The sequence below is a fragment of the Bombina bombina genome, chromosome 6 (assembly GCF_027579735.1).
Source record: "Bombina bombina isolate aBomBom1 chromosome 6, aBomBom1.pri, whole genome shotgun sequence".
In the NCBI taxonomy this organism is placed as follows: Eukaryota; Metazoa; Chordata; class Amphibia; order Anura; family Bombinatoridae; genus Bombina; species Bombina bombina.
In genome coordinates, this window is record NC_069504.1 from 568797509 (window position 1) to 568869597 (window position 72089).

Consider the following 72089-nt stretch of genomic DNA (forward strand, 5'->3'; position numbering starts at 1 on the left):
CAAGTCATCTGGCATTCAGAGATAAAATACAGCAGCGTGTGGACCATTTTTAGCCCAAGGCAGCTCATCTCATCAGGCCTTCTTTAGTCAAATGTATCGCCCACTGTCAGTCCCTTCGGGATCCATCCCTCATTCATCTTAATAAAGGTGAGGTAATCTAGACTTTTTTGACCTAGGCGACTTCTCTTCTCAGTGACAATACCTCCTGCTGCACTGAAGGTCCTTTCTGACAGGACACTTGAAGCGGGGCAGGCCAGAAGATCTATCGCAAATTGGGATAGCTCAGGCCACAGGTCAAGTCTGCACACCCAGTAGTCAAGGGGTTCATTGCTCCTCAGAGTGTCGAGATCTGCAGTTAAGGCGAGGTAGTCTGCTACCTGTCGGTCGAGTCGTTCTCTGAGGGTGGACCCTGAAGGGCTGTGGCGATGCATAGGACTTAAAAAGCTCTGCATGTCCTCCATCAACAACACGTCTGTAAAGTGTCCTGTCCTTGCCGGCATGGTCGTGGGAGTCGGAGGATTACTTTCACCTCTTCCCCTGTTAGATTACCATTGTGCTGTGACATCACCCTTATACGCTGTGTAAAGCATACTTTTTAATTTCTTTTGGAACTGCTGCATCCTTTCCAACTTGCGGTAATTCGGTAACATTTCAGGCACTTTATGCTTATACCGGGGGTCTAGTAGCGTGGACACCCAGTACAGGTCGTTCTCCTTCAGATTTTTTATACGAGGGTCCCTCAACAGGCACGAGAGCATGAAAGACCCCATTTGCACAAGCTTGGATGCCGACCTACTCATGTTCTGTTCCTCATCCTCAGTGATCTCACTGAACATATCTTCTTCCCCCCAGCCACGTACAACACCACGGGTACCAGATAGGTGACAACGAGCACCCTGGGATGCCTGTTGTGGTTGGTCTTCCTCCTCCTCCTCCTCAAAGCCACATTCCTCCTCTGACTCCTCTTCCTCACAATCCTCTTCCAGCATTGCCGCTGGTCCAGCAAGCGATGCTGATAAGGCTGTTTCTGGTGGTGATGGTGACCACAACTTTCCTCTTCACGCTCATCTACGGCCTGATCCAGCACTCTTCGCAGGGCACGCTCCAGGAAGAAAACAAATGGTATGATGTCACTGATGGTGCCTTCGGTGCGACTGACTAGGTTTGTCACCTCCTCAAAAGGACGCATGAGCCTACAGGCATTGCGCATGAGCATCCAGTAATGTGGCAAAAAAATTCCCAGCTCTGCAGAGGCTGTCCTAGCACCCCGGTCATACAAATAGTCGTTAACGGCTTTTTCTTGTTGGAGCAGGCGGTCGAACATTAGGAGTGTTGAATTCCAACATATCGGGCTGTCGCAAATCAAGCGCCTCACTGGCATGTTGTTTTGCCGCTGGATATCTGAAAAGTGCACCATGGCCGTGTAGGAATGCCTGAAATGGCCACACACCTTCCTGGCCTGCTTCAGGACGTCCTGTAAGCTTGGGTACTTATGCACAAAGTGTTGTACGATCAGATTACACACATGTGCCATGCACGGCACATGTGTCAACTTGCCCAAATTCAATGCCGCCACCAAATTGCTTCCGTTGTCACTAACCACTTTGCCGATCTCCAGTTGGTGTGGAGTCAGCCACTGATCCACCTGTGCGTTCAGGGCGGACAGGAGTGCTGGTCCGGTGTGACTCTCTGCTTTCAGGCAAGTCAACCCCAAGATGGCGTGACACTGCCGTATCCGGGATGTGGAATAGTACCTGGGGAGCTGGGGGGGTGCCGTTGATGTGGAGCAAGATGCAGCAGCAGAAGAGGACTCAGCCGAGGAGGTTATAGAAGAGGATGGAGTAGGATGAGTAGATGAGGTGGCAGCAGGCCTGCCTGCAAGTCGTGGTGGTGTCACCAACTCCTCTGCAGAGCCACGCATTCCATGCTTGGCAGCCGTCAGCAGGTTTACCCAATGCGCAGTGTAGGTGATATACCTGCTGTCATGATTTTGTCCGTTCATCGCCGTGTCACTGCGGCTCCCGGATCTTCTCTGAGTGAATGACGTCACGTTGCTTAGCAACGTGACGCATCCTCCGACACACCCCTCTGATGACGTCGCCGCTCCTGCCTTTAAACCACGGCGGGAGATCTTACTCGGGGCCCGTTTGTTTGTTCCCCTTGGAGTTTGTGAGTACCTTACCAAGTTCTGTTTTCTATTCTTGTGTACCGACTTCTGCCTGCCTGACCAAGCCTTTTGCCTTAACCCTGCTACTGATGTTTGGATACCGACTTCTGCCTGCCTGACCTTGCTTTTGCCTTAACCCTGCTACTGTTGTTTGGATACCGACTTCTGCCTGCCTGACCTTGCTTTTGCCTTAGTCCTGCTACTGATGTTTGGATACCGACTTCTGCCTGCCTGACCTTGCTTATGCCTTATCCCTCAATCTTTTCTTGGATATATATATTACTACCTGTTTAAAGGGACATTTACTTTTACAAGCTGCAAAAGAGAACTTTGTCTTTCTGTTTGTTATAAGCCTGCTTAAAGGGACATTTACTTTTACAAGCTGCAAAAGAGAACTTTGTCTTTCTGTTTGTTATAAGCCTGCTTAAAGGGACATTTACTTTTACAAGCTGCAAAAGAGAACTTTGTCTTTCTGTTTGTTATAAGCCTGCTTAAAGGGACATTTACTTTTACAAGCTGCAAGAGAGAACTTTGCCTTTTTTGTTACAAGCCTGCTTAAAGGGACATTTTCAAGCTGCAAATAAGAGCATTATCTTTATATTTTCCTAACCTGCTTAAAGGGACGTTTTTTCTTTTGTGGCTATCCTGCATACTGGAACAATTATTATTTTTGTTACCATTCTCATCTTTCCTGAGTGGGTCACGTCCTGGTTATTTCTCAGTGTGCTAGCGTGTGTTTTCTATTCACGCTAGCAGTTGGGTTGCATCCCGGACTGATTCCTAAACGGCTGACATTACAAACGGGCCATAAATGGACCCCACTGAATTATCCATGGCCGTGGCTCACCAGGGACAGCTACTGGGATCTCATGCCACCCACTTGCAGTCTCTGGACACTAAACTTGATCAAATAACTGCTCTATTACAAAATTTGGTTGCTACTGCACCTCCCAATCCTAATCCCAATCCTAATCCTATTGAGGCATTACCTCCTTCGATTCCTAACAATCAGTCTCAGGTACAACTGAGTCCCAGGATACCTCTTCCGGATAAATATGATGGGAATCCTGAAGAATGTAGGGGCTTTCTGAATCAATGCCGTCTCCATTTCCGGAATAGCCCTACTCTTTTTGCTACTCCCTCTTCTAGAATCACATTTCTTATTTCCTTAATGAAAGGAAAAGCTTTGGCTTGGGTATCACCTTTGCTAGAAAAGAATGACCCTATACTTTTGGATGTAGATACATTTTTCTCTATGTTTTCAAATGTATTTGATAAACCTGGAAGGTCATCCGCTGCTGAAGCTACTCTCTTGGATTTACGTCAAGGTAGTCAACCAGTTTCTCAATACGCTATTGAGTTCCGCACCCTTGCCTCTGAAACTACTTGGAATCAGGGAGCACTTAGAGCCGCTTTTCGTAAAGGACTTTCTGAGCGTCTCAAGGATGAATTGGTGTATCGGGAACTTCCAGAATCCTTGGAAGCCTTAATAAATCTTTGTATCAGTCTCGACGCCAGATTTCGTGAACGCCAACAAGAAAAGGATAGAACACAGAGGTCTTCAACTCGAACTCCTTTTCGTTTGGCTCCTCGTTTTTCTAATCCAGTCACTCCTGCCTCTCCTACTCCTGATCAGGCTGAACCCATGGAAGTGGGAAGTATAAAATTAACAGAGACTGAACGCTTGAGAAGACGGTCTCTTGGCTTGTGTTTGTACTGTGGCCTTAAAGGGCATTTATTAAGGGATTGTCCTACTAGGCCAGTAAAAGCCAGGGCTTAACTCTAGTCCAGGGAACTGAGTTAAGCCAAAACAGTAGTCATTCCCTATACAAGAAACTCTTTGTTCCAGTAACCCTTCAAATTGGACATAGTAAGATTCATACCCAAGCTCTTATCGATTCTGGTGCTGGAGGAGTGTTCATTGACTCTACATTCGTCTCTACTCACTCTATACCCTTTCTAAAGAAAGAGTATTCAATTTCAGTCTCTACGGTCAGTGGAGATCCTTTGGGTTCTGGATATATTCAGTTTGCTACTCAACCCTTACTTCTCACCGTAGGAATACTTCATTCCGAGACAATTTGTTTTGATGTCATTCCCACTCCTCAATTTCCCATTATCTTGGGACTACCCTGGCTCCAAGTTCACAATCCTACTTTTTCTTGGACTTTCGGTGAACTCACCTCCTGGGGATCTACATGCCAGACTAAATGTCTTCAAAAGATCACCAAGTTACCACTCACTATTGCTCTCACTATCGAAACTCCGGACTCTCTACCTATGCCTTATCATGACTTTGTGGATGTTTTCTCCAAAAAGGAAGCTGAACGTCTTCCTCCTCACCGCCCTTTTGATTGCCCCATTGATCTCCTTCCCGGGGCTACCTATCCTCGAGGCAAGACATATCCACTTTCTAAACCTGAAAACATGGCTTTGGAAGAATATATTAAAGACAATTTGGCTAGAGGATTTATCCGACCCTCCTCTTCCCCTGTAGGGGCTGGTTTCTTTTTTGTAGGAAAAAAGGATGGCGGATTAAGACCCTGTATTGATTACAGAGGACTAAATCAGATTACCATCAAGAACAGTTATCCTCTACCCCTTATTCCTGAACTTTTTACTTATCTTCAGGGAGCCACCATATTCACCAAACTTGATCTACGTGGTGCATACAATCTGATCCGTATACGCAAAGGAGATGAGTGGAAGACTGCTTTTAACACTCGATTTGGGCATTACGAATATCTGGTCATGCCTTTTGGGCTATGCAATGCTCCGGCGGTTTTTCAACATTTTGTAAACGAGATCTTTCGTGATTTTTTGAATATCTTTGTCATCATATACCTTGACGATATCTTAATTTTTTCTCAGAACCACCAAGATCATGTGCACCACGTCAAGAAAGTACTTCAACGTTTAAGAGATTACCATCTGTTTGCTAAACTGGAGAAATGTTCTTTCCATAAAAAATCCATACCCTTTCTGGGTTATGTAATATCGGCATCTGGATTTGAAATGGATCCTACTAAACTTTCTGCCATCTTGGATTGGCCTAGACCTGATTCTCTGAAGGCTTTACAACATTTTCTGGGCTTCGCCAACTACTACAGGAAGTTCATCAAGGATTTTGCTACTTTTACTTCTCCCCTTACTTTTCTCACTAGAAAGGGACAAAATTGTAAAAGATGGCCTCCTGAGGCTATAGAAGCTTTTGAGTCTCTCAAAGAAGCTTTTTCTTCTGCACCTATTCTCCGTCACCCAAATCCAGATTTTCAGTTTATCCTGGAAGTTGATGCTTCCTCTGTTGCTGCTGGAGCTGTTCTTTCTCAACGAATACCGGAGACTGGAAGGATTCATCCTGTTGCTTTTTTCTCTAAAAAATTCACTCCTTCTGAATTTAACTATGATGTAGGGAATAAAGAGTTGCTTGCCATTAAAATGGCCTTGGATGAATGGAGGCATTGGCTGGAAGGTACGTCTTTGCCGTTTACCATACTCACTGATCATAAAAACCTTCTTTATCTCCAAACGGCCAAACGATTGAATTCCAGGCAAGCACGCTGGTCGTTATTCTTCTCCCGGTTTCACTATAATTTGTCTTACATACCTGGTTCAAAAAATATTAAAGCAGACGCCCTTTCCAGACAATTTCAAGATACCCCAATTCCTGAGTCTGGTACCATTCTCCAACCTCATGAAGTCATAGCCCAGCTAACAACTTCTTGGTTACAAGATTTACAGTCTGCTCAAAGGAATCTTCCTTTGTCCTGTAAACCTCCTGATGGTTTACTCTTTGTTCCTGAACGCCTCCGTTCCAAGATTCTATTTTGGGCTCATGATAGTCCCCTTTCTGGACATCCTGGCATCACTATCACCACTCGAAATCTCAAACAGCATGTTTGGTGGCCTACTCTCTCTCAAGATGTTAAAGATTACGTCTCAGTATGCACACAATGTGCCATGAACAAGACTCCTCGCCAACTTCCTTCAGGGTTGCTCCAACCGTTGCCCATACCTCATCAGCCTTGGACTCATGTATCCATGGACTTTATTACCGACCTTCCTTTGTCAGCTGGAAACAATACTATTTGGGTGGTGGTCGACAGGTTCACTAAGACTGCTCATTTTGTTCCCTTACCAGGATTACCGTCTGCCAAAAGACTTTCTGAACTTTTTATTTCACATATTGTAAGAATCCATGGATTTCCTCTAGATATTGTTTCAGATAGAGGGGTACAGTTTGTTTCTCGATTTTGGAGATCACTTTGTAAACACTTTGGAACCACAATATCTCTGTCTACTTCTCATCATCCACAATCTAACGGCCAGACTGAAAGGGTAAACCAGTGTCTTGAAATATATCTTAGACATTATGTGGATCATTATCACTCTAACTGGACTTCTTACCTTCCTTTGGCTGAATTGGCTCATAACGCCCGGTATAATTCCTCCCTTCAGACCTCTCCTTTTCATGCGGCTTACGGATATCAGCCCAGAACATTTCCTTTGCATACTTCTTCCACAGTGAATCCTGCTTCTGATCTTACTGCCCGAAGATTAACTCGACATTGGCGGAGAATACATCGTATCCTTTCTGTAGCTTCTAAACGTTACAAGTTCTTTTCAGATCTTCGACGGAAGAAGGCTCCCAAGTATCGTCCTGGTGATAAAGTTTGGATTTCCTCTCGTTTTCTTCGCCTGAAACAACCTTCTAACAAACTGGGACCACGATACGTGGGTCCTTTCCGAATACTGGGTCAGGTGTGTTCCACTGCTTATCGGGTGGCTTTACCCAAGACTCTCAAAGTCCATCCGGTATTCCACGTTTCTCTTCTAAAACCTGTGATGACTAACAGGTATTCTAAACCTCTTTCTAAACCTCCACCTCTATTTGTGCATGGACACCCTGAGTTTGAGATCAGCCATATTCTGGATTCCAAGCTTCGTGGCAAGAAATTGTATTATCTCATTCATTGGAAAGGTTATCCAGTCACGGAACGATCTTGGGAGCCGGCTCATCAGGTAAATGCTCCTACTTTAATCAAGGCCTTCCACAAGACTCATCCTGATAGGCCTGGTCCTGTCCCCCGGAGGGGTCCTTGAGGAGGGGGGTGCTGTCATGATTTTGTCCGTTCATCGTCGTGTCACCGCGGCTCCCGGATCTTCTCTGAGTGAATGACGTCACGTTGCTTAGCAACGTGACGCATCCTCCGACACAACCCTCTGATGACGTCGCCGCTCCTGCCTTTAAACCACGGCGGGAGATCTTACTCGGGGCCCGTTTGTTTGTTCCCCTTGGAGTTTGTGAGTACCTTACCAAGTTCTGTTTTCTATTCTTGTGTACCGACTTCTGCCTGCCTGACCAAGCCTTTTGCCTTAACCCTGCTACTGATGTTTGGATACCGACTTCTGCCTGCCTGACCTTGCTTTTGCCTTAACCCTGCTACTGTTGTTTGGATACCGACTTCTGCCTGCCTGACCTTGCTTTTGCCTTAGTCCTGCTACTGATGTTTGGATACCGACTTCTGCCTGCCTGACCTTGCTTATGCCTTATCCCTCAATCTTTTCTTGGATATATATATTACTACCTGTTTAAAGGGACATTTACTTTTACAAGCTGCAAAAGAGAACTTTGTCTTTCTGTTTGTTATAAGCCTGCTTAAAGGGACATTTACTTTTACAAGCTGCAAAAGAGAACTTTGTCTTTCTGTTTGTTTTAAGCCTGCTTAAAGGGACATTTACTTTTACAAGCTGCAAAAGAGAACTTTGTCTTTCTGTTTGTTATAAGCCTGCTTAAAGGGACATTTACTTTTACAAGCTGCAAGAGAGAACTTTGCCTTTTTTGTTACAAGCCTGCTTAAAGGGACATTTTTAAGCTGCAAATAAGAGCATTATCTTTATATTTTCCTAACCTGCTTAAAGGGACGTTTTTTCTTTTGTGGCTATCCTGCATACTGGAACAATTATTATTTTTGTTACCATTCTCATCTGTTTCCTGAGTGGGTCACGTCCTGGTTATTTCTCAGTGTGCTAGCGTGTGTTTTCTATTCACGCTAGCAGTTGGGTTGCATCCCGGACTGATTCCTAAACGGCTGACACCTGCCCTGACCATGCTTTGCAGACCAGGTGCCAGACATGCCATTACTTCCTTTTGCACAATCGAGTACAGGTTGGGAATTGCCTTTTGTGCAAAGAAATTTCGGCCGGGTACCTTCCACTGCGGTGTCCCAATAGCTACAAATTTTTTGAACGCCTCAGACTCCACCAGCTTGTATGGTAAAAGCTGGCAGGCTAAGAGTTCAGACAAGCCAGCTGTCAGACGCCGGGCAAGGGGGTGACTTTGTGACATTGGCTTAACAGACACCTGACTCTGGGCTGGTGATGAGCAGGAACTGCTCAAGGCGAGAGACGGAGTGGTGGATGGTTGAGAGGGGGCAAGGAGGACAGCAGTGGTTGACGTGGCTGAAGATGCTGGACCAGGAGGAGGATGGCGGCATTGAGTTTGTGTGCTGCTTGTACTCATGTGTTGATCCCATAGGCGTTTGTGATGTGCGATCATGTGCCTTTGCAAAGCAGTTGTACCTAGGTGGGTGTTGGACTTCCCACGACTCAGTTTCTTTTGGCACAGGTTGCAAATGGCATCACTGTTGTCAGAGGCAGACACACAAAAAAAATGCCACACTGCTGAGCTCTGCGATGACGGCATTCTGGTGGTGGCAACAGCAAGCGTTGATTGGCGTGCTGTCTGGCTGACCCCAGGTGCCGATGCATGCTGTCTGACTGTGCCACTAGCTCCTTGCGACGACCTCCCCCTGCTTCCAACTCGTCTCCTCCTCCCTGTCTCCCCATCTGAACTTTCCCCCGTACTTCTTCTCTTCTAGCGGGCACCCACATGACATCCACGGATGCATCGTCATCATCAACCGCTTCACTTGTATCCGACAAATCAACAGAGGAAGCAGCAGCAGGTACAACATCATCATCATCACACCGTACGTCCATGTCTGTAATGCTGCCTGACTGACACATATCTCTGTTATCTACATCCTCTGTCAATGATGGTTGCGCATCACTCATTTCTTCAAACTGATGTGTAAATAACTCCTCTGACAGATCAAGTGAAGCGGCTGTGGTGCTAGTGTTGGTGGTGGCGGCAGGCGGGCGAGTGGTAACTTGAGAGGTGCCCGAAGCTAAGCTGGAGGAGGATGGTGCGTCAAGGTTCCGAGCGGAAGCTATAGAAGATTGGGTGTCCTGTGTTAAAAAGTCAACTATGTCCTCAGAACATTTCGAGTTCATGGTATATGGCCTCTGAACACTGGGCATTATTCTAGGGCCAAAGGGAATCACAGCACCATGACCACGACGGCACCTGCGGGGTGGCCTGCCTCTGCCTGTCATTTTTTTTTAAATGTACACTTACACTACTATTAAACAAGATATGAGTGGTGGCACTGGGCAAGTGGGCACAGTATACGCTGTGAGCCTGACACAAAAAAGCAGACTGATGTTTCACAGTCAAATTTTTTTTTTTTTTTAAATGTACACTTACACTACTATTAAACAAGATATGAGTGGTGGCACTGGGCAAGTGGGCACAGTATACGCTGTGAGCCTGACACACACGCTGGCAGGCAGGCAACTGCAATTAGATTACACAAGCAGACTGATGTTTCACAGTCAAAAAAGTTTTTTTTTTTAATTTACACTACTGTTACACCAGATATGAGTGGTGGCACTGGGCAAGTGGGCACAGTATACGCTGTGAGCCTGGCACACACGCTGGCAGGCAGGCAGGCAACTGCAATTAGATTACACAAGCAGACTGATGTTTCACAGTCAAAAAAGTTGTTTTTTTTTAAATGTACACTTACACTACTATTAAACAAGATATGAGTGGTGGCACTGGGCAAGTGGGCACAGTATACGCTGTGAGCCTGACACAAAAAAGCAGACTGATGTTTCACAGTCCAAAAAGTTTTGTTTTTTTAAATGTACACTTACACTATTATTAAACAAGATATTAGTGGTGCCACTGGGCAAGTGGGCACAGTATACGCTGTGAGCCTGACACAAAAAAGCAGACTGATGTTTCACAGTCAAAAAAGTTTTTTTTTTTTTTAAATGTACACTTACACTACTATTAAACAAGATATGAGTGGTGGCACTGGGCAAGTGGGCACAGTATATGCTCGCTGTAAGCCTGACACAAAAAAAGCAGACTGATGTTTCACAGTCCAAAAAGTTTTTTTTTTTTAAATGTACACTTACACTACTATTAAACAAGATATGAGTGGTGCCACTGGGCAAGTGGGCATAGTATACGCTGTGAGCCTAACACAAAAAAGCAGACTGATGTTTCACAGTCAAAAAAGTTTTTTTTTTTTTAAATGTACACTTACACTACTATTAAACAAGATATGAGTGGTGGCACTGGGCAAGTGGGCACAGTATACGCTGTGAGCCTGACACAAAAAAGCAGACTGATGTTTAACAGTCCAAAAAGTTGTTTTTTTTTTTAAATGTACACTTACACTACTATTAAACAAGATATGAGTGGTGCCACTGGGCAAGTGGGCACAGTATTCGCTGTGAGCCTGACACAAAAAAGCAGACTGATGTTTCACAGTCAAAAAAGTTTTATTTTTTTTAAATGTACACTTACACTACTATTAAACAAGATATGAGTGGTGCCACTGGGCAAGTGGGCACAGTATAGGCTGTGAGCCTGACACAAAAAAGCAGACTGATGTTTCACAGTCAAAAAAGTTTTTTTTTTTAAATGTACACTTACACTAATATTAAACAAGATATGAGTGGTGCCACTGGGCAAGTGGGCACAGTATACGCTGTGAGCCTGAAACAAAAAAGCAGACTGATGTTTAACAGTCCAAAAAGTTTTTGTTTTTTTAAATGTACACTTACACTACTATTAAACAAGATATGAGTGGTGGCACTGGGCAAGTGGGCACAGTATACGCTGTGAGCCTGGCACAAAAAAGCAGACTGATGTTTCACAGTCCAAAAAGTTTTTTTTTTTAAATGTACACTTACACTACTATTAAACAAGATATGAGTGGGGGCACTGGGCAAGTGGGCACAGTATACGCTGTGAGCCTGGCACACACGCTGGCAGGCAGGCAACTGCAATTAGATTACACAGGGGGAAAAAAGCAGCCCTAAAAAGGGCTTTTTGGCGTGCTGTCCTTACAGCAGAGATCAGATGAGTGCTTCTGGACTGTAGTGGACACTGAATACACTAGCCTAGCTATTCCGATGTAGACAAATTGAAACTACGCGATCGTGCACACAATCACGAGATTTCAATTATTGGAACGCGTCTGGAGGGGGGGCATCCCTACAACCCTAGGAACGCCCTCCAGACCGCGATCAAATCCTGGAAGCACAGAAAGCTTCAAGACAGCCGTTAGCTATGACGTTCTATTCCGTCATAACGGCTTTAAAGCCCAGTGTAATTATGACGGAATAGAACGGCATAACGGCATTAAAAGGTTAAATTTAGTTGGTGCATTGTTTTTGAAAACAAAATTAACCTTTTAACGCCGTTAGGGCGTTGTATTCCATAATTTTACTGGGCTTTAGCGCCAAAGGACGGAATACAACGTCCTAGCCGCTTGGCTTTCCTGAAGCCACTGGCGCTTCCCTGATGGGATCGTGGTCTGGGGGGCGTGCCTAGCATTAAAGGGATGCCCCCTGATGCAATCTCATCATTGAAATCTTGTGACTACGTGCACAATCTTGATATTTCAATTTGTTTACATCGGCACAGTTGTTCTGATGTAGACACATTAACCCGGCACAAAAGGGTTAATATCTGTTTTTTATACAAATTTGCATTGATAACTAAACAAATACACATGCCTACTGCTTACCATAGAAATACTATCCATTATTTGATATGATCACCTTACAGCAACAGCTAGTCTCATTCTTTTAAGCTGTTGTATTTTATTTTATGGTTAGATATTTTACTTATACAGGTGGCCCTCGTTTTACAACGGTTCAATTTACACCGTTTCAGAATAACAAGCTTTTTTTCCAGTCATGTGACTGCTATTGAAAAGCATTGAGAAGCAGTGCATTTATTAAAATAGCCAGTAGGTGGAGCTGTCCGCTTGTGTTGCAGCAAAGTCAAGCAAGCTGAAATTAATCAGTTTAACCAGACCTGAGCTATTGAGCAGATTTCAAAGGAACAAGATATTCCTGTCTATAAATCAGTCCAGATTGGAATGCATAGAAAGAACTGTTTGCAGAAAAATGCAAGTGAAGTCTGTGTTGTGTGATTATTTTATTAGGTTTATAATGCTGTTTAGCAAACGTTTTTGTTAATTTTACTTAGTTTAATTATATATTCTGTGTTGTGTGATTATTTTATTAGGTTTATAATGCTGTTTAGCATTTAAAGTCTTCATTTAAAAGCTTTAAAAATAATGTATTAGGTGTTACTTATGACAATTTTGAGAGGGGCCTGGAACCTATCTCCCTCACTTCCCATTGACTTACATTATAAACTGGGTTTCAATTTACAACGGTTTCGATTTACAACCATTCCTTCTGGAACCTAACCCCAGCGTAAACTGAGGGCTACCTGTACTCTATATAAATAGAAAAACTGTATAAAATGAATGAAAATAATAAATTGTATCTTCTATTTTAACTTTAACATATGGTATTGTCCTCAAGCCTCCTTAACAGGTCAGGTTTTCGGGATTTCCTTGGGTGAGAGTTGGTAAAATAAAATAACCATGTTTACTAATCAGCTGTGCTCCAGTTCAGATATCCTCAAAATCTGGGCTGAGGACAGGTTTGAAAACCAGTGGCATTGGGGTATAAAAGACTCTTTAAAATGGTTAATGCTCTAGCCCCTAGTGTCTTTCGGCTAGATTTAGAGTTTTGTCAGTAACGACCCGCGTAGCTAACGCCGGCTTTTTTTCTGGCCGCACCTTCAAAATAACTCTGGTATTGAGAGTCCATATAATGTCAGCGTTAGGCTCCAAAAAAGGAGCGTAGAGCATATTTAACGCAACTGCAACTCTCGATACCAGAGTTGCTTACGGACGCGGCCAGCCTCAAAAACGTGCTCATGCACGATTCCCCCATAGGAAACAATGGGGCTGTTTGAGCTGAAAAAAAACCTAACACCTGCAAAAAAGCCGCGTTCAGCTCCTAACGCAGCCCCATTGTTTGCTATGGGGAAATACTTCCTACGTCTGCACCTAACACCCTAACATGTACCCCGAGTCTAAACACCCCTAACCTTACACTTATTAACCCCTATTCTGCCGCCCCGGCTATCGCTGACCCCTGTATATTATTTTTAACCCCTAATCTGCCGCTCCGTAAACTGCCGCTACTTACATTATCCCTATGTACCCCTAATCTGCTGCCCCTAACACCGCCGACCCCTGTATTATATTTATTAACCCCTAACCTGCCCCCCACAACGTCGCCGCCAGCTACCTACAATAATTAACCCCTAATCTGCCGACCGCAAAGCGCCGCCACCTACATTATAGCTATGTACCCCTAATCTGCTGCCCCTAACACCGCCGACCCCTGTATTATATTTATTAACCCCTAACCTGCCCCCCACAACGTCGCCGCCAGCTACCTACAATAATTAACCCCTAATCTGCTGACCGCAAAGCGCCGCAACCTACATTACAGCTATGTACCCCTAATCTGCTGCCCCTAACACCGCCGACCCCTATATTATATTTATTAACCCCTAATCTGCCGCCCTCAACGTCGCCTCCACCTGCCTACACTTATTAACCCCTAATCTGCCAAGCGGACCGCACCGCTATTATAATAAAGTTATTAACCCCTAATCCGCCTCACTAACCCTATAATAAATAGTATTAACCCCTAATCTGCCCTCCCTAACATCGCCGACACCTAACTTCAAACATTAACCCCTAATGTGCCGACCGGAGCTCACCGCTATTCTAATAAATGTATTAACCCCTAAAGCTAAGTCTAACACTAACACTAACACCCCCCTAAATTAAATATAATTTAAATCTAACGAAATTAATTAACTCTTATTAAATACATTATTCCTATTTAAAGCTAAATACTTACCTGTTAAATAAATCCTAATATAGCTACAATATAAATTATAATTACATTGTAGCTATTTTAGGATTTATATTTATTTTACAGGCAACTTTGTATTTATTTTAACCAGGTACAATAGCTATTAAATAGTTAAGAACTATTTAATAGTTACCTAGTTAAAATAATAACAAAATTACCTGTAAAATAAATCCTAACCTAAGTTACAATTAAACCTAACACTACACTAGCAATAAATAAATTAAATACAATACCTACAAATAACTACAATGAAATAAACTAACTAAAGTACAAAAAATAAAAAAGAACTAAGTTACAAAAAATAAAAAAATATTTACAAACATAAGAAAAATATTACAACAATTTTAAACTAATTACACCTACTCTAAGCCCCCTAATAAAATAACAAAGCTCCCCAAAATAACAAAATGCCCTACCCTATTCTAAATTACTAAAGTTCAAAGCTCTTTTACCTTACCAGCCCTGAACAGGGCCCTTTGCGGGGCATGCCCCAAGAAGTTCAGCTCTTTTGCCTGTAAAAAAAAACATACAATACCCCCCCCCAACATTACAACCCACCACCCACATACCCCTAATCTAACCGAAACCCCCCTTAAATAAACCTAACACTAAGCCCCTGAAGATCTTCCTACCATATCTTCACCATACCAGGTTCACCGATCCGTCCTGAAGAGCTCCTCCGATGTCCTGATCCAAGCCCAAGCGGGGGGCTGAAGAGGTCCATGATCCGGCTGAATTCTTCATCCAAGCGGGAGCTGAAGAGGTCCATGATCCGGATGAAGTCTTCATCCAAGCGGGAGCTGAAGAGGTCCATGATCCGGATGAAGTCTTCTATCAACGGCATCTTCAATCTTCTTTCTTCGGGAGCCATCATCTTCCATCCGACGCGGAACATCCTCTTCTCCCGACGCCTACTAGCCGAATGACGGTTCCTTTAAATGACGTCATCCAAGATGGCGTCCCTCAAATTCCGATTGGCTGATAGGATTCTATCAGCCAATCGGAATTAAGGTAGGAATATTCTGATTGGCTGATGGAATCAGCCAATCAGAATCAAGTTCAATCCGATTGGCTGATTCGATCAGCCAATCAGATTGAGCTCGCATTCTATTGGCTGTTCCGATCAGCCAATAGAATGCAAGCTCAATCTGATTGGCTGATCGGATCAGCCAATCGGATTGAACTTGATTCTGATTGGCTGATTCCATCAGCCAATCAGAATATTCCTACCTTAATTCCGATTGGCTGATAGAATCCTATCAGCCAATCGGAATTCGAGGGACGCCATCTTGGATGACGTCATTTAAAGGAACCGTCATTCGGCTAGTAGGCGTCGGGAGAAGAGGATGTTCCGCGTCGGATGGAAGATGATGGCTCCTGAAGAAAGAAGATTGAAGATGCCATTGATAGAAGACTTCATCCGGATCATGGACCTCTTCAGCTCCTGCTTGGATGAAGACTTCAGCCGGATCATGGACCTCTTCAGCCCCCCGCTTGGGCTTGGATCAGGACATCGGAGGAGCTCTTCAGGACGGATCGGTGAACCTGGTATGGTGAAGATAAGGTAGGAAGATCTTGAGGGGCTTAGTGTTAGGTTTATTTAAGGGGGGTTTGGGTTAGATTAGGAGTATGTGGGTGGTGGGTTGTAATGTTGGGGGGGGTATTGTATGTTTTTTTTTACAGGCAAAAGAGCTGAACTTCTTGGGGCATGCCCCGCAAAGGGCCCTGTTCAGGGCTGGTAAGGTAAAAGAGCTTTGAACTTTAGTAATTTAGAATAGGGTAGGGCATTTTGTTATTTTGGGGGGCTTTGTTATTTTATTAGGGGGCTTAGAGTAGGTGTAATTAGTTTAAAATTGTTGTAATATTTTTCTTATGTTTGTAAATATTTTTTTATTTTTTGTAACTTAGTTCTTTTTTATTTTTTGTACTTTAGTTAGTTTATTTCATTGTAGTTATTTGTAGGAATTGTATTTAATTTATTTATTGATAGTGTAGTGTTAGGTTTAATTGTAACTTAGGTTAGGATTTATTTTACAGCTAAATTTGTAATTATTTTAACTATTTTAGCTATTAAATAGTTCTTAACTATTTAATAGCTATTGTACCTGGTTAAAATAAATACAAAGTTACCTGTAAAATAAATATTAATCCTAAAATAGCTATAATATAATTATAATTTATATTGTAGCTATATTAGGATTTATTTTACAGGTAAGTATTTAGCTTTAAATAGGAATAATTTATTTAAGAAGAGTTAATTTATTTCGTTAGATTTAAATTATATTTAATTTAGGGGGGTGTTAGTGTTAGGGTTAGACTTAGCTTTAGGGGTTAATACATTTATTAGAATAGCGGTGAGCTCCGGTCGGCAGATTAGGGGTTAATAATTGAAGTTAGGTGTCGGCGATGTTAGGGAGGGCAGATTAGGGGTTAACACTATTTATTATAGGGTTAGTGAGGCGGATTAGGGGTTAATAACTTTATAATAATAGCGGTGCGGTCCGCTCGGCAGATTAGGGGTTAATAAGTGTAGGCAGGTGGAGGCGACGTTGAGGGCGGCAGATTAGGGGTTAATAAATATAATATAGGGGTCGGCGGTGTTAGGGGCAGCAGATTAGGGGTACATAGCTATAATGTAGGTGGCGGCGCTTTGCGGTCGGCAGATTAGGGATTAATTATTGTAGGTAGCTGGCGGCGACGTTGTGGGGGGCAGGTTAGGGGTTAATAAATATAATACAGGGGTCGGCGGTGTTAGGGGCAGCAGATTAGGGGTACATAAGTATAACGTAGGTGGCAGTTGGCAGATTAGGGGTTAAAAAAATTTAATCGAGTGGCGGCGATGTGGGGGGACCTCGGTTTAGGGGTACATAGGTAGTTTATGGGTGTTAGTGTACTTTAGAGTACAGTAGTTAAGAGCTTTATGAACCGGCATTAGCCCAGAAAGCTCTTAACTACTGACTTTTTTCTGCGGCTGGAGTTTTGTCGTTAGATTTCTAACGCTCACTTCAGCCACGACTCTAAATACCGGAGTTAGAAAGATCCCATTGAAAAGATAGGATACGCAAATGACGTAAGGGGATCTGCGGTATGGAAAAGTCGCGGCTGAAAAGTGAGCGTTAGACCCTTTTTTGAGTGACTCCAAATACCGGCGGTAGCCTAAAACCAGCGTTAGGAGCCTCTAACGCTGGTTTTCACGGCTACCGCCAAACTCCAAATCTAGGCCAGAGTTTGCAAATTACTAATGTAAAGGTAGTAACCAAAAATCTCATGTGCTTTATTAAAAATAAATAACAAAATATCACAAAAGGACTCCAAATCAGGCTGGGCAGAGCAGGTTGGACAAAGCAGAACACTTCTTGCAAAATATACCAAACTATATATTAAAAAAAATTGTATTCAGAAGATAAGAAACTTTTTTTTTCATAATGTTTGTGCATCATAATTTGTGAGAGACAAGACAATCCAGCTGGAACATTGTCAGTGTAGTTAAAGGGACAGTACACTGTAAAATTGTTTTTCCATTAATGTATTTTAAATGACTTCTTATACCAGCTGCAGAGTATAAAATATTAGAGAAATTCCATTTTCATGCTTATTTGTGTATATGAAGTAGCTGATTTTGTGCTTTGAAACCACAGCCTATTACAATGGGTTGAACTTAAAGGTGATATCATATCTCATTATGTTCTAAGTTTGTGTACACAGACTTGCTTCCTTATCTTTTATTAGGCTGGAACACCAAAGCTCAATACATAGAGAGAACAATGGAAAATTATCATTTTATTACTTAACTATCCTGCATCCCACTGAGAGTGTAATCTCTTCTGCTGGCTGTGTATACTTAGGCTATTCAATAGCCTATACTCCAGTATTAATTTGTTCAGTATAGGTGGTGAAACCACAGGCTAAATCAGCTATTTCAAATGCTGAAATAGGAGTAAAGGAGCTACTTGTAACCAATTTAATACACTCTAGCAGGTTAAAAGGATCATTGGGAATAATTTAAAGGGGAGAACATTTTTGGGTGAACTGTCCCTTTAAGGAAACTGTCTAAAAGTGATGGTAAACTCTCCCCTTTTTAAAATCAGATCTGGAATGTAAGCGCTATTTTAGATGGAGTTTAATTCATTAGCTGTAATGAAGATGCAGTATAACATGCTTTTTAATATAGATATGAAATTCAAATACTGCATGCTCCTCTGCCCACTTCAAAAGTAGCATTTTCTGTGAGCTAACAGATTGAATTGTTGTCCAATCAGCGCTCTCCCCATCTGGCAATTTTGTTGTAGCTAGAGCATTGATTGGAGAGTAATTCAATCATTTAGCTGACAGAAAAATTGACTTTTGAAGTGGGTGGTGTAACGTGGGGTATTTGAATTTCATATCTATATTAATAACTAAGTTATAGCGCATCTTCATTGCACATGATGAATAAAACCCCATCTAAAATAGCGCTTACATTCCAGATCTGATTTTAAAAAGGGGAGAGTTTACCATCACTTTAATTTTATGATGTCACAGCCAATAAAAAGCAGAGGTGTGATATAAAATTGCAAATGGAGGCTCTTTGTTAGAGGATTGTTTTTTTAATTGAGAGTTTAAACTGGGTGTGTGTGGGAGTATGTCTGCCTTTTATTCCTTGGTGAGTAATGGAGATTTTTTTGTCTGCATCAAACAGGTGTAATATATATCTGTGCATGTGTAAGTTTTTTTAAAAACATTTTCCTTGAGAATAAAGTAGCATGTTTTAGATATAGCTAGGCAAAATAAATAATTTTCAGCAACATGCTGTGACTGTTGCTAATGGTGGATTTTGACACTTCACTAATGCATAAGATTAGTAAATGTGATCACTGTTGTAAGTTTGATATGGATTTACCTATAAATCCCATTTGAAAAATGTTTTTGTATACAAAAATCTGAAATCCATAACAATAGAAGCAATATTAGTAGATTTTTGTTTTCAATTCTGCTTTCATGCAATAAGATAATAATTCTGGTGTTTTTAACAAATTCAGTACAATGTATTTGCAGAGTCTGATAAGTGTAAAGTTACAAAAACAAAACTTCTTCAAATGTTCTACTTCCATTTTAAAATGAGATCCATAGGTAATGAATCTGTTATGTTGGTGTTTTAGGAAGGTAAATGTGGTATTAACCTCTTAAGGACATGTGACGGAATTTTTCCGTCATAAAACAATTGAGCAAACTGAAAGCTGTGTCCTTAAAGGGTTAAAGTGATTGATGAGCTTAAATACCAGGCAGGAAACAATCATTGAATTCTGGGAAATGAGTTTGCCATCTTGGGTATGTCTACAAACAAGTTTTTTAAAACATAATATTCCAGGAAAAGCACTGACATTTAAATTAAATGTGTTGCAACAGTGTGAAGTGCATTGTACATACCCCCCCCTCTGAGTGATGATTTGGTGACCTTGCAATACACTATACATTTTATTTACAACAGTACATATATGCATTTGCACGTTTCTACCTTGTTTGTCAACCAACCCTCTCACCACCAGTCCACCACACACCCCTTGCCTTATTTGGAGGAGCTTCTCAGTACTTCTAACAAAATTGGAGACTTGCCTGGCCTTTTCCTGTAACAACTTCCATTGTTTTGCGAATCTCATCAGACTAACTCTGTTGAGGCCAGTTAGGGACAGCTATGTAACAGAGTTAAGCTTGTTAAGAATGCATTAACAATCCTTACAATTTTGGGTAAACACTAAATGTTCTATTGCAGTCTCAGTGTTTAATGTCCCTTATAAGCACATGATGAAAGATGTGGTGCAGCAGTTTTGTTTAGATTAAAATACCAATATATCACTTTAAACATATTAGGTCTGTTGGTGGTCCAGAGAGGACTGTCCTGCAAAATGTGGGACACTGGTAACGATAACTGCAGTGCTTAGAACTACATTACATTGCAATAATGATACTGCTCTGTATACAAATGTCCTAGACTAATTGATGGTGGGGTTTTTTTTTTTTCTCTCTGTTCAAATAGCAGACTGTTACAATTGATCAATCACTTATTCCAAAGAAACTGATGAGGTGAGGGGGGAGTGATTGTTTTAGTAGATTTCTTAACCTTTTTAACTAACGAATACCAAACTTCCGTATACAGGGAGGAGTTTTAGATACTGAAGTAATGAAAATAAAGAAATTCTGACAAAACTGAGCACACAGATCAAAGAGGTTGTGTTCTGATAGTCAAGGGAAACGTATTTTGATACTAACACCAGTGAATGTATTAATAGTCCTAAAATAATTTTGGGGTGAATCTGTCCAAATGTTAATTCAGTGGCCTCTATTTGTTTAATGGGGCATACTAAAAAAAAAAAAAAAAAAACACGTGCTGAATACAAATTTGTGGGTGTTGTCTGTCAGCCAGTGAGCATTAGAGTCCTGTGACTCTGTTGTACATAAGCATGCACTTCCTTTTTTACCCTTAGACAGCTTACACTTGAGGAGTTTTTTTTTTTTTTTTTCCCCTCTTTTGCTTTCCATTGTTGAAAACTAGGAAGGCTGAGGAACATGCATATGGCTAGCAGTTTTGCAAGACTGCTTAAACGGACATGAAACACCATTTTAATTCATGATTCAGATAAAGAATACAATTTTAAAGTTTCCAATTTGCTTTGTTCTCTTGTTGCCCTTTCTCGTAGAGATATCTAGGAATGTAGCATGCACATGGTGGATCACTACATGATAGTTAAAGGGACAGTATACACCAGAATTTTTTTATTGTTTAAAAAGATAGATAATCTCTATTACCCATTCCCCAGTTTTGCATAACCAACACTGTTATATTAATACACTTTCTAACTCTGTGATTACCTTGTATCTAAGCCTCTGCAGACTGCCCCCTTATCTCAGTGCTTTTGACAGACATGCAGTTGAGTCAATCAGTGCAGACTCCTAAATAACTCCACGGGAGGGAGCACAATGTTATCTATATAACACACATGAACTAGTACTGTCTAACTGTAAAAAACATTCAAAATGCTCTGAGCTAAGGGGCGGTTTTCAACGGTTTAGAAATCAGTTTGAGCCTAGCTAGGTTTAGCTTTTCAAAAATACCACCAAGGGAACAAAGCAAATTTGATGATAAAAGTAAATTGGAAAGTTGTTTAACCCTTTGAGTGCTAAGCACTTTCCCACCTGGGTGCTAAGGTTTTCTTAAAGGGTTTTTTATTAAATATTTTTAAAAATTATTTTTTTTTTATTTCTATAACAAGTGCATGTAACACCAGAGGGCGCTAATATGATTAAAAATTGTGTATACCCAATTTAAAAAGATTTTTTAAAAACAAATGAACAATGGTATATAGTAATGGATAATGGTACCTCATTAAATAAAATGTCCCAGTTTAAAAGTCCACTAGAAAATGTATAGTCTTATAATTGGACACATAAGTTCAAAATTTTTTCTTGACTGTCGGCAGTGGACTCTCCCTGATTCAGAATCAGGATCCTTCTTTTTCCAAAACGAAGCCAATCTGTGTAGGATTTAAACACAAACAAGATCGACCATTGTGTGTATCCACAGACCCAATATATTTCACACAGCAGTATTCAATTTCCAGGGTACTCACACTTTTGCAGAGCACACCAGTGTGCTTGTGGGAACGGACTGGTTATCAGAGCAAACCAGCTTGCTCTCTCCGGTATGCTCTCTCCTCGCAGGTGTGGATAATGACAGATCCACTGGCGCCTCACAGTAAATCAGTGTACTGAGACTTCACTTAGCAGCGGCTTGGTAATGAGAACCTCACTTGTTAAGGAATGGCAGACAATGATGATAAAAAACAAATCTTTAATCATTAGTAAAACCAAAATCCTTACAATACAAGTGGGTGGACAATGTGTAACAATAAAATTTGCTACGCGTTTCTCGGCTCACTTAGCCGTTTCCTCAGGCATATTAAAAACACATTTTTAGCCCGGCTATATAGTGCCGCTCATTACCAAACCAAAACTATACCCTCCCCCTTCCTTTGCTAGGGGGTGTGTGTAGGCTATCCAATCAGTGAATATCATTTTCATACCCAAAAGTTGTTATCATACAACCACCAACTCTCACTTGGTATACAAATAAAATAATGTATCCATAATGTCCCTACATTTAACAAATCACATACTAAAACATATTTAAAAACAAATTCAAAGAAACACTTGTTGCAATTGCTCTTTCACCTATTGTCGTATAGCCAGTCTATATTTTGTTCAGCATGTAAATATTCTCCTCTATAAGATTGTAAAAGTAAACATGATGGTTCACATTAAAAACACTGAAATCGGATTTTTTTATATATTTTTTTCGTGTGAAGCCCATATTCATATGGGTTTCTTTGACTAGAGATATTCCTTCTAATTGCACTTTAGCGCCCTCTAGTGATTGTACATCACACATATTTGATCTGAATTTACACAGCTTGATGATTGCTTTGTTTTTTAGAGGTGCAGCTTTCCATTTTTAGTGTGATAGTTTATCTTTATATATCAGTAGGGCTACTTGGTCCCACTTTGGATCAGTATACTCGATATATATTTAATAATTGTCACAATAGTAGGCGGGTTTAAGAATAGGAACCCAATATGTTATCTGCTCAGGAGAGAACTAATAGAAGAAACTCTTTCAATCCTCCCTCCGGAGCAGAGGGGGATAATCCAGGCCCACTAGTGATAAAAAGCATTGACACTTTATTCTCCAAATTAGGGGAGTTACTCAAAAATGAACATAGACATTGGTGGGATTTGGATTGCCTTAAAAAATATAAAGAGAAAAGGCAGATCCCAAGAGGGTTAAGAATTTTTAAACATTGCTCATTTAAAAACGATTCAGAATTAACTAAAAAATGGTATGAGATCCTTGATGAATCTTCCTTTAATTTGATTGACTTACTTATTGACCATAGACAAAAATTAGTAGACGCTCTAGCTATAGAAATTGATATAGTGCAAAAAGAACTAGAGCCTATGAAGGAGCACTCTGAATACCACAGATTAAACACAGAGACCATAAAGACGGTAGATGATTATCAAAATGAAATCATCAGAGTAAAAAATGGTAAATTTAAAAGGGATGAGGAGGATTATGCTGAAGGCATTGTATATTCCTATAATAAAAAAGGGCTTGAGAAGAGGGATAATAGTAATGGGTGGACGTTGGTACAGCACAATAGGAACAAAAATCCGAATAAAAATAGAAATCCATCCCCAAATTACAATGTAAATACACCGATACAACAACAAAGTCATTATGGTTCAAAAGAGGATTACCATATTAGAAATTCACAATATGGGAATCATAGGAAAAATAATAACCATCGATATAGTTATCAACATCATACATACAAGCCACACTCATATGACAATCAGGAGTATCCAAATCCAAATTACATACCACTACATAATAGGTTTGAGTCTCTTGAGGACAACACAAACAGAGAGAATTTTGGGAGACCCAATTCTAATATCCCACAAAATATGAATACTATGGGAAATAGTAACCAACAGAGAATAGAAACACCTTCCACATCTAATGCAGATTTTTTAGGGGTTCGCAATCTGGCCCCCTTGTGGAGAAGGAATATAGGCCCCCCAAAAACAACACATCAGCAACAACAACAAATAAAGAAAAGACCTTTTCCAAGCGGGGAAGACGAGGGAGAGGGCACTCCACAAAAAAAGAGCAACTACAGAAATTAAAGAAGGGAATATTTAATTTATCCTCCCACACACTATCTGACGATCAAATTAGAATATTGGGGAGAGGTTTATCTTTCTGTCCGCCAAATCCACATAAATTGTTTGATTTGTTTGTGGATATAAACAAATACACCAGGAAACTAGCCCTACAAAGGTATTTTGCTCTTAAGACACTTAAGAAGAAAGATATTATGGGTACTCCGATTCTCACTGACACTATGGATAGTCGCACACAAACGCTGTATGTAGAACCTGAGCTGTTAATAGAAGAATTATTTGAGGGATTTATTCATACCCCTCTAGCTCCTCCCTCTAATTTCAATCCCCCCAAGGATGATGTAACATATATAGATTTATTCCAGCAGTTAGTCATGGAAGACTTGGGTAAAATACCTAAATACCCTAAAGGCTATAAAAAACTTTGGCCTAATGAAGAAAGAGGCGCCAGTGGATCTGTCATTATCCACACCTGCGAGGAGAGAGCATACCGGAGAGAGCAAGCTGGTTTGCTCTGATAACCAGTCCGTTCCCACAAGCACACTGGTGTGCTCTGCAAAAGTGTGAGTACCCTGGAAATTGAATACTGCTGTGTGAAATATATTGGGTCTGTGGATACACACAATGGTCGATCTTGTTTGTGTTTAAATCCTACACAGATTGGCTTCGTTTTGGAAAAAGAAGGATCCTGATTCTGAATCAGGGAGAGTCCACTGCCGACAGTCAAGAAAAAATTTTGAACTTATGTGTCCAATTATAAGACTATACATTTTCTAGTGGACTTTTAAACTGGGACATTTTATTTAATGAGGTACCATTATCCATTACTATATACCATTGTTCATTTGTTTTTAAAAAATCTTTTTAAATTGGGTATACACAATTTTTAATCATATTAGCGCCCTCTGGTGTTACATGCACTTGTTATAGGAGTCTGATTCACTTTACTTTCATAGTATATGTGTTGAGAGGTGCAGCTGTAGTTTTATTATATATATCAGACTGTTAATTATCATTTGTCTGTAAAGGGTTTTTTTATATATTTTTTTCGTGTGAAGCCCATATTCATATGGGTTTCTTTGACTAGAGATATTCCTTCTAATTGCACTTTAGCGCCCTCTAGTGATTGTACATCACACATATTTGATCTGAATTTACACAGCTTGATGATTGCTTTGTTTTTTAGAGGTGCAGCTTTCCATTTTTAGTGTGATAGTTTATCTTTATATATCAGTAGGGCTACTTGGTCCCACTTTGGATCAGTATACTCGATATATATTTAATAATTGTCACAATAGTAGGCGGGTTTAAGAATAGGAACCCAATATGTTATCTGCTCAGGAGAGAACTAATAGAAGAAACTCTTTCAATCCTCCCTCCGGAGCAGAGGGGGATAATCCAGGCCCACTAGTGATAAAAAGCATTGACACTTTATTCTCCAAATTAGGGGAGTTACTCAAAAATGAACATAGACATTGGTGGGATTTGGATTGCCTTAAAAAATATAAAGAGAAAAGGCAGATCCCAAGAGGGTTAAGAATTTTTAAACATTGCTCATTTAAAAACGATTCAGAATTAACTAAAAAATGGTATGAGATCCTTGATGAATCTTCCTTTAATTTGATTGACTTACTTATTGACCATAGACAAAAATTAGTAGACGCTCTAGCTATAGAAATTGATATAGTGCAAAAAGAACTAGAGCCTATGAAGGAGCACTCTGAATACCACAGATTAAACACAGAGACCATAAAGACGGTAGATGATTATCAAAATGAAATCATCAGAGTAAAAAATGGTAAATTTAAAAGGGATGAGGAGGATTATGCTGAAGGCATTGTATATTCCTATAATAAAAAAGGGCTTGAGAAGAGGGATAATAGTAATGGGTGGACGTTGGTACAGCACAATAGGAACAAAAATCCGAATAAAAATAGAAATCCATCCCCAAATTACAATGTAAATACACCGATACAACAACAAAGTCATTATGGTTCAAAAGAGGATTACCATATTAGAAATTCACAATATGGGAATCATAGGAAAAATAATAACCATCGATATAGTTATCAACATCATACATACAAGCCACACTCATATGACAATCAGGAGTATCCAAATCCAAATTACATACCACTACATAATAGGTTTGAGTCTCTTGAGGACAACACAAACAGAGAGAATTTTGGGAGACCCAATTCTAATATCCCACAAAATATGAATACTATGGGAAATAGTAACCAACAGAGAATAGAAACACCTTCCACATCTAATGCAGATTTTTTAGGGGTTCGCAATCTGGCCCCCTTGTGGAGAAGGAATATAGGCCCCCCAAAAACAACACATCAGCAACAACAACAAATAAAGAAAAGACCTTTTCCAAGCGGGGAAGACGAGGGAGAGGGCACTCCACAAAAAAAGAGCAACTACAGAAATTAAAGAAGGGAATATTTAATTTATCCTCCCACACACTATCTGACGATCAAATTAGAATATTGGGGAGAGGTTTATCTTTCTGTCCGCCAAATCCACATAAATTGTTTGATTTGTTTGTGGATATAAACAAATACACCAGGAAACTAGCCCTACAAAGGTATTTTGCTCTTAAGACACTTAAGAAGAAAGATATTATGGGTACTCCGATTCTCACTGACACTATGGATAGTCGCACACAAACGCTGTATGTAGAACCTGAGCTGTTAATAGAAGAATTATTTGAGGGATTTATTCATACCCCTCTAGCTCCTCCCTCTAATTTCAATCCCCCCAAGGATGATGTAACATATATAGATTTATTCCAGCAGTTAGTCATGGAAGACTTGGGTAAAATACCTAAATACCCTAAAGGCTATAAAAAACTTTGGCCTAATGAAGAAAGAGCCCTAAATTCGCTAGCCCAGAATCCATCCTTGGTCATAAGGCAGGCGGATAAGGGTGGCGGTATAGTCCTCCAAGACTATACCGACTATGTCAGTGAAGCAAGAAAAATCATTCACAATAGTGAGTACTATAGGAAATTAGACACAGATCCAACAAAGGTATTTTTGAAAAAACTTGTGCAGATTTTGGAATTTGGTAGTAGTGAGGGGATTTTAAATACAAAGGAGAGGAGATACCTTACCCCTATCCACCCTTCAGTACCCTACTACTACCATCTCCCAAAGGTGCACAAAGATCCTGTACGGCCCCCAGGGAGGCCTATTATTGCAGGTATCAATAGTTTGACTGATAAACTGTCGGAGTATATAGATAGTTATCTGCAAAGATATGTTCAGAATCTTCCATCCTTTATTCGGGATACAACTGATCTGATACACAAACTTGAGCAAATCAAATGTAATAAAGATGTAATTTGGGTTACTGCAGATGTCAGTGCCCTCTATTCAAATATATCCCATGAATTGGGGTTGTCTACGGTCAAACATTATTTGGAGGATGATGTGTTTATGCCAGATATACAGAAGGAATACTTGTTGGAATTAATTAATTTCATTTTGAAACACAATTATTTTAAATTTTTAGATGAGTTTTATCTTCAAATCAAAGGTACGGCCATGGGCACCAGGTTTGCCCCAAGTTTTGCAAATTTATTCATGGGTTACTATGAGGAGAAATATATTTATAAATCCAATTGGTGGGGCAACCTGGTGTTCTATGGCCGATACATAGATGATCTTTTATTTGTTTTTAAGGGGACTATAGAAGAGGCACAACTGTTTACAACATATCTGAATGATAATGAGATGGGCATTCAGTTCACCTCCAATGTACAGCCAGATACTATTGAATATTTGGATTTGACTTTGACTTGGGATAAGGACTATAATGTTTGCACTAGCACTTATTTCAAAACAGTTGATTGCAATAATTTTTTACATTATAATAGCAATCACTTTGTACAATGGAAAAACAATATTCCATTCAGTCAATTTTGTCGTATTAAAAGAAATTGCAGCTCAGATGACAAATTTCATGAACAATCCCAAATTTTAATAGAACGATTTAAAGAAAAAGGGTACCCCTCAGAAATAATAAATAAGGGATACACCAAAGCATGTAGGATGGATAGATCCACTATACTAGACCCTCATAAGAAGAAGATACAGAAAAATAATCGAAAAAAATCCTCCAACGGTATAGAACAACCTTTGTTTGTAACCCAATTCAATTCTAATCATAAGATGATTAAGAAGACACTACAGAAACATTGGCCAATTTTATTGAGGGACCCCATATTAAAGAGAAATCTTAATAGTCAACCCAGTATAGTTTTTAGGAGAGCTCCAAATTTAAAACAATCTCTGGCCCCCAGTAAGGTGGTAATTTCAAAAAAAGCCATTAGGAACATGGGTAGTATTGGTACTAATAACAGGGGTACATATAAGTGTGGAAAATCCAGATGCCACATGTGTCACTCTATAACTCATGGTGCTAAAAGTATAAAAGCCCATACAACTGGGGAAACATTTCAAATTAAAGAACATCTCAACTGCAGCTCCAGATTTGTAATTTACGTGTTATCTTGTATTTGTGGGGCACAATACCTGGGGCGTACTACACGCAATATACGGACTAGATGGAGTGAACATCATAGAAATGTTATAAAGAAGTCAGATAAACACAGTGTATCTAGACACTATATTCAAGAACACAATGGGGAACCCTGTAGTTTTAGAATCACACCTTTGGAAACAATACCCTGTTCCAATAGATATAACAGATTCAATAAGCTACGTCAAAGAGAGACTTATTGGATCCATAAATTTGGTTCCCTGTTCCCTGAGGGATTAAATGAAGTGATAGACTCTGCAGCCTTTTGAGAGCAAAACACATCACACGGGTTTTGATTATAGACAGATCATTATTAATAGTCAAGTTAGGGGAGGATTGTCAGTACAGTTATATACACCATAATATTATTATTTTGATGTCCTTACAGACATTCAGTATGTTAGTTCCTGTAATTTAATTATTTTATAATATACGATATATTAGACCATATTCAATGTTTATATCGGCCTGTTACACTGAAGTTCAAGATCACATTATTGATCTATTCCACACATAAACACACCAAATTATAAGCACATATAGAGAAATATAGAGGTGTTGTTCACATTAATAAACACATATCACTAAGATTATAATGTTATGCATTTTTAAAAAAATCCTAAATGAAATGTATATATATGTATATATATGTATATATATATGTGTGTATATATATATATATATGTATATTGGTAATGTATTCACTTTAGAGTCACAATTTATATCTGCATTAGATGGTTGCATAATACAATTAGTACACAAACAAAGGGATACTTCTATTACTATCACACTTATGCACTAGTTATTACTAGTTATTCACATTATATTTATACTAGTATAATCACTATATTTTCACATTATATTTTATCACACAATATTAATATATATTATTACAATTGTACCACAGATGATAGATGGATTGAGGGAAATTTTATATTCCATATAGATTTATAAATAATAATAATTGTACGCTTATATATATAGATTTTATACAAAATTCTTATTACACGTATTACTATATAAAATTTGTGTTACTTAGTATCCGGTGCACTATATATATCACTATCACATAAATTTGCCGGTCAGTGAAAAAAATTTTACTGGCGAACTTTCTTCACTAAAAATACAGTGCATTTAATGTATCAAAATTATATAAATACAGTGGCCAGTGCAAATTGTACTAGCTGATTTATTGTCATAAAAATTATTTTAGGAGCCGGAACATTAAAATTGTTAGGTTTATATATTTTATTATATGTTCAGTTAAGCTTATATACAAACTATACCAAAAGTAATGGTTCAATCGTCGATTTGGTTGTACTTTGGAGGTGAAATATGTTTATATTGTTGAGATATATTAGGGTCGACAATCCGATTTCAGTGTTTTTAATGTGAACCATCATGTTTACTTTTACAATCTTATAGAGGAGAATATTTACATGCTGAACAAAATATAGACTGGCTATACGACAATAGGTGAAAGAGCAATTGCAACAAGTGTTTCTTTGAATTTGTTTTTAAATATGTTTTAGTATGTGATTTGTTAAATGTAGGGACATTATGGATACATTATTTTATTTGTATACCAAGTGAGAGTTGGTGGTTGTATGATAACAACTTTTGGGTATGAAAATGATATTCACTGATTGGATAGCCTACACACACCCCCTAGCAAAGGAAGGGGGAGGGTATAGTTTTGGTTTGGTAATGAGCGGCACTATATAGCCGGGCTAAAAATGTGTTTTTAATATGCCTGAGGAAACGGCTAAGTGAGCCGAGAAACGCGTAGCAAATTTTATTGTTACACATTGTCCACCCACTTGTATTGTAAGGATTTTGGTTTTACTAATGATTAAAGATTTGTTTTTTATCATCATTGTCTGCCATTCCTTAACAAGTGAGGTTCTCATTACCAAGCCGCTGCTAAGTGAAGTCTCAGTACACTGATTTACTGTGAGGCGCCAGTGGATCTGTCATTATCCACACCTGCGAGGAGAGAGCATACCGGAGAGAGCAAGCTGGTTTGCTCTGATAACCAGTCCGTTCCCACAAGCACACTGGTGTGCTCTGCAAAAGTGTGAGTACCCTGGAAATTGAATACTGCTGTGTGAAATATATTGGGTCTGTGGATACACACAATGGTCGATCTTGTTTGTGTTTAAATCCTACACAGATTGGCTTCGTTTTGGAAAAAGAAGGATCCTGATTCTGAATCAGGGAGAGTCCACTGCCGACAGTCAAGAAAAAATTTTGAACTTATGTGTCCAATTATAAGACTATACATTTTCTAGTGGACTTTTAAACTGGGACATTTTATTTAATGAGGTACCATTATCCATTACTATATACCATTGTTCATTTGTTTTTAAAAAATCTTTTTAAATTGGGTATACACAATTTTTAATCATATTAGCGCCCTCTGGTGTTACATGCACTTGTTATAGGAGTCTGATTCACTTTACTTTCATAGTATATGTGTTGAGAGGTGCAGCTGTAGTTTTATTATATATATCAGACTGTTAATTATCATTTGTCTGTAAAGGGTTTTTTTATATATTTTTTTCGTGTGAAGCCCATATTCATATGGGTTTCTTTGACTAGAGATATTCCTTCTAATTGCACTTTAGCGCCCTCTAGTGATTGTACATCACACATATTTGATCTTTTTTTTTTATTTATTTTTTATTTATTTATTTTCAGATCCCCAAGACTTACACTGTTGGAAAGGTCGATTACCTTTCCAACGGTGGGTCTTGGGTGTCTGTAGCTGCTTAGATGCCTGAGATAAGGCTTCTAAGCAGCATGCCCCATGCTCCTATATTTAACATTGTTAATGTTAAATAAAGTTGTGCGGTGACGTCATCACGTTTATTGCGCTTGACATCACCATGCAAAACGGAAGCCCCGGCAATGCCTTTCATTATGCAGCACCAATCACCGGGGTAGGAGCGGGTGGGAGCCCCCAGATCTCCCTCAAGTTGGTAGAGTGCTAGTGACGGCTCTGAGCCGTCATTAGCACCAGAGTGGGAAACTGAGTGCTAATGACGGCTCTGAGTCGTCACAAGGGGTTAAAATTGCATGCCCTATCTGAATCATGATAGTTTAGTTTTGACTTTACTGTCCCTTTAATAGTGCTCTTGCGACTGTATAACATTGTTGCAAAACTGCTGCCATATAGTTGCAGACATATGCACACACCTGAACTTACCTTCCTGCTTTTCAACAAAGAATAACCAGAAAATGAAGACAAATTGATAATGTAAGTAAATTGGAAATGTGTTTAAAATTGTATGCTCTGTCAGAATCAAGAGAAACCTTTTGGGTTTATGTCCCTTTAAGTTATGTTGTGCAAACATTGCCACCTAGTGCTCAAAACATTCTTGCAAATCTGCTGCATTCTAGTTCTCCTTGCACGCTACCTACTTAGGTATTCAGTTAATGTAATAGAAGTAAAATAAATAAATTGAAAACTTCTATCTAAATCGTGAAAGAGAAATTTAGTGGTTTAATGTCTCCTTGCCTTACTCTGTTCAAAACCTAGCTTATGCATGCAAGGCTTATCTTGCAGTGATGCAGGTCTGGATTGACAGAATAGTCCTTTTGCAAGTCCTATATAAAGTGTATTTTAAAACACTATATAGCTCAAATATTTACACTAAATATATATTTTAGTGACCTTTTTAGATTTAAAATGTTTAACATTCCACTACCATCCAGAATGGTTTGGTATTGCTTTAATGAGCAGCATATATGTTCGCTCAGTCTACAACATTAGCGCCGTTACTGCTGTGCTGAAAAGAACGGTTTGACTAGGAAAAGTGCAGGAAGTTGTGTAGACTGGTTTATGTGCAAAACAATGAATAAACCTTTTTATTCATATTCACTGGGGCATACTCTGTGTGTTTAGAATGAAGTGAATGTTCTGATTGGTGCTAAATGTAATATATGTACATTTGACAGTTGTTACCCCAGCAAATCTGAGTTTCACAACTGTTTTCAGACCATAAAAGTATAGGGTGCTGGAGTGTCAAAAGTTGACTAATCTGATGGCACAAACAAAATGAGCATCTAAATAGTGGGTTATTGTATGCACTGAGTTTATGAAATCTGCCTTCTTAGAGATCATAGAAAATAGTTCAACAGAAATATTTTTGTCTGTAAATAAAGCAAAACAGAAGTCATTTCTGATCTCTATTTATGTTAATGAGAAACCTATAATTTTTGTATTTCTACAGTGCTATTCCAATTTACAGGGGATACAATAAAGATAGGCAAAGCAGATTAAGACAGAAGCATTCTGGGATCCTGCCTAGCAATACATAGTCAAGGAATAAAAGTTAAAGCTATACCAGGTTCAGGGCCCATTTACATGGGCAATCCCCCCCCCCCCTCTTGGTCAGTGGAAGTAGACATTACCTTCTGAGCTTGCAGTCATCTCAAAAAGGCACTGGCTAGGTAAGCCAAGATAACTTGATTACATTCAAAATACACACTTCTATATATTGGCTAATACTCACTAGGATTTTATTCCTTTTCATCAATTCTGTTATGTTCCTTTACCACACAAACACATTTTTAAGGTATTAAAAGTGGATTAATCAATACTGTCCATGCCCCCCAAAGTGCATAGTTTTTAGTGAGTATGTTAGAATATGAAAATTCTGTATTTGGAATCTTCTTTCTAGTTCTCCCCACTCACTATTTGCTAAGAACTATTCAGACTTATATTTTTTTTCCCTCCCTCTTTAGGCTTCTTGTGGAGCTGACAATGTCCTTGAAGGTGCCATAGTGCCAGGCAAATATAAAGCACAAGGACGAAGACAAGCACTAGGAGACATTTGTAATAGAGTTGTACCAGGCAGGCCTCCTGGTATTATGGTAATTCATATTAAGTGTTTTTATATTTTGTGAGTTTATTTTTCTAGACTTACTGATCTATATTTCCACTCCTAGAACTGCAAAGTCAAGCAAGCTGCTTCCAAAGCAAATCCACATACAAGAATGAAGCCACCAGTTGCCCCAAAAGTGCGCAAAGAACAGCCTGTACCAGTAAGGCATAGTTTTATTAAACTTGTAATCTGTGCTTTGCAATTGTTAGTAGTTCATTTCTACAAGTATTATCCAATGTTATCTGTCTTCTATACCAATCATCTAACTTTTTTACTCTATTCTGTATCAATACTACATGCTATCCAGAAAGGTCCATATCTGAGACCTAATATTTGCTATCTAATAGGGGTAAGCATACTTTAACTTACAGGTCTAACATTGGTGCAGTGACACCAGGGCCCAGGTACTGAGGGCTCTGCAGCCAGGCATGTACAGTCCTAAAGCCGGGGAGCCTTTAATGCAGGTCTATCTATCCTCAATTCATTATAGAGCACAACATGCATTACTATTTCTTACTACTGAGTTACCTTTTGGGGCAGCCTAAAAAAACTTGCACTAGGGCCTTCTGAGTTTGGTTTTTTAAATCTATTTTTATTCCTTTTTTTTTTTTCTAAATGCATAAATGTGGAGAGGCTCAACTATGAAAGGGCATAGTTATTTAAAGACTAAATTAAATTTGCAAGAGAAGAAAATGACTAGATGGTACGAGGCCTCTAGTAGCTATTTAAAGGGACATTATACACAAGATTTTCTTTGCATAAATTGTATATGATCTATTTATATAGCCTATACAGTTTGTTTGTTTTTTTGCTTATGTTTTTAAATAACATTGTGCTGATTTTCAGACTCCTAACCAAGCCTTAAAGTTTTAGGAGAATACTGATGTATACCTAATCTAGCTTGTTCCTGTTTGTGTAAACGGTCTTTTTATATGCAGAGTAAGGGGGGGGGGTCTGCTTTATTTTGCTATAGAACCACTTGCAGTGAATGTTCCAGCTAACTTTCAACAGTGCTAAACTGGGTAAGTTTTTTTTTTTTTTATAAACAGTTTTACACTGGATTTTTAGATCAGTATATCTGCATATTATTCTTTATAGTAGTCTCTATTAAATGCAGTTACATGAAAATTAGTGTGTCCCTTTAAGGTCTTATAGTCCTAAGGCCTGTTGTATACACACACATTATCTTCTGGCTGCAGATCTAGCATGAGTGTTAGTCTGTTAGTGTGGGTGCTGTGCTGTACAAAATATTTTAATCTAGGAAGTTCTGTTTTTTGTTTGTAACAGAATGCTTCAGGGATGAACTGAAGCAAGTGTGGCTCAGAAGCTCAAATTGAGCATGGAAGCGCTGCACACAGGACAAAGTCCTAGGCATTCAGCCACTTAGCCTAAGGCTGACCCCCTCTGAGGAAGGGTTTTTGTGAAACGCGTGTCAGGGGTCACTTGGAGAAACCTTGTCGCTCCCGTTTTTAAACTGCTTGCCTGATTCCTTTATTTCACCTATATTGTCACTAATAGTGTTAAGACTCAGCAGCACAGTCTTTTTTTTTTTTTTTATTTATACACGTTAAAATAGCTTCCGTATTGAAGGGGCTTAGTCGTTCTGACTGCTGATATATTTAGCTTATATACTATATTGATATAGTTGTAACTTTGGATCTTTCAGGTTTAAGTGTTTTTTTAAATCACGTTGCTGGTATGAATCGTTTTGTGTTCCATTAAAGATATAGTATGAATGTGTTTTACCAATTAGCAATACGTTATCCTTGTTTGCAAAGAACAGTAATTATTAACCCTTTAACCTAGGGGTGAGCAAACCTTTTTTTTTTCTTTTTTAGTTGTATGCTCTTAAAATTATACAATAGTCTGTGTCTCTTGCACACACCCTGGGGCATAAAACTTAAATTATATCATTCTAATTGCCTTATTAAAAAAAAGGTTTTTGTGCATATTTTGCTGTTCTCTCCCCATCCTTTGTTTTTCCTTGATCGCCTAAAGTTGCGTGGCCCTGGTATGAACCCCCCCCCCCTCAGTAGGCTAGACATGTTCGAATTCTGAAGAGCTTTCCCAAGTTGTAGTTTGCAGACTGCAGTTCTGGCTTCAAAAATGATCACTGCATTATCAGAAGGATAAGACTGGTTTGTCTTCCAATTTATCTTGCTCTTCATGTTAATCAATTGATCAAATTGGACAAGTAAATCATCCTGGTGTCAAAAAAGGTAACCAATACCATTGATTTGGCATTCTAAGTTGTCAACCTTTTTTACCAGGGGATCAGCTCCTTTTAAGAGAAATATATATATTTTTTCCTAACCTGGTTGTGGACTCTTATTATTAAAATGGAGGCTTCTAACAGATTTAGTTGTTAGAACCTTCTAGTATTTGAAATCAAGAATATAGTCACTGGCTGTATTTTGATTTGTATACCAGGGGAATATATTACTATAGTTTACTACCAAGCAAAGTTCCTGCTGAGGCCTCGTTAAAGTCACTTTGTCATCTTTGCATAACCACAAATTTGAAAGTTCATGTGTCTTCTAGCAACTCTAATCACATTTTAGATTTTATTTTATTTTTTTATATGGGAGTTGTCTCTAGAACCATCAGCTTCTCCCCCCCCCCCCCAAACATAAAATATACACAGGATTATGACTGAGTTCCCTCCTGTTTTTAAAGTGCCATGTTTCTAAAGCATGCATGTTAACAAATATTGTCAAATTAGTCCTTCCTATGTGAAGACTATTTTAAACCAAAATGTAACTAAATACCAGGCATTGCACCTTGAAGGAGACACTAGCAATCCATCTTGCCTCCAGAAAGTGATCATTTGCTGTCATGAAGATTCAGAAGGTATAGCAAGACCAGTAGAAAACTATACATTTTGCTAATGTATGCCATGAAAGGACATGGTTCTTGGAACCAATTGTTCCATTGCTATAGGCTTGAAAACCTAATTGTCCTTAACCTTTTCATATGTGTTGCATGCATCAGTTTTGGTTACATGGTTATTTATATCTCACATACAATGGACCAAATTTATGACTGAGCTTTATTCTGTCCTTTCTAAGGAGCCACCAACTATTCCTATGGATGTGAGCATGAAAGAGGAGCAGCTGTGCCAAGCCTTTTCTAATATATTGCACAATGTGGAGGATATTGATGCTAAAGATATCTGCAACCCTCAGGATTGCAGTGAATATGTGAAGGATATCTATTCTTATTTAAAGCAACTAGAGGTAAATATTTCAACTGATTTTTTTTTAAAAAAAAAAAAAATTTTTTTTTTTTTTAAATATCCTATAACATTTTGCTTTTAGATCCAACAGGCTGTGTGCCCAAAATACCTTAAGGGAATGGAAGTGACTGCTCGTATGCGAGCCATTCTAGTTGACTGGTTAATCCAAGTCCACTCCAGATTTCAACTCCTTCAAGAGACTCTGTACATGGGCATCGCAATTATGGATCGCTTTTTGCAGGTATTATAGCTAGGAGAGTTGGCAAACCACTAGATATGAACTATTTCTATCCATTTCTTTGGTCCCAAATTAATTCCTTTATTTTCCCCAAGGTACAGCCTATTTCCAAAAACAAGCTACAGTTAGTTGGAGTTACGTCATTATTTTTGGCTTCAAAATACGAAGAGTTGTATTGTCCAGAAATTTCAGACTTTGTGTATATCACAGATAACTCCTATTCTAAAAATCAGATCAGACAGATGGAAATGCTGATTCTCAAGGAGCTCAACTTTGACTTGGGAAGGCCACTTCCACTTCACTTTCTAAGAAGAGCATCAAAGTGTTGTAGTGTAAGTTTTGGAAAATGTATTACAGAAGTGTCATAGTAATGACACTATTTGTAAATGAGAATTATTTTAACCTATGTTTACAGGCAGATGCTGAGCAGCACACTCTTGCAAAATACCTGATGGAATTGACATTACTAGACTATGACATGGTACACTTCCGCCCTTCAGAAATAGCTGCTGCTGCCCTCTGCTTGACACAAAAGATCCTTAATAAAGGCACATGGGTAAGTACAGTAGATACAATTATGATTTAATAAGTTATTAAATAGAATGTGACATTTTAACTCTTTAGCGACCAATCTTTATGGGATGTGGTTGGAGTTTTTTTTTTATTTTTTTATTTTTTATTGAAGTTGTGAGTGATAAACAGAAGAAAAATAACATACATAATTCGTCCAAAGACAGGTATGACATCCAAGCTAGGTACATATTACAATAGCATATGTTCTATTAGTGTGAGAGAAGGCGTGGACGAATTAAAATTGAACTTCATTTTCATAATATAATATGTGACATATGTTCCCCGTAATGAAAGAAGAGAACTTCGGCATTATCCAAGTTAATTATATCAGAATGAGGGGATAGGGCTTATGTTTTTCGGTCACCCCTGGACCAGAGTATGTGGGGAAGGGGGGGAAGTTCAGCGGGCAAGAGCCGCTCATATTAAAGAAGGGGAGGGGCAGAGCCTATTAAGGTATGTCGGTAAAAGAATAAGTGGAGCGATAAGGAAACATATGGTATGGGTGAATAAGAGACAACAAAATACATCTACAGGAAGTTATGATGTAAGATGAGTATATGCTAGCCATCCCACTCAATGATTCTCCCAGTATGATTTACCCATGGTGCAATAGTCAGACCTAAAGGTCATCATCAATATAATTCCATCAGAAAAAGGTGTCACTATATATCTTTGGCCACTCATGTAGCTGGATTGAGATTGTGCGCATATAAGACCATTTTGAAGGTTCATGTGTATGATAGAGATATAGAGATATAGAGATATAGAGATATATCTCTATCTCTCTCAATATGTTAAAATGATTAATAATGATAATAAGCTCAAGAGGATATCTATAGTATTCCTCAATGGGGGAGTAAAGGGTAACCAGAAAGGATTGAAGACATGAAACCTGGAGCAAGCTCTCACTACAAGTCTATCAAGATGTAAAACTATCCATGCTATAAAAGAGGGATATGTTATACAATGAGATAGTATGAGGCTTAATGCTAATACCCCCTAAATTAGGTAGTTTCCGACACTAAGGGAGCGGGGGTCTATAATAAGTGTCAGAGGGAGAGGTACTGTAGTGGGCTACGTCTGTGCATACTGAATAGCATTATAGTATGTGGTTACGTCTAGCTAGGGTTGTGTTACTAAGTACTCTGTGCCAATTTTTTGTCCCTAATTGTTAGTGTCAAAGTAATATAGGAGTATAAAAGTTATCTGTGAAACCTTGGTGCTGCCCCTTTAAATATAACAATGCAGGATAGGGAGAGAAAAGGGACTAAGAGGGGATTGCTAGCACTCAAACTCCTATTGTAGTGATATGCTGTGTCAAAACAGCTAATGTAAAGTGTCTAAGGTATTTAAAACATATAAACTTTATTGTTACTATTTAAAATAAATAGATCCCATAAATAGTGATAAACATCACTAGCTCTCACACCAATGTTGGAGTTATAAAATCATTCACACTAATATTTACAAATACACCTTACGAGCTACACAATGCCACCAAGTGAAGCCCCTTATATTCCTGGCCGATAACCGGATACTTCGGCTTCAGGTGACAGGGGCAAACACCATAGGCTTAGCAGACAAGTAAGGTAGTGAAAATTAATTATCTTGGGTTATAAGAACCCCACAAACGCGTTTCGGCCGTTACACAGGCCTTTTTCAATGTGTTTAGGTTAAAAGCGACAAGCCGAATGTCCGTGGCAGCCTCTTTATAAACCTTTTTCCTTTCCACATTATAGCCAGTCGCAAGCGTTCATTTCACACGCCCCCACTCTTAGCCTATGAAATGTGATGGTTGTAATTTCCATCCATACTGATAAATTGCTAAGCCGGATTGGGTAGTGTGTGGGGATGGCTTCTAATACACCCACAACACACACGCCCCCTGTCAGAAATCCGTAATCTGTGAGACACTGCTAGTGTTACAGCAACACTGAGATTTGACACTTAACTTTGTTAAAAGCAGATCGCACTTAACTGAACTAGAACGGATCATAAAGGCTATTCATATAGATGGATTATGTGTATGATGCCCCACACTCACTGATGATTGCCATCACAATAAGTGCTCCGCATCACTCCATTATTTTGCTCAGTGTTATGCATACCATAGCTGTGTCATAGTTTCTTGTGCCCCCCCCCCCCCCAGCAAAGCGTGATCACCAGTGCCATTTCAATAGGACACACTACGCATTCCCGTATTTAGTATACACAGTGACAACGATCCAAATACCACATTGTGAACTTAGACCTAGCCTTTTTTAGGGAGTCTCACTGACAGGCAAATCAGCATAATACAGATTAATACCATCTCTTATTGTAGAAATCTTGTCAGACATGTGGGGCTAAAACATGAAGATTTTTATTTTTGTATCGGCTATACACATGAAAAGTATGTATGAAGGAAAAAGGAAGTACCTATTATAACTCATAGTTAAGACATACACACACAGAAAATTTAAATGTGTATAATTATCTTCACATACTTATGATGGTACCATATATTAATTTGGGCACCATAATGTATTATGAATTCATATTAGCTGATGTTTAAGCTAACATGTTATTTATACATAATGAGGGAACCTACATATTATCCACATGCTAAACACTTGAATCACCTATCTATACTGTATCATTTAAATTCTAGACATTAGCTGGTTGAACAAAATGGGTATCACCCCATTCTGGGTGCATATCTTAACACGGTATATCCAGTGCTATTATATGTATATTAAGGTAGTATGCTTATAATTTTAATAGCCTACTCGTATGTGTGAGTGTGTGCCATTATTCTTGTTGGCCCATTATATGAAGAGTTGAGTACATTATACACAGTATAAGTACCAATTACCTCTTATTCAGAACCAATGTTGTATGAGTGCAACATACTCCTGATATTAAGCTTTTAGTAAAGGTATACCCAAAGTTATTGTACTCATTCATGCCAGATGGCATAACAGAATTTCATCTGAATATCCACCTTGCTTACTTCTTTAATAGTGCCTGTTCAGTATCACCACCTCTGATCCCTGGTTTAATGGACTCTAAGCCCCAACATTTGAAGCTCTGAGTTTTACCATTGTGTTTCTGTAGTAAGTGCTTTGCAACACTTGTAATATTCCTACCATTCTCCACATTACATTCAGCCAACCTAATATTGCTGAGGTGCTCAGTCATTCTCGTACCCAGGCATAATCCATCTATATGAATAGCCTTTATGATCCGTTCTAGTTCAGTTAAGTGCGATCTGCTTTTAACAAAGTTAAGTGTCAAATCTCAGTGTTGCTGTAACACTAGCAATGTCTTACGGATTTCTGACAGGGGCGTGTGTTGTGGGCATATTAGAAGCCGTCCTCACACACTACCCAATCCGGCTTAGCAATTTCAGTATGGATGGAAATTACAACCATCACATTTCATAGGCTAAGAGTGGGGGCATGTGAAATGAACGTTTGTGACTGGCTATAACGGGGAAAGGAAAAGGTTTATAAAGAGGCTGCCACGGACATTCGGCTTGTCACTTTTAACCTAAACACATTGAAAAAGGCCTGTGTAACAGCCAAAATGTGTTTGTGGAGTTCTTATAACCCAAGATAATTAATTTTCACTACCTTACTTGTCTGCTAAGCCTATGGTGTTTGCCCCTGTCACCTGAAGCCGAAGTATCCGGTTATCGGCTAGGAATATAGGGGGGCTTCACTTGGTGGCATTGTGCAGCTTGTAAGGTGTATTTGTAAATCTTAGCGTGAATGATTTTATAACTCCAACATTGGTGTGAGAGCTAGTGATGTTTATCACTATGGGATCTATTTATTTTAACCCGTAACAATAAAGTTTATATGTTTTAAATACCTTATAGACACTTTACATTAGCTGTTTTGACACAGCATATCTCTACAATAGGAGTTTGAGTGCTAGCAATCCCCTCTTAGTCCCTTTTTTTTCTCTCCCTATCCTGCATTGTTACTAAGTACTCTCTCTCATATAGTCTGTCATGCACAAAGATACATATTTTGAGGTGGGACTGATTGTATGCAAGAATTGATATGGGGAATATAAAGAGTTATGTTAAAGTATAATAAAATGATTCCCCAATTCTCAAACTAACAATCTTATGTATGTGAGATACCAACTATTGTGACAAGGGACACTCAAGTATGTGGTGAGTAAAGCTAACATGCAAGTGAGGGTAAGGTCATCTAGAACTTAAACTCTCTATTACGCTTGAGGAGAAAGCTGTCACAAAAGGGTATATGGTGATGGGAGGTTATATCCTGTTGTAGTTTTTAGCCTAATTAACAATTTTAGTTGCAGTGAAAAACTAAAACGTAACTCGTTAACTGAACTGGACCCTCAGGTAATCTCAATAACAAAGGGAGCTTTATCTTAAGTTCAGCTGATAGACATCATATAGATATTTCCCCCAAAATAAGTACTATAATAGTAGTGAAAAAGCAACATCATTCTGAGGAACACAAATCACCCGTTCACATTAGGTCCCATACCAGTCTCTCAGACTAAATGAAAGTGAAATGGGGTAGTTGATGGAATAAGGTTAGCCAAACCCAGCTCTGCAAATCTTGACTCCCAGGAGAGTGGTGCGTTCTGATGGTTTCAAAGCTGGAAGACCTACCACAGAAGACGGATCATGTTGCACCAGCATATAGGTGGACCCCACGCTGCAGGATGCAGTGCCTCCTGTAGAACAAATTTACTCCCGGGATCAAGTCCCCACTTTCAGGAGGGCGTGATCTCGTCAGAGAATAGGAGATCAAAACTACATTAAAGGCTTCAGATAGGCGTGACGTTGGTAAGTTGCTTAGAGTATTTAGGCACAGGTACAGGAAGATCCTCTCCCATCTCCAAACAATCATCTGCAGCATGGTCTCCCCCAAGCTGGTGCTCAGCACATGGGCCATCAGGCACCTCCACAGAAAATAAAGAACCCCTAGGTTTGTTGCCACACTCGTCATTTCCACTCTGGGTTGCATTGGGGGTACATCCTAGAACCTGGACAAGATCATCATGCTGGTAATCTAACTTGGCCAGTAACTTGCTTAGCATGTTAACATAAACCTCCATATTGAGTGGGGGTGTCCTAACTTATACAGGACGTCTCATTAGACATAAACTGGCGCCTTCCGATGTAAGGAGGTTCTATATATATAGTCCTTATGATCGTTAAAAACTGTTTAGTTTAAATTAAATTTGATTTCTAGAAGGGGTGAAAACTAATCTGGACAATATACTCATTACCCACTCTTATTGTGGTAATAGCTTTACAGCTGTAAGGCCTAAAATACCATGCAGAATGTGATCTGTAATTCCAATCCAAATATAAACTATATTAATGTTTACACAACCCTTTGCATTGCTCTCACAGGACCTGAAGCTGCAGTTTTACACTGGATATGCACACGAAGACCTTGTCCTTATCATGCAACATATGGCTAAGAATATTTTTAAAGTAAACAACAATCTGACAAAAACTTTTGTGAGTACTTTTCACATGAATGTTGCATGCAAAAACGTTTAAATTGTACTTATATTAGAATTTTAGGTAATGAGATAAAACTAGAGAATTTAATTCATTTTTTTTTATTGGAGACCAATTGTTTACATGGTAAATCCTAGTAGCACCGAGGAACACTTGTGTAATTAACCCTTTTGCTGTTGAGACTTTTTTTTTTTTAATAGTGTCCATAGTTAATAGCAACATCAGGAGTCCCCACTACTACATTTCAAAGTTAGTTTAGACCAACATTGCTCTATGAACCCAAACATCCTCAGTAAGAAAATGTTGTTACAGCCAGGTTATCAGTCCTTGGTAATCACTTCATAGCTATAAGGACATGAAACCTTATTTGAATTGTGAAACATCGCACTTATGATGAGGGGTTATAGGTCTCAAAACATCTGAACCCCCCCAAAATAGAACCAAAGCTGAGGTGGTGTAGTCAGCTGGCAGATACAGGATTGTTGCTTTAAAATAAGGTGTTTTTATGTATGAGGGGGCAGCATAGGGATCACGGTTAATGCAGTGATCTGCAGATAACCACCTAGGCATGCACCCCCCCCCACTTTGGAAAAGTGTCATTTCCTCTTTTTAAAAAGTGTAGTCTCTTGCCTTGTAGTACAAATTTTGGGGTGCAAGCATCCCTTTTATAGCACAGAAGACTGTAAAAGTCAAAGTACACAGGTGATTGCCATTTCTCTCACCAGTGCTGGATTGGCCCGCCAGAATACCAGGAGTGTTCCTGGTGGGCCTCAGTGCCACATCCTTTGGACAGGGAGGTCACAGAGCAACCTATGTGTGCATGTGTAACACATTTTTAATAAAGGCTGCTCCGCTCCTGCAGATTGTGGTTCAGAGAAGTGGTTCAGAGAAGTGGTTCCTCAAAACAGGGAACTCGGTTATCAGGCAAGGTAAGGGGGTTGGGGGGGAGCTGGGCTAGCCCTCAAATTTCCAGGGCAAGTCTGATTTCTCAGTCCATCTGTCACCTACTGATGACTGGGTTATGACGCCCAATTGTGGAAAAGGAGTTTGTGTTTATGGGGGGGATAATTATCATAGTTATCACCTGAAAATTAGGACGTGATCCCTTATTTGAAAGAGTGGAATTCCCTCTTTCACGGGAAGTTTCATTCTCATCTAGTTAAATCAGTCAGGGAGAGAGGGGCTCTACAGTAGCCCCACCATAACTAGAAATCCCTGTTTCTAGTGGGGCATTTGATCACCATTTTTGGTGATTAGCTACATCCTAGTGGGGGGTGCAAGTGATCCCCCCCCCCTCATTTGAAAGAGGGTCACTTGTCCCTATATTCCAAAATAGGGGACGGGCTCTATTATAGTGTCCCTCAAGTTCAACTGAATTTTAAATGCTGCTGCAGGTATTCACCTGCAACCCCATTTTAAGGGCAGAAAGTGATCTGGGGGACAGATACTGGCTTCCAAAGCACTCTCCCCCAGCCTCCTGGCTTTCTTTCTCATACTGCTTTAGCAGGCACTGGTGGTGACCTCACAGGGCCTGCTGGACTGAAAGCAATAGGGTAAAGACTGCCATCTCCTTCCCCCATCTGTAGTGGGGGGTCCTCAGAATCCAAATAAGGGGGATTCCGCCCCCCCCCCCCCTGGACAGAATGTGTCCATTGTCAACACTGCAGGAGTGATGCGCATGAGTCCTCATCCACATCTAACAGGGTAAATTAGACTTCCTCTAGCCTTTTTTTACTTTATATTTTGTTTTGGTCTGCAGAATTCTATTTTGTCTCTATTTTTATAAGAGTGCAGAGCACGTCTGTAGTACAGCTTTACTTCTAGTTGGCTCCTCTAATTGTGACAGGAAGTTTGATATTTTCATTGTCTTAATTTAAGGGAAGTTAAAAATTTCCATGATTTACAACCCTGGTGTTTAGCAGCCTTTTTTTTTATTTGTATTAGAATTTCAACTGCGTCAATTTTCAAATACTAGCTCTTATTGTAGGTTTTAAAGTCAGGTTTAAAATACATGCAAAATCCTCCACTTTTTATTACCCCTGTTACTTCTAAATTAACACACCCCACCCAAAGTGATGGTAAACCCAAGAGTATAACAAATGCTAGGATTTACCATCACTGAAATGTTAGTTTCTCTCATAGTTTCATAAACTGTTAAATTTACCCTATCTTTAAGGAAAGTAAATTGCTAACTCCGTACATCCAGCCACCCACGGCACAGCGCTTCTTCCATGAGGTGACTCTTCCACCTCTAGCCCAAAAGCCGCACAGCGCATTCTTCCATGAGGTGACGTTTCCACCTCTAGACCAATAGCTGTGGGTCAACTGACATGTTAACAACCTACTTTCCTTACAGATAGGGTGAGTTTAACATAGGTTTTTCTTTTTAAGAAACATTTTATTTTTAGTGATGGTAACTCCTAAAAACTGCCTATGTTAATATGCATTGCTAGATAAACGGGTCTTTAAAAAACAACAACATTTATTTATCTTGAATACTAACCAGACTTCTAAACTCTCTGCTCTAACGAGATTATGTAAGATTAGTTTTAGCGGAACATGTAGTGTTGAATTGCCAATAAGGTTGTAAAATCTACAGTTAAGTTAGGGAGTTGAAGGACTTAAAGGGACACTGAACCCAAATTTCAGATTCAGATAGAGCATGCAACTTTCTAATTTACTCCTATAAAATGTTCTTCATTCTCTTGCTATCTTTATTTGAAAAAGGCATCTAAGCCAGCCAATTTTTGGTTCAGACCCGGGAAAGCAGTCTATTGGTGGGTAAATTTATCCACCAATCGGCAAGAACAACCCAGGTTCACCAAAATTGGGCCAGCATCTAAACTTCTTGCTTTTCAAATAAAGATACCAAGAGAATGAAGAAAATTTGATAATAGGAGTAAATTAGAAAGTTGTTTAAAATTGCATGCTCTCTGAATTACAAAGGGACACTGAACCCACATTTTTGTTTTCTTTTAAGGATGTACTGGCTGATTACCTTCCCCAAAGAAACAGCATGAGATGTGAGGACACCTATTTTGCATTAAGTGAAGGATCCAAGTTTTAATTTATGCCCAATTTTTGAGAATTTAATATATATATATATATATATATATATATATATATATATATATATATATATATATATATATATATATATATATATATATATATATATATATATATATATATATATATATACCATTATATAAACCAATTTCTTGGAGGTGGGCTAGGAGATGAAGCAGACATTAGGGTAGATTAATGAAGCAGCAGTCATAAGACCACTGCTCCTTAACTCATCCGCCACCTTTTAGGTGGTGGACTGCAATCATTCCAAGATGATCGGGATGATTGACACCCCCTTCAATGTGCAGGGGGCAGCATTGCACAAGCATTTCACCACCAATGCATGTGCAATGTTAAATGCTTACAGCGTATGCTGTCGGCATTTAGCGATGTCCACCCGCCATTTGATAAATCTGCCCCATTAACTCAAAGGGTCATGATGCAGGGAGACGTGATTGTTGGGATGAGTGGTTTCCCCCATTATACAAACAATGAATTATTTCAGGAAACACCTTGTCAAGGAAACTAGGTAAGATTTGAGCCAAAACACCTACCCAGTGTAATGACTTTCAAAATGATTTAGTCTACAAAACATAATTAAAAACTGAAAACTAATGTTTATAGCAAACGGGGTATTTGAACTCACCCCCTCCTCCCCCCTTGTTGGTGATTGCTTCTAATTTGAGACAAGACGGGAGGCCTTTTACTTCTGAAACAAATTAATGTTTGCTGTAAGCCAGTATAGATTCTTTAGGACTTGCTAATGTACTATTTTTATTTTTTATTTTTTTTAGTCTGTGAAGAACAAATATGCCAGCAGTAAATTACTGAGGATCAGCAGTATACCCCAGCTATCATCACCTGTCTTAAGTACCCTGGCTGTCCCTGTGATGGGGGAATTATAGGACTTTCTAGAACTTTTTATATTGCACTTTTAGGGGGAGAGAATAAGTGCTCTAAATATTCAAAATATATATATATATGCTTTTTTTTTTTTTTTCTCTTTTAAATGTAGTTTGTATCTATTTTTATACAGTCCTAATAAAAGTAACCTTTTTGTTTTTGTCTTTTCCGTAAGTTCAGTTGAATGCAAATGGCGCACTGCCAGACACTGTCATGATGCGGTCTTACAGAATTTCTGCTCTTAGTTTCTTTTTAAAATATAAAAGCTATAAGCTCACTTAAATTCTGCGGGTTGCAGCTTTTGAGGGTTGTTTCACTGAGTTATTGGAACCATAGAGAAATATCTATTAAATCCTGGTCTGATAACTGGAGGTGGACAAATAGCATGATAACAAGCTGAACGCACTGAACTATTGCTTATGCTTTACACTGGAAACTAACCTTTTCTAAACTGCTTATGATTTTATTTAATATAGCTGTTTTTTTTGTTTAAACAAGAACCTTATTAAATATCTTGTTTTTGAAAAGTGTTACCATAGTGACCTTCTTGTATGAATGTGATGCAATAAAATAACATTTGGGTTTTTGTGGAATCTCTCAACCGTGGGTCCAACTGAGTCGTCACTGTCAGACCCAGACTACTCCTGTCACCATGGTGGAAGTTTCAGGCTCCCAGCAGTAAAACCTCATCATGCACAAAGACACAGAACTGGTCATGGGCGACATTAAGTGAGACAAACTAAACTCTTCCCTAACTACCTTCCCACTTATTGTGCATAAGCATTGGTTGCATGCAGGTAGGCAGAAAGCCTTAGTAAGGTCAGCGGCCAGGCTAGAAAGTTGATATGCTAATAAGTAATGTTACTACTGGGAGGCATACCATTCTTAGAACCATGCAGCACAAAATCTTTAGCTGGCCCTGGATGGGGGTTGCTCAAGTAAGATTTATATAATGCAGACTCATCTTAAATGTTAGATACAGGTGTTCTTATTGGGAGTACATGCTGTTACTAGAAACACCTGCTTCTAGCAGAAATTTGTCTGGCCATGTTTGTGTTTTTGTTTTTTGTTTTTTTTTAAACCAGGTAAACAAACTTGCTCATACATTACAAGCCTTGTGCTGAACTTTTAAAATATAACTTATTATACAGCCATCAATAAGTGGGGTGAATGAAGTTCTAAAGTTAAAACTTGTTTTTTTCCCCTCTCTCTCCACTTGGAATGAAACAAGGATATTACATGGTAAAATATGATGTTGCTGACAAACTCCCACAAGATTCAGATTCAAATAGTTAACCATCAAGCACAGTGAGAAATACCCTGAGATTTAGGGGCATATTTATCAATGTACGAAGTAGCGTATCATGTCCGGCGCACATTGATAAATGCCAACAGCATACGTTGTCTGCATTTATCATTGCACTGGTGCAATCCTGCCCCCCTGCAGATTTGTGGCCAATTGTCCGCTAGCAGGGGGTGTCAATCAAACCGATCGGGTTGATTTCTGTCTGCCGCCTCAGAAGGCTGAAAAGTTATGGAGCAGCGGTTTAGACCGCTGCTTCATAACTTGTTTCTGGCGAGCCTAAAGGCTTGCTGGAAATGAGGGGCATCAAGCTCCATACGAAGCTTGATAAATATGCCCATTAGACTTCTAAAAATGCTTTAGTAGCATACCTGTGCCTGTAGGGAGTTTTTTTTTTAAATATCCACCATGACACTTTCCTCTGTGCCAAATACTTTGATCCAGTATTTTGTACCCAGAATCTGCAGGAAAGTGAACACATCTTAACTTTTTGTTTCAGGTACAACATCTACAGATAAATAACACATCACCATCTGTACAATCCTTTGCAGGAAATAAATTAGATCAGGCATCTTAATCTCTGGAAGCTACTGCATTAATTTCTAGTAGCCACAGGTTTCCTTTTTGTAATCCCTGTTGGGAGATTTTGGTCTAAATGCACTTGAGTTTCTGTATCTTTCTTGTGCTTGGGTCCAACTAGTCCAAAAGGTTGTTGCTGGCACAATATTTGTAACTATCCTATAGCTCTAATGTGATGTTTTCATATAGTTTTTTTTTTTTTTATATTTATTTAAACACTGCTGTTCATGGGACTGTGTAATATGAGTGTACTTATGATGTCTCAGTAATATAATTTGACTGAGATACATACTAGATTATTTTTTTTGTCCATGTTCTCTGGTCTTTGTTACTCTTGTATGAAACTTTACTTGCAAGTGCAGATGAAAGGCCACCTGCATTATATATGTACTTAATCTTTAGGTCTTACCACATATCTGCTTTAAACTACAGTCTAACTATGTCAACCAATAAAAATTATGTCTCCCCTTAACTTAATCAGTTATGTGCAAATTCTCCTCTTCATTGTATATGTGGGTTTTATGTGTTTTTAATGTAAATATAATAGTTAGATTTTTCTCATGAGACCATCTGAAATAATAGAATGGAAGCAGTATGATTTACATCCACAAGATGTCACTATTGTGCACAAGATGCTCACATGAGAACAGGTAAAGGTGTAAAAGTCACAAACCGGTGTATAATTAAGTATACATGACTAAGGCCTAGATTTGGAGTTCGGCGGTAGCCGTCAAAACCAGCGTTAGAGGCTCCTAACGCTGGTTTTGGCCGCCCGCTGGTATTTGGAGTCAGTGATTAAAGGGTCTAACGCTCACTTTTCAGCCGCGACTTTTCCATACCGCAGATCCCCCTACGCCATTTGCGTAGCCTATATTTTCAATGGGATCTTTCTAACGCCGGTATTTAGAGTCGTTTCTGAAGTGAGCGTTAGAGCTCTAACGACAAAATTCCAGCCGCCTGAAAAAAGCAGGAGTTAAGAGCTTTCTGGCTAACGCCGGTTTATAAAGCTCTTAACTACTGTACCCTAAAGTACACTAACACCCATAAACTACCTATGTACCCCTAAACCGAGGTCCCCCCACACCGCCGCCACTCGATTAAAATTTTTAACCTCTAATCTGCCGACCGCCACCTACGTTATACTTATGTACCCCTAATCTGCTGCCCCTAACCCCGCCGACCCCTGTATTATATTTATTCACCCCTAACCTGCCCCCCACAACGTCGCCGCCAGCTACTTACAATAATTAACCCCTAATCTTCCGACCGCAAATCGCCGCCACCTACGTTATCCCTATGTACCCCTAATCTGCTGCCCCTAACATCGCCGACCCCTATATTATATTTATTAACCCCTAATCTGCCCCCCTCAACGTCGCCGACACCTGCCTACACTTATTAACCCCTAATCTGCCGAGCGGACCTGAGCGCTACTATAATAAAGATATTAACCCCTAACCCGCCTCACTAACCCTATCATAAATAGTATTAACCCCTAATCTGCCCTCCCTAACATCGCCGACACCTAACTTCAATTATTAACCCCTAAACTTCCGATCGGAGCTCACCGCTATTCTAATAAATGGATTAACCCCTAAAGCTAAGTCTAACCCTAACACTAACACCCCCCTAAGTTAAATATAATTTAAATCTAACGAAATAAATTAACTCTTATTAAATAAATTATTCCTATTTAAAGCTAAATACTTACCTGTAAAATAAACCCTAATATAGCTACAATATAAATTATAATTATATTATAGCTATTTTAGGATTAATATTTATTTTACAGGTAACTTTGTATTTATTTTAACCAGGTACAATAGCTATTAAATAGTTAAGAACTATTTAATAGTTACCTAGTTAAAATAATAACAAATTTACCTGTAAAATAAATCCTAACCTAAGTTATAATTAAACCTAACACTACCCTATCAATAAAATAATTAAATAAACTACCTACAATTACCTACAATTAACCTAACACTACACTATCAATAAATTAATTAAACACAATTGCTACAAATAAATACAATTAAATAAACTAGCTAAAGTACAAAAAATAAAAAAAGAACTAAGTTACAGAAAATAAAAAAATATTTACAAACATAATAAAAATATTACAACAATTTTAAACTAATTACACCTACTCTAAGACCCCTAATAAAATAACAAAGCCCCCCAAAATAAAAAATTCCCTACCCTATTCTAAATTAAAAAAGTTACAAGCTCTTTTACCTTACCAGCCCTGAACAGGGCCCTTTGCGGGGCATGCCCCAAGAATTTCAGCTCTTTTGCCTGTAAAAAAAAACATACAATACCCCCCCCCCCCAACATTACAACCCACCACCCACATACCCCTAATCTAACCCAAACCCCCCTTAAATAAACCTAACACTAAGCCCCTGAAGATCTTCCTACCTTGTCTTCACCATCCAGGTATCACCGATCCGTCCTGGCTCCAAGATCTTCATCCAACCCAAGCGGGGGTTGGCGATCCATAATCCGGTGCTCCAAAGTCTTCCTCCTATCCGGCAAGAAGAGGACATCCGGACCGGCAAACATCTTCTCCAAGCGGCATCTTCGATCTTCTTCCATCCGGTGCGGAGCGGGTCCATTTTGAAGCAGGCGACGCGGATCCATCCTCTTCTTCCGATGTCTCCCGACTAATGACGGTTCCTTTAAGGGACGTCATCCAAGATGGCGTCCCTCGAATTCCGATTGGCTGATAGGATTCTATCAGCCAATCGGAATTAAGGTAGGAATTTTCTGATTGGCTGATGTAATCAGCCAATCAGAATCAAGTTCAATCCGATTGGCTGATCCAATCAGCCAATCAGATTGAGCTCGCATTCTATTGGCTGTTCCGATCAGCCAATAGAATGCGAGCTCAATCTGATTGGCTGATGGGATCGGCCAATCGGATTGAACTTGATTCTGATTGGCTGATTCCATCAGCCAATCAGAAAATTCCTACCTTAATTAGGATTCTATCAGCCAATCGGAATTCGAGGGACGCCATCTTGGATGACGTCCCTTAAAGGAACCGTCATTAGTCGGGAGACATCGGAAGAAGAGGATGGATCCGCGTCGCCTGCTTCAAGATGGACCGGCTCCGCACCGGATGGAAGAAGATCGAAGATGCCGCTTGGAGAAGATGTTTGCCGGTCCGGATGTCCTCTTCTTGCCGGATAGGAGGAAGACTTTGGAGCACCGGATTATGGATCGCCAACCCCCGCTTGGGTTGGATGAAGATCTTGGAGCCAGGACGGATCGGTGATACCTGGATGGTGAAGACAAGGTAGGAAGATCTTCAGGGGCTTAGTGTTAGGTTTATTTAAGGGGGGTTTGGGTTAGATTAGGGGTATGTGGGTGGTGGGTTGTAATGTTGGGGGGGGGTATTGTATGTTTTTTTTTACAGGCAAAAGAGCTGAAATTCTTGGGGCATGCCCCTCAAAGGGCCCTGTTCAGGGCTGGTAAGGTAAAAGAGCTTGTAACTTTTTTAATTTAGAATAGGGTAGGGAATTTTTTATTTTGGGGGGCTTTGTTATTTTATTAGGGGGCTTAGAGTAGGTGTAATTAGTTTAAAATTGTTGTAATATTTTTATTATGTTTGTAAATATTTTTTTATTTTCTGTAACTTAGTTCTTTTTTTATTTTTTGTACTTTAGCTAGTTTATTTAATTGTATTTATTTGTAGCAATTGTGTTTAATTAATTTATTGATAGTGTAGTGTTAGGTTAATTGTAGGTAATTGTAGGTAGTTTATTTAATTATTTTATTGATAGGGTAGTGTTAGGTTTAATTATAACTTAGGTTAGGATTTATTTTACAGGTAAATTTGTTATTATTTTAACTAGGTAACTATTAAATAGTTCTTAACTATTTAATAGCTATTGTACCTGGTTAAAATAAATACAAAGTTGCCTGTAAAATAAATATTAATCCTAAAATAGCTATAATATAATTATAATTTATATTGTAGCTATATTAGGATTTATTTTACAGGTAAGTATTTAGCTTTAAATAGGAATAAGTTATTTAATAAGAGTTAATTTATTTCGTTAGATAAAAATTATATTTAACTTAGGGGGGTGTTAGTGTTAGGGTTAGACTTAGCTTTAGGGGTTAATCCATTTATTAGAATAGCGGTGAGCTCCGATCGGAAGTTTAGGGGTTAATAATTGAAGGTAGGTGTCGGCGATGTTAGGGAGGGCAGATTAGGGGTTAATACTATTTATGATCGGGTTAGTGAGGCGGATTAGGGGTTAATAACTTTATTATAGTAGCACTCAGGTCCGCTCGGCAGATTAGGGGTTAATAAGTGTAGGTAGGTGTCGGCGACGTTGTGGGGGGCAGATTAGGGGTTAATAAATATAATATAGGGGGCGGCGGTGTTAGGGGTAGCAGATTAGGGGTACATAGGGATAACGTAGGTGGCGGCGTTTTACGGAGCGGCAGATTAGGGGTTAATAATAATATGCAGGGGTCAGCGATAGCGGGGGCGGCAGATTAGGGGTTAATAAGTGTAAGGGTAGGGGTGTTTAGACTCGGGGTACATGTTAGAGTGTTAGGTGCAGACGTAGGAAGTGTTCCCCCATAGGAAACAATGGGGCTGCGTTAGGAGCTGAACGCTGCTTTTTTGCAGGTGTTAGGTTTTTTTTCAGCTCAAACAGTCCCATTGTTTCCTATGGGAGAATCGTGCACGAGCACGTTTTTGAGGCCGGCCACGTCCGTAAGCAACTCTGGTATCGAGAGTTGCATTTGCGGTAAAAATGCTCTACGCTCCTTTTTTGGAGCCTAACGCAGCATTTGTTTTAACTCTCGATACCAGAGTTAAATTTATGGTGCGGCCAGAAAAAAGCCCGCGGAGCGTTAACAGCCCTTTTACCGCCGAACTCCAAATCTAGGCCTAAGGCAGGCCTGAAATGTATGTTTTTGCTCTTTGGACTCCATGTGAAACAATAAAGGTATTTGCTTTTACTTTGGAGGCTGGAATACATTTGTTAATGGGTCCCACAATTACTAGCAGACATTGCATTAAATAATCTAATTTCAGGCTATCTGATTAACTTGGCTAAATCAGAACTAATGTGGTTGGTGAAACGGTCACAAGAGCATATAAGTCATCCATTTAGAGTAAATACTCAAATTAACTACCTGGGTATTATTAAGTAAGAACCCACAAGAACGGTATGAGCGCAATTTCCCTAGAATCTTTGCGGACTGTAAGAGTAAACTAGAGATGTGGCTGAATTTACCAATTTTCCTCATGGCTTGCGTAATGCTAGTTAAAAGTATTTTATTCCCCAAACTTTTATATCTTTTACAAAATTTACCTTTATTTTTCCATAAAACTGATGTAAGCTTATTCAATCAAATGTGTACAAAATGTATTTGGAAAGGAAAGAAACCATGAATAGCATTAAAAAGACTGATGTACTCTAAATGGGATGTGGGCCTGGCATTTCCCAACATTAGACAATATAATTTAGTCATGTTGCTCAAAGTTGCGGTTGATTGGATAATGGAGAGGGAGTATTTCTCTTGTCTACAATGGGAATCTAATTTGATAGCGCCATTTAAGCTGAAAGCTATTATTCATTGTCCTGTGAGGAACTTACCTTCTATTGTGAACAATTTGATAACTTTCCAAAATGTAATATTAGCATGGCACAAATATTGTGCAGAGATGAAAATAAGTCCGTTTCTATCTGAATTTCTTTCAATTAGAGGTAGTCAGGAATTTATACCTGGGCTTTTGACTAGTTTATATGAAGAATGGGAGAGGAAGGGTCTAGTGTACATGGCACAATTTATAACCCCAGAGTTAACTATAGAATCATTTGAGAATATGCGTCTGAAATTTGTACCCAAAAATCCTCACTAAGCATCACATTCATTCTTTTTTTTGTTTTCCTTTTTTTGTTTGTTCTGTTACACACGCAGATTGCTAATTTGTTCAAATTGGTGTATCATTATAATATCCAGTAATTCTTCACCTCACTAGATGGAAAAATTCGTCAGTAATATTAAAGGATTACTTTGTTATTTTTAAGCCAAACAACTAACATATTAAAGTTAATAAACATTAATTAAAACCTACTGACCTATATTTTCTCCAAAACGAAGTTTCATAACGTTATAAAAGTTATATCTTTTATTCGCCGATGATGTCACGTTATCCTGCCCACTATTTTTGGCACTATGTGTTCAAAATACTTAAACCAATGAAATTGTGTTTATTTGCATCTCATTATCTACCTATACGTTCCCAATACGTATGCGTTTAAATGTGGCTTGCATGCGCAATATGACCTGTTGAAGACGAAGTTGCACAAACTTTTTAAAGCGCCATTTTGAAACCTAGGTATTGTAAACGGATTGGTACAGAGCAAAGGATACCCACGGAGTGGGTTTGGGAAACAAATTTGCAGACAAGATTTCTGATATACAGTAGAGAGATGTTAATGAAATGCTATTGATAAAAAGTGTATTTGGGGTAGTTTGTTAGTAACAGACATAGAAAATATTTACACAGTGTCCCTTTAAGAGTAGATCACCAGCTATGCTAGCAAAAAAGGATAAAAAAACAAAAGTGGGCCTAGATATGTGCTTAGATAGCACCTCAGAAACACAACCTACTTCTATACAAAATCTAGAAACACAATTTACAATCAGTTAGCTTTGTTATTGTTACCACCGTTTGACTCAGTTGGAAAGCAAATAGATCTCACCACTGAATTTAAAAAGTTCTCTAGTAGAATAGCAGAGGTAGAATCTAGAGTTTCAGAATTAGAAGATCAGTGTATATCATATAAATCTACTTCTAAAGCCCAAGAGGATAAGATAAAAACACTACAATCTAAAATAGAAGACTTCGAAGACAAATTCCGTCGAAATAATCTTAGGATAGTGGGCCTCCCCGAGAATAATGAATATGCAGATCTTTTAAAGTTTGCTTCAGAAAAATTACCACAGATGCTGGGCTTACAATTTTCATGTGTAGTGGAGAGAGCCCAAAGAATAGGCAACGCTGAGTTTTTTTTCTGACGGAAACAATATACCACGTATAGTTCTGGTAAGATATTTAAATTTCCAAGATAAAGTAACTATCTTGAGACAGTATAGGAAAGTAACCACATTAATGGCGGGCTCCAACCTAATTTATTTCAAGATTTTTCTGCTAAGCGGAGGGAGATGGCGCCTTTTTGCACCGCCATCATTAAAGCGGGGTTCAAGGCAGGCATAAGATACCCTGCCCAAATTACGGTACACAGTAATAAAGGGACTACAGTCCTAAAAACCAGTAACAATGCTAAAACCTTTCTGGTAAATAATATCAGCATATTAAGATTAAAAAAAAAATGGTATAGTAGTAGGGTGCTTAAATAAGAAAAGATGTGGTTGCCAATGTATTTTTGTCTGAGTGTTTTCCTTGCTTTTAACAAGGATGTCTTTTTATTTAATGATGTTTTATTAGTGCATATAATCATAAAAGTACACTGCTGTGTGAATTTTTTTTTTTTCTTTCCCCCTCTCCCTTCTCTCCACCTCTTTTTTTCTTTTTATGCGAGTAGGATATTAAGAGTTTTTGAAAATTATGTTTTTTTATGTAATAGTATGTTGGTCTCTAGTGGTAAATCCATATTATTACATTATAATTCTTATCACTTAATCTAGTCTCATGGAATGTGGGGGGGATAACCTCGCTGATGAAGTGAAATAATATTTTCAGATTACTAAAGAAAAAGAATCCTGATGTGGTCTTTTTGCAGGAATTACACCTAAAGGATTCTGAAATACCCAAATTAAAAACAAATTGGCTTATAGAGGTTATAGCTAACCCTTCCAGGAAGCGTAAATGTGGAGTTGTGATTCTTTTTATTAAACAAGTTGAATTCACTATTATGAAACAAGAACTAAACCCATTCAGTAGATATATAATTATACAAATAGAAATTAATAAAATGGTCTGGACTCTCTGTAATGTGTATGGGCCAAACACCTTTGATGCAGAGTTCTGGAATAGGTTAAAAAAAGAAATTAGCCAATTATCCAGGACAAAACTTGACCCTTTACCCTGAGATTGATTGTTTTTGCATTAAATGAACATCTTATTATCTTAGGCCTAGATTTGGAGTTTTGTCGGTAACGACCCGAAAAACTAACGCCGGCTTTTTTCTGGCCGCACCATAAAAATAACTCTGGTATCGAGAGTCCACATAAAGGCTGCGTTAGGCTCCAAAAAAGGAGCGTAGAGCATTTTTAACGCAGCTTCAACTCTCGATACTAGAGTTGCTTACGGACGCGGCCAGCCTCAAAAACGTGCTCGTGCACGATTCCCCCATAGGAAACAATGGGGCTGTTTGAGCTGAAAAAAACCAAACACCTGCAAAAAAGCCGCGTTAAGCTCCTAACGCAGCCCCATTGTTTGCTATGCGGTAACTCTTCCTACGTCTGCACTTAACACTCTAACATGTACCCCGAGTCTAAACACCCCTAACCTTACACTTAATAACCCCTAATCTGCCGCTATCGCTGACCCCTGCATATTATTATTAACCCCTAATCTGCCGCTCCGTAAACCGCCGCTACTTACATTATCCCTATGTACCCCTAATCTGCTGCCCCTAACACCGCCGACCCCTATATTTATTAACCCCTAATCTGCCCCCCACAACGTCGCCTCCACTTATTAACCCCTAATCTGCCGACCGGACCTGAGCGCTACTATAATAAAGTTATTAACCCCTAATCCGCCTCACTAACCCTATCATAAATAGTATTAACCCCTAATCTGCCCTCCCTAACATCGCCGACACCTAACTTCAATTATTAACCCCTAATCTGCCGACCGAATCTCGCCGCTATTCTAATAAATGTATTAACCCCTAAAGCTAAGTCTAACCCTAATACTAACACCCCCCCTAAGTTAAATATAATTTAAATCTAACGAAATTAATTAACTCTTATTAAATAAATTATTCCAATTTAAAGCTAAATACTTACCTGTAAAATAAATCCTAATATAGCTACAATATAAATTATAATTATATTATAGCTATTTTAGGATTTATATTTATTTTACAGGTAACTTTGTATTTATTTTAACCAGGTACAATAGCTATTAAATAGTTAAGAACTATTTAATAGCTAAAATAGTTAAAATAATTACAAATTTACCTGTAAAAGAAATCCTAACCTAAGTTACAAATAAACCTAACACTAGACTATCAATAAATTAATTAAATAAACTACCTACAATTACCTACAATTAACCTAACACTACACTATCAATAAATTAATTAAATACAATTGCTACAAATAAATACAATTAAATAAACTAGCTAAAGTACAAAAAATAAAAAAGAACTAAGTTACAAAAAATAAAAAAATATTTACAAACATAAGAAAAATATTACAACAATTTTAAACTAATTACACCTACTCTAAGCCCCCTAATAAAATAACAAAGCCCCCCAAAATAAAAAAAATGCCCTACCCTATTCTAAATTACTAAAGTTCAAAGCTCTTTTACCTTACCAGCCCTGAACAGGGCCTTTTGCGGGGCATGCCCCAAGAAATTCAGCTCTTTTGCCTGTAAAAAAAAACATACAATACCCCCCCCCCAACATTACAACCCACCACCCACATACCCCTAATCTAACCCAAACCCCCCTTAAATAAACCTAACACTAAGCCCCTGAAGATCATCCTACCTTGTCTTCACCATACCAGGTTCACCGATCGGTCCAGAAGAGCTCCTCCGATGTCCTGATCCAAGCCCAAGCGGGGGGCTGAAGAGGTCCATGATCCGGCTGAAGTCTTCATCCAAGCGGGCCAGAAGAGGTCTTCCATCCGATTGAAGTCTTCATCCAAGCGGCATCCATCCGGAGCGAAGCGGCAGCATCCTGAAGACCTCCACCGCGGAACATCCATCCTGGCCGACGACTGAACGACGAATGATGGTTCCTTTAAATGACGTCATCCAAGATGGCGTCCCTCGAATTCCGATTGGCTGATAGGATTCTATCAGCCAATCGGAATTAAGGTAGGAATATTCTGATTGGCTGATGGAATCAGCCAATCAGAATCAAGTTCAATCCAATTGGCTGATCCGATCAGCCAATCAGATTGAGCTCGCATTCTATTGGCTGTTCCGATCAGCCAATAGAATGCAAGCTCAATCTGATTGGCTGATTGGATCAGCCAATTGGATTGAACTTGATTCTGATTGGCTAATTCCATCAGCCAATCAGAATATTCCTACCTTAATTCCGATTGGCTGATAGAATCCTATCAGCCAATCGGAATTCGAGGGACGCCATCTTGGATGATGTCATTTAAAGGAACCGTCATTCGTCGTTCAGTCGTCGGCCAGGATGGATGTTCCGCGGTGGAGGTCTTCAGGATGCTGCCGCTTCGCTCCGGATGGATGCCGCTTGGATGAAGACTTCAATCGGATGGAAGACCTCTTCTGGCCCGCTTGGATGAAGACTTCAGCCGGATCATGGACCTCTTCAGCCCCCCGCTTGGGCTTGGATCAGGACATCGGAGGAGCTCTTCTGGACCGATCGGTGAACCTGGTATGGTGAAGACAAGGTAGGATGATCTTCAGGGGCTTAGTGTTAGGTTTATTTAAGGGGGGTTTGGGTTAGATTAGGGGTATGTGGGTGGTGGGTTGTAATTTTGGGGGGGGTATTGTATGTTTTTTTTTACAGGCAAAAGAGCTGAATTTCTTGGGGCATGCCCCGCAAAGGGCCCTGTTCAGGGCTGGTAAGGTAAAAGAGCTTTGAACTTTAGTAATTTAGAATAGGGTAGGGCATTTTTTTATTTTGGGGGGCTTTGTTATTTTATTAGGGGGCTTAGAGTAGGTGTAATTAGTTTAAAATTGTTGTAATATTTTTCTTATGTTTGTAAATATTTTTTTATTTTTTGTAACTTAGTTCTTTTTTATTTTTTGTACTTTAGCTAGTTTATTTAATTGTATTTATTTGTAGCAATTGTATTTAATTAATTTATTGATAGTGTAGTGTTAGGTTAATTGTAGGTAATTGTAGGTAGTTTATTTAATTAATTTATTGATAGTCTAGTGTTAGGTTTATTTGTAACTTAGGTTAGGATTTCTTTTACAGGTAAATTTGTAATTATTTTAACTATTTTAGCTATTAAATAGTTCTTAACTATTTAATAGCTATTGTACCTGGTTAAAATAAATACAAAGTTACCTGTAAAATAAATATAAATCCTAAAATAGCTATAATATAATTATAATTTATATTGTAGCTATATTAGGATTTATTTTACAGGTAAGTATTTAGCTTTAAATTGGAATAGTTTATTTAATAAGAGTTAATTAATTTTGTTAGATTTAAATTATATTTAACTTAGGGGGGTGTTAGTATTAGGGTTAGACTTAGCTTTAGGGGTTAATACATTTATTAGAATAGCAGCGAGATTCGGTCGGCAGATTAGGGGTTAATAATTGAAGTTAGGTGTCGGCGATGTTAGGGAGGGCAGATTAGGGGTTAATACTATTTATGATAGGGTTAGTGAGGTGGATTAGGGGTTAATAACTTTATTATAGTAGCGCTCAGGTCCGGTCGGCAGATTAGGGGTTAATAAGTGTAGGCAGGTGGAGGCGACGTTGTGGGGGGCAGATTAGGGGTTAATAAATATAATATAGGGGTCGGCGGTGTTAGGGGCAGCAGATTAGGGGTACATAAGGATAACGTAGGTGGCGGCACTTTGCGGTCGGCAGATTAGGGGTTAATAAGTGTAGGCAGGTGGAGGCGACGTTGAGGGGGGCAGATTAGGGGTTAATAAATATAATACAGGGGTCGGCGGTGTTAGGGGCAGCAGATTAGGGCTACATAAGGATAACGTAGGTGGCGGTCGGCAGATTAGGGGTTAAAAAAATTTTTTCGAGTGTCGGCGATGTGGGGGGGACCTCGGTTTAGGGGTACATAGGTAGTTTATGGGTGTTAGTGTACTTTAGAGTACAGTAGTTAAGAGCTTTATAAACCGGCGTTAGCCCAGAAAGGTCTTAACGACTGACTTTTTTTCCTGCGGCTGGAGTTTTGTCGTTAGATGTCTAACGCTCACTTCAGAAACGACTCTAAATACCGGAGTTAGAAAAATCCCATTGAAAAGATAGAATACGCAATTTACGTAAGGGGATCTGCGGTATGGAAAAGTCGCGGCTGGAAAGTGAGCGTTAGACCCTATTTTGAGTGACTCCAAATACCGGCGGTAGCCTAAAACCAGCGTTAGGAGCCTCTAACGCTGGTTTTCACGGCTAACGCCAAACTCTAAATCTAGGCCTTAGAGAGGCTAAGTTCTTTAAAGATTTTTGCGGAGCTCTGCGTCTTAGGGATCTTTGGAGCAGACACCATCCGGATATTCGCAATTTTACGTGCAAATCCAAAACCAATAAAAAAAATTCAAGGATAGATCTTTTTTTTTCAATTGAAGAAAAATTGCTCTCCCTTGAGTCGACATCCCATATTTCGGAGTTTATATTTTCTGACCACGCCATAATTAATCTTAAATTTAGTTCTCTTCGCCGGACGGATAGCAAAGCAAATAGTTTCCCACCCCTCCAGATATATGGTTTATAATGCCCAATTTGCAAATTGGTTAATAGAAAGATGGTGAGAGTACTATAGAAATAATATTAGTTATGTAACAAAAATAAAATACTGTGGGAAGTTGGAAAGACAGTTCTCAGAGGGGAAATCAAATCGTATATGATTAAATAAAAAAAAATAGTAGAATTAGAGAAATTCAGATAGCAAATCAGCTTAAGAATAAATATAATATCTACCTAACCACACCAAATTTATTAAACTGGAAAAATATTCATCCACAAAAGCTGAGAGAGAAGTATTTATGAATGAAAAATGGTCCTAAGAAGATCTTAAGAACAGAGATTTTTTTTCAGGGTTATCAGGGGATCGCGGCTAAGAATCTGGTTAGGATTATTAAAATTAGAAAAAATAATAATGCAATACCAATAATTAAGATGGCTAATATGATCCTAGCAACACCTACAGAGATTAAAAGGCATTTTTCCAGCATTGTTTTTAGGGGGGGGGGAGCAGAGGTTAGCTATGGATAGATTAATACATCTTAAAAAATATGGTGGTTTTGCTTTACCTAGTATCAAATACTATAACTTGATATCCATGGGTAAATTTGCTATAGGTTGGCTTACTGAAGGAAATTATGTAACAGTTTTAAATATGGAACAAGAAATTATAGCACTGTTTAACCTAAAAGCCTTGCTGCACTGTCCAGCCACTAGATTACCTAGCTCGGTTTTCAAACTATTAACTTTTACAAATGTTATGAAGACATGGCAGAAGTTTTGTGAATTAATGGGACATAATTTTAGGTCATCACAATTCCTACCTATAGTAGGAAATCAGGATTTCTCGCCAGGCCTTCATAACAGTATATTTAAAGAATGGCAAATGAAGGGAATTGAGTATCTAGAACAACTTAAACAGGATGATACAGAAATAATTCAATCTTATGAAAGTTTTTCTTTGAAATTTGCATTGCCAGCAAAGAATTTCTATGCATACCTACAGCTGAGGAATTACTATAGACAGACACAACAGATGTATGGGTTTGGATTGGGCATGCAGGTGATACCTAATGGACTTAACTTATATACTGCAGGTGCGCACTCTATTTCTTTCTGGTATAAATCCCTTCTTATACAGACAGGACAATTGCATATTAAAAATATTAATGAAAATTTAATTATTTTTTTCCCAACAATAACAGAATATGCTATTATGAAAAGTATCAGACTTGCTGAATTAGCGACAGAATCAGTGAGTTGGAGGGAGTCGCAATATTAATTAATTAATAACTTCTATCTGACTCCATACAGGATCTCAAAATGGTCTAAAAACCCTCAACATAATGTATGCTGTAAATGCAAAAAAGGGAGAGGGCAGATATCCTGCACTGCATGTGGTCATGCACTAAAATTAGACAACTCTGGTTCAAAGTTAATTTTTGGCTGAATAAGTTTCTTGTTAAGAGGATTTTGCTCTCAGATTTTCATTGTTTTTTTCTATACTATGATCAATTTCATATTAATACTGGGGAGCAAAATTTGATTATTACTCTCATTTTGGCTACATGGAATCTTATATTAAGAAGCTGGAAGGCCTCAAAGGCTCCTAGCATAGCTGAACTAGTCAATAAAGTATATCTACAAATGTTGTTCTCTGAAGTGCGCATGGAAGAAAATTATTTTTGCAGGACCAATTGCAGCACAATTCCAATTCATTGCTCCTATTAGGAGATCAGAAACCTTTCTTGCTCTGCTGTTGGCGGATTTTCTCCCTCAAATATGGTCGCCAGATATCAGGAGAGGTCCTTAATTCAACCAACATAATTATTTGAGAAAGGGGTGTATTTGGAAGGAGAGGAGAGGTTTTTTTTTTAGGATATATGGTGTAAAAATCTCTAAACCTTAGCTATGATGAGGTTTGTTGTGATAGCTTTAATATACTGCGTTTTGTTTTGTCTTGTTTTTGTATTTCGCATTTTTGTGTTAACATGATAAATGTTTCTCATGCTATATTTGTATACAGTTGAGTTTGGTGAATTAATATACGCCTAGATTTAGAGTTTTGCGGCCAAAGGGGTGAGTTAGCTACGCGTGTTTTTTTTCTAGCGCTGCTTCCAAACAACGCTGGTATTTAGAGTTCTCTGAAGGGCCGCGATAGGCTCCAAAAAGGGAGCATAAAGGCATATTTACCGCCACTTCAACCCTCAATACCAGCGTTGCTTACCGTAGCGGCTAGCTGGAAAAACGTGCTCGTGCATTATTAACCCCTAATCTGCCGCTCCATACACCGCCGCAACCTACATTATACTTATGAACCCCTAATCTGCTGCCCCTAACATCGCCGACACCTATATTATATTTATTAACCCCTAATCAGCCAATCAGATTTTTCCTACCTTAATTCCGATTGGCTGATAAAATCCTATCAGCCAATAGGAATTCGAGGGACGCCATCTTGGATGACGTCACTTAAAGGAACCTTCATTCGTTGGTAGTCGTCAGTAGGAAGAGGATGTTCCGCGCCGGAGGTCTTGAAGATGGAGCCGCTCCTCGTCGGATGGATGAAGATAGAAGATGCCGCTTGGATGAGGATGTCTGCCGGTCCGGATGTCCTCTTCTGCCCGGATAGGATGAAGACTTCTGCCGCTCCGGATGTCTTCTTTTGGTCCATCGGTGCTCAACTGAGTGAAGACGACTCAAAGTAGGGAGATCTTCAGGGGGGTAGTGTTAGGTTTATTTAAGGGGGGTTTGGGTTAGAGTAGGGGTATGTGGGTGGTGGGTTGTAATGTTGGGGGGTGGTATTGTGGGGTTTTTTACAGGCAAAAGAGCTGATTTCTTTGGGACATGCCCCGCAAAAAGCCCTTTTAAGGGCTGGTAAGGTAATAGAGCTGTTAACTTTTTAAATTTAGATTAGGGTAGGTTTTTGTATTTTGGGGGGCTTTGTTATTTTATTAGGGGGCTTAGAGTAGGTGTAATTAGCTTAAAATTCTTGTAATCTTTTTTTTTTTTTTTTTGTAATTTAGTGGGGGTTTTTTTTTGTAATTTAGTTTAGTTTATTTAATTGTAGGTAATTGTAGGTACTTGTAGTTAATTGATTTAATTTATTTATTGATAGTGTAGTGTTAGGTTTAATTGTAACTTAGGTTAGGATTTATTTTACAGGTAATTTTGTAATTATTTTAACTAGGTAGCTATTAAATAGTAAATAACTATTCAATAGCTATTGTACCTAGTTAAAATAAATACAAACTTGCCTGTGAAATAAATATAAATCCTAAAATAGCTACAATATAATTATTCGTTATATTGTAGCTATATTAGGGTTTATTTTACAGGTAAGTATTTAGCTTTAAATAGGAAGACTTTAGTTAATAAGATTTAATTTATTTTGTTAGATTAAAATTATATTTAATTTAGGGGGGTGTTAGGGTTAAGGTTAGACTTAGCTTTAGGGGTTAATACATTTATTATAGTAGCGGCGAGGTCCGGTCGGCAGATTAGGGGTTAATACTTGAAGTTAGGTGTCGGCGATGTTAGGGAGGGCAGATTAGGGGTTAATACTATTTATTATAGGGTTTTTGAGGCGGGAGTGAGGCGGTTTAGGGGTTAATACATTTAACGAGGCGAGGTCCGGTCTGCAGATTAGGGGTTAATAAGTGTAGGTAGGTAGCGGCGACGTTGGGGGGGGGCAGATATGGGGTTAATAAATATTATGTAGGTGTCAGCGATGTTAGGGGCAGCAGATTAGGGGTTTATAGTGATAATGTAGGTGGCGGCGGTGTGCGGTCAGCAGATTAGGGGTTAAAAAAAATTCTTATAGTGGCGGCGATGTGGGGGGACCTCGGTTTATGGGTACATAGGTAGTTTATGGTTGTTAGTGTACTTTAGAGCACAGTAGTTAAGAGCTTTATAAACCGGTGTTAGACCAGAAAGCTCTTAACTACTGACTTTTTTCTGCGGATGGAGTCTTGTCGGTAGAGAGTGTACCGCTCACTTCAGCCAAGACTCTAAATACCGGCGTTAGGAAGATCCCATTGAAAAGATAGGATACGCAATTGGCGTAAGGGGATCTGCGGTATGGAAAAGTCGCGGCTTGGAAGTGAGCGTTAGACCCTTTCCTGGCTGACTCTAAATACCAGCGGACGGCCAAAAGCAGCGTTAGGACCCCTTAACGCAGAACTCTAAATCTAGGCGATTATTTGTTGGTGATATTCTATTTGTGGAAACCATAATGTGGAAACCATAATATCCTGCTTTTTTTTATTACATGAATATATACTCTTTCATATTTACTGTATATTTACTGGATAAAGATCAATAAAAATATATATTAAAAAAAAAAAAAGAAATAGATAAAGTTTGGGTAAGCAATCAATTAAATAAATAATCTGTGAACATATCCTAAACTTGAAGCAAGAACTATTGTTCATTAAAACAATATTATAAGTAAAATAAACTCCAAAAGTACTTTGAAATAAACCTGTGTGGGAGCTAACAGGAGATACACAACCTAGTTCAGGCATATTTCCTTAAAATGTTTGTCAATGTGCTTCAAGCCAAAAACACCAAACTCGTAGAAAGTACACTTGTTACTAAGACGATTACAAACGCCTTTATATATATTCATTACACCTGACACAAACTGCAGATACTAGGCATGTTTTTTAGCTGCAGTTTGTGGAAGGTTTAATGAATATATATAAAGGCGTTTGCCAATGTAGTAATATTTCTGATAAAACAATTGTCCAACAATCTGATAGGAGTTTGTGCACGCACCCACCACTGTTCAAAAATCAGCTGGGTTGTGATGCACTGCCTATGCAAATGGTACAAAGAAAGTGAAGCGCATGTGCGGTGCGTATTCCTCATCAGACAGCTGGCGGAACGTCACTTCCGTTCGCTAGTGTGATGAATTGAGATTTTTTTTAAATCAACTTTAATGTAACAAACAACCATAGACAATCATTCTGAAAATGAAACATTTTGCAGCTTTCTTGTTCTAAAAGTTCACTTCACAGTGGTTTATGCTGATTCTTATTCAGTCCGCTTCTTATTCTGCAACTGATTGCAATTTTCAAAATAAAGATTTATAAACAAAATAGCATTATTTTTATTTTAAATAAAATAATACACTTTCCAAAAACCTAAACAAACTTACATTTTATAGAAAAAAACATCTTATATTGCAATAAACAGATGGCAAACATGGCATAATTTTGAGTAACTGATATTTTAAATGGGTTAAAATCCTGTGGGCCACTCATTTATATGTGGATATATACAGAGTGTGAACCCCATCATACAACAGACATGTTAACAGCCTGGCCCAACGCTCCTTATGGCAAACAATTTGGTGACAACCTAGTCTCTTCATATATTTTGTAATACTCCAAAAAAAGAAAACCACTATTTAGCACACACTTAAACACATAGGTAGTGTCATGAGATAACATAGGATGATATAAAAAGAAGAAGGCGCTCCAATGGCATATTATCTCAGGATATGAGCCCTCCAACCACACAAAATGGCCCCAATAGGAGTTATACTCACAAGCTCCAAGCACTTATCGCAAAGTGCTCAATAATGCAGTCTGAGAAATTAGAAACTTCCCAGCTAGCTCTCAAACGATATAGTGATGTCCAAGGATCCCACAGTGCCAAATGACACCCTCCAGGATCCCAATTAATACACTTCAAGATTTAAAACTGTCAAATACAATTTATTAAAATGTGCAGACCAGCACATTAAAAACAAGCTGAACGCGTTTCGCAAGGGATTCTTGCTTCCTCAAGCAGCATAAAAAACATCACAATCGAACTATATATACACCATACAATAAACATTCATTGGTTACAAGATTCCATACAATAGGCATATAAACAAGTATCACCTGAACATAATAATAGTCATAGTGCATAACTTCAGCCACATTATAACGGATATATAAAATCGTCATTAAATGAAACGTATAGGCTGCGGCGTGTGTTCTCCCAATCGTCGGATCACTCATGACGTCACACATCTCGCGATAATTCGAGAGCCCAAAGAACAACACATGGTTATCCCTACATCACCGGTGTACATCTCCTAGACGACAGGAGTAAACACCACAGAGTCTATCCACGAACATCACATACATAGTACCTAAATGAAAAAAAGTATATAAACAAAGTATTAATGATGTACCTGATATAACAATCTAAAAAAAGTGTACATATTATAGTATCAATTTGAAAAATCGTAACCTGCAACAACAAATTACAATATATAATACAATTAAATACAACAATTGATCCTATAAAATAAATACAGTTACAAAATAATGTTACAAAAAATAAATAAATATAAAAAACAACCATAAAATAATCTAAAAAATCAAAAAATTAATTGAAGGCTGCTAGATCGATATTTTCATTAAGACCTTCTGGTGCTAGTGATCTAATCTTCCAGATCCAGAACGTCTCCTTTTGTCTAAGCCTCATAAAGCGGTCGATTCTACAGGTCTAATTTTGTAAATACATTTTTCCCCTGGTGTTTACAAATGCTGTGATGTGACACACTATGTTTAAAGGGACACTGTACCCAAAATGTTTCTTTCGTGATTCAGATTGAGCATGAAATTTTAAGCAACTTTCTACTTTACTCCTATTATCAAATTTTCTTCATTCTCTTGGTATCTTTATTTGAAATGCAAGAATGTAAATTTAGATGCCGGCCCATTTTTGGTGAACAACCTGGGTTGTCCTTGCTGATTGGTGGATAAATTCATCCACCAATACAAAAGTGCTGTCCAGAGTACTGAAGATGCCTTCTTTTTCAAATAATGATAGCAAGAGAACGAAGAAAAATTGATAATAGGAGTAAATTAGAAAGTTGCTTAAAATTGCATGCTCTTTCTGAATTACAAAAGAAAAAAATTGGGTTCAGTGTCCCTTTAAGAAATTTATTTTTAATATTTTTCAAATGTTCACCCCAACGTTTTCTGAGAGGTCTGCTAGTGCGACCACAATACTGGAGTCCACATAGGCAGTCTACTAAGTAAACCACATAACAACTGTCACAACTCCTTTTTAAAAAAAAAACAGGTTAATTCATTTGCAGGCAACATGAAAGTTGTTTTTAAATGTGGTAAATCTAGATGTGGCACTTATAGTTTCTTAGACAACAAATGATTAGAATTTAAGTCTAATATTACTGGTGAAATTTTTTCAATTAAATCTAGAATGAGTTGTGACAGTTGTTATGTGGTTTACTTAGTAGACTGCATATGTGGACTCCAGTATTGTGGTCGCACTAGCAGACCTCTCAGAAAACTTTGGGGTGAACATTTGAGAAATATTAAAAATACATTTCTTGTTGTTTCTTGATGTTTTTTATGTTGCTTGAGGAAGCAAGAATCCCTTGTGAAACACGTTTGGCTTGTTTTTAATGTGCTGGTCTGCACATTTTAATAAATTGTATTTGACACTTTTAAATCTTGAAGTGTATTAATTGGGATCCTGGAGGGTGTCATTTGGCACTGTGGGATCCTTGGACATCCCTATATCGTTTGAGAGCTAGCTGGGAAGCTTCTAATTTCTCAGACTGCATTATTGAGCACTTTGTGATAAGTGTTTGGAGCTTGTGAGTATAACTCCTATTGGGGCCATTTCTTTCATGTAATTAGCAAGAGTCCATGAGCTAGTGACGTATGGGATATACATTCCTACCAGGAGGGGCAAAGTTTCCCAAACCTCAAAATGCCTATAAATACACCCCTCACCACACCCACAATTCAGTTTTACAAACTTTGCCTCCGATGGAGGTGGTGAAGTAAGTTTGTGCTAGATTCTACGTTGATATGCGCTCCGCAGCAAGTTGGAGCCCGGTTTTCCTCTCAGCGTGCAGTGAATGTCAGAGGGATGTGAGGAGAGTATTGCCTATTTGAATGCAGTGATCTCCTTCTAAGGGGTCTATTTCATAGGTTCTCTGTTATCGGTCGTAGAGATTCATCTCTTACCTCCCTTTTCAGATCGACGATATACTCTTATATTTACCATTACCTCTACTGATTCTCGTTTCAGTACTGGTTTGGCTATCTGCTATATGTAGATGAGTGTCCTGGGGTAAGTAAGTCTTATTTTCTGTGACACTCCTAGCTATGGTTGGGCACTTTGTTTATAAAGTTCTAAATATATGTATTCAAACATTTATTTGCCTTGACTCAGAATGTTCAACTTTCCTTATTTTCAGACAGTCAGTTTCATATTTGGGATAATGCATTTTAATTTAACATTTTTCTTACCTTAAAATTTGACTTTTTCCCTGTGGGCTGTTAGGCTCGCGGGGGCTGAAAATGCTTCATTTTATTGTGTCATTCTTGGCGCGGACTTTTTTGGCGCAAAAATTCTATTTCCGTTTCCGGCGTCATACGTGTCGCCGGAAGTTGCGTCATTTTTTGACGTTATTTTGCGCCAAAAATGTCGGCGTTCCGGATGTGGCGTCATTTTTGGCGCCAAAAAGCATTTAGGCGCCAAATAATGTGGGCGTCTTATTTGGCGCGAAAAAATATGGGCGTCACTTTTGTCTCCACATTATTTAAGTCTCATTTTTTATTGCTTCTGGTTGCTAGAAGCTTGTTCTTTGGCATTTTTTCCCATTCCTGAAACTGTCATTTAAGGAATTTGATCAATTTTGCTTTATATATATGTTGTTTTTTCTCTTACATATTGCAAGATGTCTCACGTTGCATCTGAGTCAGAAGATACTACAGGAAAATCGCTGTCAAGTGCTGAATCTACCAAAGCTAAGTGTATCTGCTGTAAACTTTTGGTAGCTATTCCTCCAGCTGTTGTTTGTATTGATTGTCATGACAAACTTGTTAAAGCAGATAATATTTCCTTTAGTAAAGTACCATTGCCTGTTGCAGTTCCTTCAACATCTAAGGTGCAGAATGTTCCTGATAATATAAGAGATTTTGTTTCTGAATCCATAAAGAAGGCTATGTCTGTTATTTCTCCTTCTAGTAAACGTAAAAAATCTTTTAAAACTTCTCTCCCTACAGATGAATTTTTAAATGAACATCATCATTCTGATTCTGATGATTCCTCTGGTTCAGAGGATTCTGTCTCAGAGGTTGATGCTGATAAATCTTCATATTTATTTAAGATGGAATTTATTCGTTCTTTACTTAAAGAAGTACTAATTGCTTTAGAAATAGAGGATTCTGGTCCTCTTGATACTAATTCTAAACGTTTAGATAAGGTATTTAAAGCTCCTGTGGTTATTCCAGAAGTTTTTCCTGTTCCTAATGCTATTTCTGCAGTAATTTCCAAAGAATGGGATAATTTGGGTAATTCATTTACTCCTTCTAAACGTTTTAAGCAATTATATCCTGTGCCGTCTGACAGATTAGAATTTTGGGACAAGATCCCTAAAGTTGATGGGGCTATTTCTACCCTTGCTAAACGTACTACTATTCCTACGTCAGATGGTACTTCGTTTAAGGATCCTCTAGATAGGAAAATTGAGTCCTTTCTAAGAAAAGCTTATCTGTGTTCAGGTAATCTTCTTAGACCTGCTATATCTTTGGCTGATGTTGCTGCAGCTTCAACTTTTTGGTTGGAAACTTTAGCGCAACAAGTAACACATCGTGATTCTCATGATATTATTATTCTTCTTCAGCATGCTAATAATTTTATCTGTGATGCCATTTTTGATATTATCAGAGTTGATGTCAGGTTTATGTCTCTAGCTATTTTAGCTAGAAGAGCTTTATGGCTTAAAACTTGGAATGCTGATATGGCTTCTAAATCAACTTTACTTTCCATTTCTTTCCAGGGTAACAAATTATTTGGTTCTCAGTTGGATTCCATTATTTCAACTGTTACTGGTGGGAAAGGAACTTTTTTACCACAGGATAAAAAATCTAAGGGTAAAAACAGGGCTAATAATCGTTTTCGTTCCTTTCGTTTCAACAAAGAACAAAAGCCTGATCCTTCATCCTCAGGAGCAGTTTCAGTTTGGAGACCATCTCCAGTCTGGAATAAATCCAAGCCAGCTAGAAAGGCAAAGCCTGCTTCTAAGTCCACATGAAGGTGCGGCCCTCATTCCAGCTCAGCTGGTAGGGGGCAGGTTACGTTTTTTCAAGGAAATTTGGATCAATTCTGTTCACAATCTTTGGATTCAGAGCATTGTTTCAGAAGGGTACAGAATTGGTTTCAAGTTGAGACCTCCTGCAAAGAGATTTTTTCTTTCCCGTGTCCCAGTAAATCCAGTAAAAGCTCAAGCATTTCTGAAATGTGTTTCAGATCTAGAGTTGACTGGAGTAATTATGCCAGTTCCAGTTCCGGAACAGGGGATGGGGTTTTATTCAAATCTCTTCATTGTACCAAAGAAGGAGAATTCTTTCAGACCAGTTCTGGATCTAAAAATATTGAATCGTTATGTAAGGATACCAACGTTCAAGATGGTAACTGTAAGGACTATCTTACCTTTTGTTCAGCAAGGGAATTATATGTCCACAATAGATTTACAGGATGCATATCTACATATTCCGATTCATCCAGATCATTATCAGTTCCTGAGATTCTCGTTTCTGGACAAGCATTACCAGTTTGTGGCTCTGCCGTTTGGCCTAGCTACAGCTCCAAGAATTTTTACAAAGGTTCTCG

General features: G+C 38.6%; 1 protein-coding gene across 1 annotated transcript; it reads left to right on the plus strand.

Annotated features, from left to right (window-relative positions):
- Positions 1–26811: 26811 nt before the first annotated feature.
- On the plus strand, positions 26812–46961 carry LOC128664520 (G2/mitotic-specific cyclin-B2-like). The gene is made up of 10 exons (XM_053719341.1): positions 26812–27039; positions 27694–27828; positions 33302–33430; positions 33506–33601; positions 36510–36677; positions 36759–36917; positions 37010–37246; positions 37330–37470; positions 42874–42984; positions 46851–46961. Exons 1-10 carry the CDS (start codon positions 26812–26814, stop codon positions 46959–46961), a joined length of 1515 nt encoding a protein of 504 aa, XP_053575316.1.
- Positions 46962–72089: the final 25128 nt, after the last annotated feature.

Excerpts from the sequence above, each read along its gene's own strand:
- LOC128664520 (XM_053719341.1), top strand. The coding sequence starts at position 26,812 with ATGGAAGACTTGGGTAAAATACCTAAATACCCTAAAGGCTATAAAAAA. Across the intron at positions 27,829-33,301 it reads CTTGGGATAAGGACTATAAT|GCTTCTTGTGGAGCTGACAA; the intron begins GTTTGCACTAGC and ends CTCCCTCTTTAG. Across the intron at positions 36,918-37,009 it reads TTATGGATCGCTTTTTGCAG|GTACAGCCTATTTCCAAAAA; the intron begins GTATTATAGCTA and ends ATTTTCCCCAAG.